Consider the following 72,089-nt stretch of genomic DNA (forward strand, 5'->3'; position numbering starts at 1 on the left):
GAGGGGAAGGGGACAGAGGGGAAGATAAGGGGTCAGCGGAGAGAGAGAGGTGAGCGGCAGTGTACAGACGGTAGAGGGGTGAGAGAAGGGGGACTGTGTGGAGAGAGATGGAAGGTAAGCGTGACAGAAATGTGAAAACAGGAGCAGGGCGGAGGGATGTAGAGAATAGAGGGTGAAGAGTTTCGGCGAGAGATTGCGAAAGGGAGAGTAAAGAGGAGATGAAAGGGAGAAAGAGAGGGCGATGGAGAGCCGGAATGACAGGAGGCAGAGTGGAGGAGAGGAAGGGGGAGGGGGAGCGCTACAGAGAGTGAAAAAGAGATACGTGGGGAGGGATGGGAAATGGAATATAGACGAAGGATTTGGAGAGGAAGGTAAATAGGAGGGGAAAGAGAAAAGGAATGGAAGGAAGGATGGAGATATTGAGGGCAGGAGGGAATGTCGGAGGGATTTGTGTCACTCATACAGAGCCTGTATTTCCCGGGAGATATGCATCCACCGTTGGATCCTGGTTTGGGCGTTGGTCTGTTCCTGCTCATCGCCGGGTCTCCAGGCCTTCAGTCCGCGAGAAGCCACGACCCCAGGTCAAAGGCCCGAACACACACCGGTGAGTGAGCCCACACCCCTCCTCCGAGTGAAGTAAACCTCCCCTTGAAAGTCGTTCCATCCACAGGGTTTCCACCCATTCCTCGTCCAGTGGAGCACTCTCGCCCTCCTTCCTTATTCCATGGCATTCTCTTCCCTATCTCCCCTCTCTGTCTCTCTGTCTCTGTCTCTCTCTCTCTCTCTCTCCTCTCTCCTCTCCCCTCTCATCTCTCTCTCTCTCTCTCTCTCTCTCTCTCTCTCTCTCTCTCTCTCTCCTCTCTCTCCTCTCTCTCTCTCTCTCTCTCTCTCTCTCCCTCCCTCTCTCCCTCTCAGGCGGCCGTGGAACAGATGACACTGGCATATTTAAGTCAGAGTTTGATTGGGACTCAGACTGAAGTGGATCAGCCAGGATCATGTGCTGGAGCAGACCCGACGGGTGAAATGGCCGCATTTTGCCGCTACCCTCTGATCCCTGGGAATCTGGGGGGGGGGGGCGGCGGGGTCCGCATCCCTGAGGATCTACACTGGGCCCAACACATTCATGCAGACACAAATGTGTCATGTTCCCGAATAAACAGCTACAGGCTTCCAGGTTTCGGCACTCTCACTACCCGATGAGGGGTTAGCTGTCACTTTCACCTTTAGTCTCAGCAGGCCAATTATTTTCTTCCTTGGAAATGGACGGATAGAGAACAGTGTGGGGAAGTGATGTTCATGTACTTTGGGAGAATAAATTAAAGTATAGACGATTTTCTAAGTGGGGAGAAGAATCTCTCGCTGCGGCGCCAAGGGAATTGGGAATCTTCGTGTCCGGTACACGGGGAGTCGTTGGTGAGGAAGGCATATCGAATGTTAGCATTCATTTCCAGAGGGCAGGAATATAATAGCCAGGAATTAATTTTACAAACATAGAAACATCGAAAATAGGTGCCGGAGTAGGCCTTTCGGCCCTTCGAGCCTGCTCCGCCATTCAGTGTGATAATGGCTGATCATCGAACTGAGATCCCTGCACTTTCTTTCTCTCCATACCCCCTGATCCCCTTAGCCACAAAGGCCATATCGAACTTCCTCTTAAATATAGCCAATGAACCGGTATCAACTGTTTCCTGTGGCAGAGAATTCCGCAGATTCACCACTCTCTGTGTGAAGAAGTTGTTCCTCCTCTTGTTCCAAAAAGGCTTCCCCTTTATCCCTAAACTGTGACCCCTCGTTTAGGACTTCCCCAACATCGGATACGATCTTCCTGCATCGAACCTGTCCAATCACTTTAGATTTTTACGCCTTTAAAAGACAGAGGTGAGACCTAATTCGGAATATTATGAGCAACTTTGTGACCCCCAGAGAAGAATTGCTGTGCCTTTACTGAAAACTTCCAGTCTTGGAATATCGACATTTCTCTGACGTCAGTCGCATCAGGTTCAAGCTTTTGATTCCGGCCCTTGTCTGAGGCCTTTGCAACATCTGTCTCCACATCGACTCTGCTATCTGCTCTGGGACTCTGAATCCAAACCCGCATGCAACTCCAGTTTAACAACTCTCCCCGAAACCCTCCTGTACAGCCTTGGCAAATCTGCCCGCTCGGATATCAGTTCGCCACCATTTTAGGTGCAAAGCTTCTCTTCTGTGCAGATCCCACCTTCGTTGGGAATCGCGAAATGATCCCGAATTCTGCAGCCCTCCCACTTACAACAACTATCTGGCCACGTGCTAAACTGCATGGTCTTGCAACTTCTGGCCTCACCTGGACGGATGGTCGTCCTGGACTTTAATTTAATATCTAAATACTTGACCTCCCGTTACAGATTCGCCTCCCTATTCATACTGATCTAGTAGGAATTCTCCCTATTCATTACTGATCTCTATTTGTACATTGACCTCCGGTTGCTCGCTCACCCACTTAAGAATCACAGACAAGGAAACAATGAATAAACGGCAAGAAATCTCTCTACCATTCTCCTCCTTCCCTCACTCAACCATCTCCTCGCTGACGCATGGAAAAGATAAATCAGCGGATGGCCGGTCGAGGAGTGCCCACTCCAGCAATGGCCGCTCCGCTTTCACTGAATTATATTTATTTGCACACGCTAATGAATCCGTTTTTCCCCGATCGGTTGCTGATCAAACGCCGAAACTTCGGCGAATAACTGCTGTTAATGCACACTCGCCAAACGAGTGAGTGACTATGTTGTTTTTTCACTCCCTGTGTTTAACTGCATTCTGTTCAAACGCCGGGATTCTATAACCGTTGGCTATGAGTCAGACATAGAGCGAAGCTCCCTCCACACAGTCCCATCGCACTGTTCTCGAATCAGACACCGAGTGACGCTCCTCTCGCAAAGATCCATCACATAGTTCCGGATGTAGTCCGGAGTGAAGCTCCCTCCGTACCGACCAATGACGCGCTCCGGTGTGAGAGCAGCAGTGACGGTCACTCCACACCATCCCTTCACCCAACCCCGGGGCCAGACCCTGGGGGAAACATCCTCCACTCCTTACGTCGGACAACAAGTGATGATCACTAAATATTACCATTCATTCGCTCCCGGGGTCAGAAATGTAAAGTACCTCCCGTAGGATCGCACCACATTATACCGGAGTACGAAGCTCCCTCCCTCCATCAACATCCGCCCTACTGACCAAGACCCAACACTTCAGCGTCCCGGTCGTCTCGGATTGTGTGTGTCTCTTGGAGATGGTGTTTGAGTTTGTGACCGGGTGGCGGGCTGAGGGAAAAGGAAGGAAGGGGCGGAGAGACGTGTCCAGGGAAATGGCGGTGCGATTGCAGCCATTGGAGCAAGTGGTGTGGATCCACACGGCCTGGCTGTCCAGTCAGAGCTCTGCAGTGGCCCAGGGGCGAAAGATCGGATAACTTCTGAAAGGGGGCTGGCGTAAACCCGATCCCATTCTCCCCGCAATTACCTGTGAACACCAAGTGAGAGACTGGACAATGGGGGGAAGCGACTGAGATGTGGAGGCCTGTAGGGAATGCAGTGGGTGACGTCGACGGGAGGGTCGTCCGGCAGTTGTTATGACGGACAGGGGGAAGTGTGCTGGGGAGGGAATAGATCACAGAGACGGGGCAGATTGCAAGGGAAGGGGGGTGACAGAAACGGGAGTGGTGTAGAGGAGGGAATGTGCAGGAACGTGTCTTTTTGACGGGAAATCGGAGGGGATCTGGAGTGGATTATGGAGACGGTGAGGAACTGTGTCGGTGTCACGCTGCTGGGCGTCGATGTGGGGCGCACTCTTGTCAACGCAAGAGATGTCGGTGTCACGGTGAGGGCCGTGTGGCTCGTTCACTGCCTATGCTGTCTGTGAAGTGGTCGTTCCCTGTGTTTCACAATCTATCGTCAATGTCCTTGATCTACCCCACCCCGTGATGGGTTCAAATCACTCTTTACTCTCCCTGCGGAACAGAGAACGTGAATCACCTAACAGAATGGACCAATCGGCCCGCAAAGCTGTGATATATCAATTAATGTAAATCACTTCTGCCTACACAACGTCCATCTGGGACACGTCAAAGTCTGGGAAAAGGCGCCAAAGCATTCGGTCTCTCACGACCAGACTACGTAACAGTTTCTTCCCCCAAGCTATCAGACTCCTCAATACCCAGTACCTGGCCTGACACCTTGCCCTATTGTCCTGTTTATTATTCATTGTAATCCCTGCACTCTTTTGTGCACTTCATGCAGTCCTGGGTAGGGCTGTAGTCTCGTGTAGTTGTTGTGTTGTTTTGTTTTTTCTCTGTGTTGTTTTTTTTAAGTAGTTCAGTCTAGTTTCTGTAATGTATCATGTAACACCATGGTGCTGAAAAACGTTGTCTCATTTATGCTCATTTATGCTATGTACTGTACCAGCAGTTAAGGTCGAAATGACAATAGAAGTAACTTGCCTTGACTTGACTTGATCTCCCCGCATTCCTCGCACACCCAGGTCCCTTGCAAAGAGCCTCTGGAACTACTCTCTCCCTGTGTTTGTCAATGAATCCAATGTGGCCAGTAAAGCCGCCCATCGCCCTTGAATTCTTTCCGCTTCATCACGACTAATGCAACCGAAAGCCGGAATGCTGAGGTAACGCTCCTTCCCGTCCTCCAACCTCGTCTCATTAGTGTCTACAATATCACGATGCAGGTCGCTCACCCCTGCCCCGAGCGCATCTGCATTTCCATATAACCATATCACAATTACAGCACGGAAACAGGCCATTTGGCCCTTCTAGTCCGGGCCGAATGCTTACTCTCACCTAGTCCCACCGACCTGCACTCAGCCCAGAACCCTCCATTCCTTTCCTGTCCATATACCTATCCATTTTTTTAATGACAATATCGAACTGCCTCAATCAATTCTACTGGAAACTCGTTCCACACAGCTACCATCATGTGCAAAGAAGTTCCTCTTCTCGTTACCGCTAAACTTTTACCCCTTAATTTCGTACTTCGTATTTCGAACAATACGACCTGTATGGAAACGTCGCAGCTTATAACATGAGACCCAACAGTCTTAACCTTTTGCTTCCTGGTTTTGGCAGAGATCGTAATAATATTTGTCCCAATGGACACTCTACTCTCAGTTTTGGCATTCTGCTTTTCATCCCTCTGCATCTCTAGTTTAAACGGTTTCATGCCCCCTCCTCAATGAAAATTTCCAGCTGGGATATTCGTTCCAGTCCAGTTCATTTGAAAACTGAGAGAGTTGCTCGTGGCAGAGAAAATGAAGGAGCTGAGCAGCGTGGTGCAGTGTGGCGTGGCCTCCAGGCAGGAGTATGTGCTGCCCCCAAGCGTTCGCACGGCAGATGGCAAGCTCAGTTCTGGTCGTCTTCGGATTTCAGTGGCAGTCAAATGAACCCACAGAACATCTTTTCCGTACCATAAAATGAATCCCCTATCACCGCAGCTGAGTCACATGAACACACAGAACCTCTTTTCTCTCCCATAAAATGAACCCCCTATCACCGCAGCTGATCTTATCTCATTCGCCCCCTTCCCTTCTGAACTTCAGAACCAACCTCAGAGACGTCATTTGCCAGACTTGCATCTACCCGGTCATTTGTAACCCTCTCCCCCACCCAGAAGTATGCAAAGTGGTATACCTGTTATTGAGCTGTTTGACCACAGGAGGGCGTGTAAACTGGACCTGGCTGTTCAACCCTCTTCATCTTCCTCACTGTCACACTGTTTCCTTTGAACCTTGGGTCTAACTTCCTCCCTATCACCCCCTCAGTTTCCCGAATGATCATGAGCACAACCAGTTCCAGTTCCAACTCCTTAACGCCGAGTGTTCGAAGCTGAAGCTGAATCCACTTCTCACGGGTGAAGTTGTCAGAGACACTGGAGGTCTCTCTGTCGTTCCCCGTCCTGCAAGAGGAGCATTCAACTCTCCTGCCAGGCATGTCTACTGTTCTAACGGTTTAATTGTACAGAAAATTAAATTGAAAACAAACCCAACAACAACAGCTCCTATCTTTGTTTTGCCCGTTTTGCCCGTGGTAAAGAATCCACTTCACGGATTGGTGGTTGTGAGAAAAACGCGAGGCACTGCTTTTTAAACCATATAGTTGACCCGCTCCTGATCTCTGTTTAGAGGCTGTCCAGTGCTTTGTAATGCATATAATTGTCCCGCTCCTGATCTCTGTTTGCAGGCTGTCCCAGCGCCAAAATTATAAGAATCTATGACTCCATCAGACAAACACGGAGCGAGGCTCACTCCCCCCACCCCCCATACCACCCATTCACATATTCCCAATATCACAGAGTGGAACTTATTGGAGTATAAAAGTATAAATTTACCAAAACTATGAAGTCAGTTCTGAGCTTGCTATTTGCAGTTCTGTTTGCTATTTGCTATGCATGTATCCTAAAAATGTAGAAGACAATGGTGTGTTAATGAGAGGTAGCTAAGAGATGTAGGTTAGAACATGATTAAGTCAATTGATAGAAACAATAGGGACATGATGTACGTGTAATACGCAACTATAGATCGATTACATATGCTAATGCAACTGGACCAGGAGATTGCTATAAAAAATGCTGTGTCCGGGGATCGGTGGGCAATCAGCGACTAGCTCAATGACTGTCTAAGCTTTGATTTGCAAATTAAAGTTTAGCCCTTCTTGAAGAATCTGCTGCGTCTCTTGGTCGTTTGTGAGGCACGAGAAACCATGACAAAATTGGCGACCGCGGCACGACCGGAAAGAGACACGCGGAAAGGAAACGGCAGTCTGGGGACGCTTCCCTGTCCTCTAGGGACCCCCACAAGGCTAACAGAATTAAGGGTGCACCCAAACAAAACGTAAGCGCTTTTTGCGACAATTTGGAATAAGAATTCTGTTAGCTTTGGGGGGGGGGGGGTCTTGGAGTCTCAGAAGTGTGGAACCACTGCCGAAGTGTCTCTCCGGTCTAAAGAATCTGGCAGAATTGGGGGTTAACAGGAGGCTCAGAGGATTGATCAAGAACACTGCAATGAGGGTAAGTACAAATAAGTTAATAAGACGTAAAGAAAATGTCCACGTGGTGTTGGTAAATCCCTGTGGGTACCGCTTCGTATAAAACGAAGGGCTGAACGGGCAGGGAAAGGAAAATAGACTAGGCGTAGAATTAGAGTAAGTTTAGTTAAGAAAAAGTCCACGTGGTGTTAGACTAGAGTAAATAATATTATCCAGTAAACAAACTGTGAATCTCTGAAATACCTTAAAAAGAGAGAATAACATGACAGGTAAAGGAACGGCAGTAGAGATTCTGAGCAAAAAATTCCCGTTAATTAAAAATGAGATCACAAAAACTTCAGAAAAATGGGAAAAATGAACCAAAAACCTGGTCACAAAGTGGCCAAGAGAAGGAACATTTGATGTAAGTTTGTGCGAAGAAATGGAGGGACTAATTAAAAATTACAAACCAAAAGATAAATCTAAGAAAAGAGGGCAAAAAAGAGAACGAGAAATGGAAGTGCTAAAACTCTTCAGAACGGAGGGCGAAAGGCTGAGGAGGACAGGTAGAATATTGATTACAAGCGAGGAAGGCACTAAGGTGCTGGAGAAACAGCCTGTTAGAGAGAGAGGAGGGTACGGTGAGAAGTTGGCTTCAGCTCCGTACCCGGATGCGAAAGAAACAGAAAAGCCCCCTCCCTTTAATGAGGAAGAAACCCCTAAGCAGTGCCCTCTGCTGACGGAAACAGTAAACATGCAGGGAGAAGTACAAGTTTGGGATAATGAGGAGGAAAAAAAAAACAACACGAGAAGGAAAAAGCGGCGATATGGAAGGAGATACAGGCAGAAAGGATAAAGGTGGAACAGGCACAGAGAGAAATGGAAGAAGGGATTGAACGAATGAAATACTTAAGAGAGGAAAAGGAGTATGAGGAGTATCGGTTATACTATAGAAATAAACAGACCAGAAAAGAAAGTGGCTCACCAGGGCAGGAAGAGATGAGACATTCAAGAGGAAGTGGAAAAAAGATAGGAGATGAGAGTCTTGGAGAAACACAAGAGAGAAGGGAATCAAGCACGAGTAAGGATCATGAGGAGTCCCTGCCACAGGTGTACAGACACGGACAGGAAGAAAGAGAAGGTGACTCATTGGAGGAGCAAGAGTTAAATGGAAAGAGAGAGGATGCGAGAATTTGTGGGGAAGAGGTAGGAGGCAGAAGCCTAGAAGAGCAGAAGGAGGCGGTAGGGAAGTGACTTGCGGAAGTAGAGAGAGAGAGCTAGACAAGTTACTGAGAGGGGATTGCCAGAGGAGATGCGAAAAATACTCCAGGGGCCAACCAAGTATTGAATCAAGACAGAAAGGAAGGACTCCACAGGAAGACCGAGGGAAGAAGAGGACCCCGGAGACATTTGTGCGGGAGGCAGTAAAGACATACCCTGAGACAGATGGGGAGTCAGGCGAGGAGGAGAGCCAGGGCAGGTGGGAAGAAGGAGGAAGAGTGATGCCGTTGTTAGTTAAAGGATCAGGACAAGTGCAGTATATCCCATGGGGATCCCAGGACCTAGAAGGGCTGAAAAACACTCTGCCCAATCTACATGAAGGAGCAGGGAAATGGATTAGAGCCTTTGAAGAAGAAACGGCGGGACGATTATTGGCTATGGGAGATTCGAAGGCACTGTTGATAAGGTTGATGGGAACCTCCAAATTTAACGAACTAATGGAAATGGTTGGCACAGTAAACTCGAACGATCCGAGAACTGATGGAGACGGGTTTGACAGAGTGAGTCAGAGGGTATGGCAGGCCCTCAGGAAGCTTTATCCACCCAAAGTGGACCCCGAAGCCTTAAAGGGGGATCCACTGGGAGACACTGAAAACCCAGCAGCCTACGTAGAAAACCAGTTGAAAAAGTGGAGACTGGTGACTGAGCAAGAGGTGGAGAATAGCTTATTCATCACCACACTGTTCCAACATAGCATTCTGGATGCAATGCTTCCGCAAGTTAAATCCAAACTGGAGGAAGTGGTTGGGCTGACGTCAATGACCCCACAAGAATTTAGAGACCACGTAGTCCATGCGGTTGAGAAATACCGGAAAGACAAACAAAGGTTGGCTGAGCAGCAGGAAGAGGTGCAAAGAAAGTTAATACAAATGCAGCTCAAAGAACTCAAAAAGAAGGAAAAAGAGAAAAGCAAAAAGATGCTGCCAGCAACCACCGGTTTGAGTACAGCCATCGAACTGGATGAAGCACCGCTATATGGAGGGACCTATCATACTGTTAGACAAGGGCTGGAAAACCCCATGCCAATAATTGTCTTTGAGGGAGCATTCCCACAAATACTCTATCAGGAACAGATTAAATTCAAACAGCCCAGACAGGACTGGAAGTCCCAAGGAGGGGGACAGAGGAGCTTTGGGCAAAGGAGACCAGTGAGAAAACAGTGGGAAAGAGAGGTAGAGAGATTGTGCTGGGAATGTAATCAGCCAGGTCACATGAGAAGAGATTGTCCGTTTATACTCTGGCCTGTCACACACCAGCAGGAACCGATTAGAATGGAACTAAAGTTTAGCCAAGGACCAGCCCCCACAGGCCCAAGCGGACCTGTGAGCCCCTATGCGAGGTATTAGGGGTGCCCGGAGAACTTGAGTGGGAAGGGACATTACCCAATGATAACAAGGGGGGCAGACGAGGAACCCATTGTTCAGGTTATGTTGGAAGAGCAACTGACACCAATGATGATAGATACTGGAGCCACGTACACTTGCGTACAGCCACAGTATGCCCTTCACCTTCCCATGTCAGGAAAGTTTATTAAGACGGTAGGGTTCTCGGGGAAAACACAGTTAACACAGTGCACGGCTCCAGTGTGGTTGAGAATGGGAAATAAAGGAATTGTTTTGCCGGTGCTAGTAGTTAAAGGAACTCCGATTAATTTGTTAGGCAGAGATGCCTTATTGAAACTGGAATTAAAATTAGAATGCACCAGAAATGGGCTGAGTGTGGAAAGAGCAGGGGCTCAATTGATAGTGCGAGAAGACAAGAAGGCTAATGTCTTTTGGATAGGAGACATCGCAGATCAGATTCAGGAAACCTGGGAAAAATGGAAAAAGGGCGTGCAGGCTATATTACCCAGGGCTATAATGCCCAAATCTGAGCTACATTGTACAGTGATTTTTGACGAGACTCAGAACAGGGAGAGATGGCACCTGGAGGTATGTACCCAACAGCACCTGGAAGGGGGAGGCTGTGATAATTGGAAAGCAAGGGGCAGCTTTACAAGTTAAGTGGAACACCTTTTTAGAAAAATGGTACAGGATACCGGAGGCTGCGTCCCACGTAACGTTGTTGGTAAACAAGGGATATCAGTCGAAAGACTTAGGACCCTTAGTTAAGAGTGCTGAAACCGTAACAGTGTGGAGGAAAATCACGCCAGAGGTGTGGATATCAGAAGACAACAATCGTATTAAAATAATGGTAAGTGTAGATATGGTAGGGACAGTGAGAGAGGTCGAAATAACTCCCCAACCACACATGCCCTTGCTGGGAAAGGAAAGAGGCCAGCAGAAAGATAGAAGGTTAGATGAGTTTCCGTCTATTCTGTGGTCACAACATGACACGGACGTAGGGAAAATAAAAACAGCTAGTCCGGTGGAAATAAGGCTGAAAAGGGGAGCAATTCCACCCAGGAGACCACAATACACTCTAAGACCAGAAGCAGAAGAGGGAATAGCATCGACAGTGCAGGGGTTGCTTGAAATAGGAGTGCTTAAAAGAACAAACAGTCCATGCAATACCCCGTTGCTGCCGGTCTTAAAAGCAGATAAATCTAAGTGGAGATTGGTGCACGAAATGATGTGGTGGAGGACTGGCCAGCGGTTGTCCCCAACCCACACACGCTTTTGACTAATGTTCCGCCAGAAGCAAGTTACTTTTCAGTGATTTATTTGTGTTCGGCTTTCTTCAGCATTCCTCTGGCCGACCAGTGTTTGCATTTACTTACAGAGGTGCTCAGTATACCTATACCAGAATGCCGCAAGGGTTTAAACATTCACCACATGTTTTTAATCAGGTGTTTAAGGCAGACCTGGAGGGCATACCATTGGAAAGTACATTGTTACAGTATGTGGATGACCTGTTGATTTGCTCCCACAGTAAGGAACAGTGTGAGCAGGACACTATAACTCTGTTAGAGAAGCTGGAGCACGGAGGACATAAAGTATCCAAAAAGAAACTGCAATTTTGCACGCAGCAAGTGGAATACTTAGGCAGGGTAATATCCAAGGGAGTGAAGGCGATAGCACCAGATCAGATTGAGGCAATAACTAAGGCCCCCAAACCCCAGACAGTAGGGCAGATGATGACGTTTTTGGGAATGGCAGGGTACAGCTCAGATTGGATAGGAGAATATGCTGAGATTGTGGCACCTTTGAGAAAGATAATGAAAGAAGCAGGACATACAAATTTGAAGAACGGCTTACAGTGGAATGGAGAGGCGGAGATAGCTTTCAAGACTATTAAGCAGGAATTGCAGTCAGCACCAGCATTAGCTTTGCCTGACTACGAGAAGGTTTTTCATTTGTATGTATCCAACCGACAGGAGGGTTATGTCACAGCGGTTCTAACACAGGAGACAGACACAGGAAAAGCAAAGCAGCCGATAGCATACTACAGTACGAGACTAGATGAGGTGGCTCAGGGGTACCCACCCTGTTATCAGGGATTGGCGGCGCTGTACTATGCATATGAAAAGGCATCATCTGTAACCCTGGGCTATCCTGTGACTCTGTACACACACCACAAAGTAGCAGAATTGCTGGAAAGAGGGAAATTTGTACTGACGCCAGCCAGGATAGCAGCGTATCAGATGCTATTGACATTTCCAGACATAACCATACAGAGATGCACTACCAGTAATATAGCCGATTTTGTCCCTTTGGGCTATGAAGGAGAACCCCATGATTGTGTAGGGAAGACGATGGCATTTGCCAAATTGAGAGCAGATTTATGGTCAGAACCACTAGAGGATATGGATAAAAAGGTTCTGTTCGTAGATGGCTCTTGTTATAGGGATTATGATGGAAATCATGCAGGATTCTCAGTAGTGCAGCAGGATCAGTCGAGCTATAAGATTATTAGGATGGAGTCCTGTCCCCAACCGTGTTCCGCCCAACTAGCAGAAATCAAAGCCCTGACAGCTGCGTGTGAAATGATGGAAGGTGAGAAAGTAGACATCTATACTGATTCGGCATATGCTCATGGAGTATGCCATTTGTTCAGGGCAGTGTGGAAGCAAAAAGCTTTTAAAAAATGTAATGGAGATCCCATACAACATTGTCAGCAAATTCTAGACTTAATAAAAGCCATGATGAAACCTAAAGCATTGGCTATAGTAAAATGGCAGGCACATAAAAAGGGAAATGATGTAATAACAAAGGGAAATCAAGCTGCGGACGAGGCAGCCAGAAAAGCGTCTGGGTGTAAGTCAGCTTACATTGCCCCCCAGGTAAGCCTAACTCCAGAACCTGAGGTAAAGGACCTAATTGAAATACAAGGTAAGGCAACTTTGGCAGAGCAGACAATGTGGAGACGAAGGGGGGGCAAGCAGAACCCGGAAGGCTTGTGGAGCACGGAAGACGGTTTGTTGGTAGCGCCCACCCCTCTACTGACGGTTCTGATTTCAGAAGCGCATGGGATTGACCATTGTGCAAGGGGGGAAGTGATAAAGAAAATAAAGAAGGATGGTTTTTGGTCACCTTATTTACAGGCTTCAGTGGACTTTGTCTTGTCACAGTGCGAGGTATGCGCACAGAATAATGTTCGGAAGGGAATTACAACCCCAATAGGTCACATTCCTGTACCTGAAGGACCATTTAAACATCTAGTGATCGATTACGTAGACATGATAAAGACAGTGAGAGGGAAGAGATACATGCTGGTAGTAATTGATCGATTTAGCAGATGGGTGGAGGCGGTACCTTCAAGAGATCAAGGGGCAAAGACAGGGGTAAAATCTCTGACAACTGAAGTGATCCCAAGGTTTGGAATACCTACAGAAGTTAGCTCAGACAATGGTTCAGCTTTTATCCAGAAAGCGGTCAAATTGGTACTACAGGCGCTGAGGATACAGCAAAGATTTGGATGTGTATACTACCCTCAGTCGCAGGGCATGGTAGAGAGAATTAATGGAACCCTGAAAGCCAAACTGAACAAGATCTGTGCAGACACTAAACTTAATTGGTTCGATGCTTTACTGTTAGCATTGATGAGTTACCGCATGCAAACTAATCGAATGGCATGCCTGACACCGCATGAGATGCTCACTGGGAGGCCGATGCCAGTGCCCCAGTAGAGGGCCGTATAAAGGACCTAGTTTGGAACAATTGGAAATAGAATTGAAACAATACATGCAGCAGCTAACTATGATACATAGGTCTATTTATGCCCAGGAAAAACAGAAAGAGCCGGAGACCGGACAAGGGGAAGGACCGATCAAACCAGGAGACCAGGTTTACGTGCGAGTTTTTCGGAGAAAGTGGAACGAGCCGAGAAGGGAAGGACCCTTTACGGTGGCCAAGGCGTCACCCACCGCAGTTCAGGTAGAAGGACGCTCCCACCCGGTACCGTCTGAACCACTGCACGAGGGCAGCCCCGCAGGGGCAATCAGGTGAGTTGTCCGAGGTAAGTGATGCGGAGGAGCAGTTAGCAGGAGACAGACAGGGGGAACAAAAAGCTGACACCGCACCTCAGGAGTTTGATCAATTGGTAAGGGAAATTTTTGGTCCTGAGGACGGGGCTGAAGACCCTCAGGATGTGGTGGTGGACAGTAGGGCTTCTTCAGATAATGGGGATGAGCTGGGAACGACCAGTCGTGCCCCTGGGGACAAAGCACCCACATACTCCAGTGCAGACTTGGGGACCATTAGTGTGGCAGATACGGAATGGGACTGTTAAGTCCCCACAGAACCTACAGAAAAGAAGTAAGAGGAGCACAACACTTACCTCCTCGCCATGGTGACAGACACGTACTAATCAGTGGTATCAATGGGCAACTTACACGGCAGGAATGATGGAGAGACAGAATTGCTACCTGTGCTCAAGGGAAAGCCCCGCTCAGCATGTAGTTCCCTTGTCTGATAACTCCTCCACCTGCACGCGGTGGCAAAGAGAGCACAGGGGAACAATGTGAACGACAGTGTCCAGGTCCGATTAAGGCTTGCTTCCTGAAGCTTTGTGTTATAACAGACCCCTGCTATCAAAGCTGTATGGGGAACGCACCAATGTGCCCATATTGGTGTATGTTCTATCAGGCTTCCTCGCAGTTTGTGTGATGTTTGGAGAGAAGTGCTGTACTTTTATACCAAATAACACTAGTCCGGAAGGATCGGTTACTAAGGCAATGTATAATTTGAAAAGTCTAAGAAAGGAAGTTAAACAGAATGCAGGGTCCGGACATCAGTTATTTGACTGGTTAGACAGTAGACTCGGAGGATGGGGAGCATGGCTGACTAAGATGGCAATAACTGTCAGTATTGTATTGAGCTGTGCTGTTTTCCTCCTTGTCTCAAGTCTCTTGTAGTGCGTGCTGCAACCAAACAATTTCCGATGCTCGTGGCAATTACTGAAGCAAGCTTAGTGGAGAAAGAAACACCGAAAATGTATCGTTACAGCCTACAACACCTGCAGGATGAACAGGAGCAAAACGACAGTGTGGGAGTAGATTGCAAGGGCTTCTGAGTTTTTTCCCCCCTGTCTCAGGTACAAAGGGACAGGTTTTTGGCTCAGCGGCCCAGGGTAACAGGGAGAGAATACTTTGAGGTCTTGGCGCAGAAAATTATAGTTTAACCCGAGATTTGGGAATAAGTGCTTGAGTTTATTGGGGCTTTTGTGCGCGGGCTCTTAAGTCTTCTTTCTCTGTGTGAGACCCTATCGGTCTCAAAGGGGGGATATACTGGAGTATAAAAGTTTCATTGTTTGCTGTGTAATCAATACTATGTAGTTAGCTTTGAACTTGCTATTTGCTATGCATGTATCCAATTTAGTAGGAGAATGAAATCTTAACAAATGTAGAAGACAATGGTGTGTTAATGAGAGGCAGCTAAGAGATGTAGACTAGCAAACACGAGGAAATCTGCAGATGCTGGAAATTCAAACAACAACACACACAGAATGCTGGTAGAACACAGCAGGCCAGGCAGCATCTATAGGGAGAAGCGATGTCGACGTTTCGGGCCGAGACCCTTCGTCACGACTAACCTATCTTTCCTTTCGGTTAGTCCTGACGAAGGGTCTCGGCCCGAAACCTCGACATTGCTTCTCCCTATAGATGTAGATTAGAACAGGATTAAGTCAATGGGTAGAGACAATAGTGGCGGATGTACTTGTGATACGCAACTGTAGACCGATTGGATATGCTAATACAACTAAACCAGGAGATTGCTATAAAAAATGCTATGTACAAGGATCGGTGGGCAATCGGCGACCAGCTCAACGACTGTCTCAACTCTTGATTTGCAAATTAAAGTTCAACACTTCTTGAAGAACCTTCTGCGTCTCCTGGTCGTTTGTGGGGCACGAGAAACCACGACAGTCAGCAGTCGGCAGATTTGTGCCTTGGTTTCGTTGAGAGTTCCGTATTTCAATTCCAGGTGATTGAATCTGTCTCGGAGATGAGTTTGCGCTGAATGCTGAACAGAGAGATCGGTGCTCAGGACAGAGAGGTTCCTTCGCAGGGCGAACAATTCGTTTTCGAGGGTGAGCGGTGGCTTTCGGGGACAAACAGTTTGCTCTCCGGGGTGGAGGCGTTGTGGTTGAAGGCCGGAACATTCCTGAGACGGGGATCCGGGCGGGAATCCTCGCCTGTCCTGGATTCAAGGGTTGAGTTCGGCTCGTCGATCTGCGGTCGACATGGGCGCTGGGTCCTGTTCGCCTCCGGATATTGTTCCCAAATACTCCGGTATTTTTGATCGGGGGCGATCAGAGACAGACGGATCTGTAACACTGAGGGAGATGATGAAGGGGGTGTCGGTGATGCTACAGAGAGCGGGGTGTCGGTATCACGTTGAGGGGTGTGAGTGGGAATAAAAGGATCCTTTTCTGGTCGGCTGACAGTGACCGGTGATGTTCTGCCGGGGCCGGTGTTGGGACCGCTTCTCTTTATGCTGTGTTCCAATGATTTAGAAGATGGAATAGATGGCCTTGGTGGTAAGTTTGCAGCTATGGAGAGGGTGCAGAGGAGATTTACCAGGATGTTGCCTGGTTTGGTAGAGAAGTCATATGAAGCAAGGTTAGCAGAGCTGGGACTTTTCTCTTTGGAGCGTAGAAGAATGAAAGGGGACTTGATAGAGGTCTAGACGATTATGAGAGGCATAGATAGGGTGGATAGTCAGTACCCGTTTCCCAGGGAACCAATAGCAAACACCAGAGGGCATAGGCACAAAATTAAGGGAGGGAAGTTTAGGGGAGACATCGGGGGTAAATGTTTTACACAGAGGGCTGGGAGTGCCTGGAGTGACTTGCCAGGGATGGTGATGGAGGCTAAAACATTAGGGGTGTTTAAGAACCTCTTGGACAGGCACACGGATGAAAGGAAAATGGAGGGTTACGGGGTAGTACTTTTTTAAAAGGATTATATGGGTCAGTACAACATGGAGGGCTGAAGGGCCTGTACTGTTCTATGGTGTGTCAGTGGGAACATAATGGGACACGGGACTGTGGGGTAAGCGATTAGTTTGGGGACTGACATAAGCCTGAGGGGGAGTATGGGTCAGTGGGTGTATTCCGGAGGCTGACACAGGGCTGTGTTGGGGAAGTGGGAGATGTTGGGGTCTGATACAGGTCAGTGGTGAGGGAGGGTGTCAGTGACTTTGGGGACTGACACAGGGCTGTCTGCTGGAGTTGTCATTTGAAGTGGTTTTCCCCTCCTTGACGGAAAAGTGACCTCACAGGTCGTGTATGGGAAGAACGCTGGAGAGTTCGAATGCAAAGGATGTACATGGTACACTCATCTCTCCCGCTGCAGTCAGGTTCGCCATCGTTTCATCTGTGAGAAGCCTGCACCTCTGTGCCCGGATATTCCTGAAAACATCCGGGATCTCAGTCAACAGCCCGTGGGTCCGACTCCAATCACATGACAACACCCTCGTTCTCCCCATCTCTCTCTCCGACTCTCACTAACCCATCCTCTCTGCCCCTCGTCCCTAACCTCCCTCCTTCTATCGCTCTCACTCGCCATCTTGCTTTCTCTTTACCCTCGTTCCTCTGAACTCTCTCTCTTTCTCATCCTCCTCCCCTCCGCTGTTACATCCTCACTTCCCTTCCTCTCGCTACCTTGCCTCCCTTTCCCCCAACTCTTCCCCCTTCCGATCATTCTCTCTCTTCCCATTCTCTACTCCCTCTCGACCCCGCTCTCCCTTTTATCCAACCCCTCTCGCTCTCCCGCTCCCCTCTTCAGCTGCTTTCACCTCAATCACGTGCGCTGTTGCTCTCGATACCCCAGTCCCGGGGGAAATAAAGCGCACGCATTCGCCTGATCTGTGTCCCCCTCGTGCTTTCATACGTCTCTGAAATGTCACAGAACAGATCCTCAACATTCCCGAGCTCTCTCCGTATCCCAGTCCCCCGAGTCCTGGCAAGTTCCTCGCAAATCTTCCCCCGGACTCTCCCAGCTCGGGGGCATCTTTCACCCAGCAGGGCGACCAGAACCGGACACCGGACTCCCAGTGCGGCCTCACCGACGTCATTTAGAACTGGGACGTGACCCCCCGACTCCCGTACTCAGTGTCCCGACTGACGGAGGCCGGCGTGTCGAACGTCCCGTCCCCCTGTGTCTCATCTCTTCTGCCGGATTCACGGTCCGATTTACCATCGGTGATTTACACGACCTGAGATTTGTTCTTTTGCGCAACCGGTAAAGCAAAAAGGATGTAAAGTTAATGGACGGAGGGGGGGGGGTATAAAGAGAAGGGAGGGGGTAAGGAGTGGAAGAAGGGGATTAGAGAAGGAGTGAAATACAGAGGGGTATGTATCACTCATGCTGAGCCTTGTTGTCCTGGGGAACTGTGTCCCATCGACACCCCCCCACCCAACCCACCCGCGGTCGGTTCCTGGTTTGACCGTCGGACCCTCCCACTGTTCTGCTCATCGCTGGGGATTCAGACCCTCTGTGTGCGGGGGAAACCACGACCCCGGGGACAAACACCCGACACCCACCAAAGCAAGCGAGCCCCCTCCCTTCGAGTGAAAAGAACAACTCCACACAGTCTCTCTCTCCTCCTCCCTCCGAGTGAAATGAACAACTCCTCAGCCTCTCTCACTCTCTCCCACTCCCTCCGAGTGAAATGAATAACTCCTTTCTCTCTCTTCCCTAATATCTCTCCCCCTCCCTCTCTCTCCCTCCTTCTCTCTCCCTCCCTCCCTCTCCATCCCTCCTTCTCTCTCCCCCCTCTCTCCGAGTGAAATGAACAACTCCTCAGTCTCTCTCTCTCTTCCCTAATATCTCTCCCCTCCCTCTCTCTCCCTCCCTCCCTCTCCATCTCTCCTCTCTCTCCCCCCCACTCTCTCTCCCTCTCTATATCTCTTCTCTTTATATCCCCCTTTCCTATATTAAAGGATGTAAGGTTAATGTAAATTACAAATATATATATATATATATATATATATATATATAATAAATACGGCAGAAATGTCGGGGGTGCTCTGACGCATCCAAACACCTGATGGCGGAGGGGAAGAAGGTGTTGCTGAATCGTCGAGTTTTCAGGCTCCTCTCCCTTCCCCGATGGCGGCAGTGAGCCGGGAGCCTGTCCCGGTGCTGAGGGAGTCTCGGTGATGAGGATCTCCATCATCCAGTTCCAGAGGGAGGTTCGCTGGCCCAGGATCCAGAGCCTGTGGATCAGAACGGAGGGGGGATGATGCTGAACGCCGAGCTGGTCTCAGTCATCAGCAGCCTGGCGTCGGTGTTGTAATGCCCAGGGACCAGGGGAGAGCGAGTGAGATCGTATCCGCGGTAGAACTTTCGTCGAGTTTCCCCAAATCACAGCCCGCCCACGTCCTCGCTGGAGAAGGGGTCGACTCTGGGTAGGACCAGCCTCTCAACCAGATCCCCGCACTTGATTCCCAATCGTTCCCAATTCCTCTCAATCACCAGCACCTGGTTTCCATTCGCCACCAGAGGATAAGACTCCGACAGCTCCGGTCAGCCCTTGCCAGATTGTTGGTCGACTCTCAGAGAGAGAGAGAGGAACCTTGCTCCAAGTCACGACACCAACTGTGTGGCAGAGTGAAATGTATGGAAGATGTTATGAGAATGCAGTGTGACTTGGACAGGTTGGGTGAGTGGGCAAATGTATGGCAGATGCAGTTTAATGTGGGTAAATGTGAGGTTATCCGCTTTGGTGGCAAGAACAGGAAGGCAGATTACTATGTAAATGGAGTCAAGTTAGGAAAAGGGGAAGTACAGCGAGATCTAGGTGTTCTTGTACATCAGTCAATGAAAGCAAGCATGCAGGTACAGTAGGCAGTGAAGAAAGCGAATGGCATGCTGGCCTTTATAACAAGAGGAATTGAGTATAGGAGTAAAGAGGTCCTTCTGCAGCTGTACAAGGCCCTGGTGAGACCCCACCTGGAGTATTGTGTGCAGTTTTGGTCTCCCGATTTGAGGAAGGACATTCATGCTATTGAGGGAGTGCAGCGTAGGTTCACAAGGTTCATTCCCGGAATGGCAGGGCTGTCATATGTTGAAAGATTGGAGCGACTGGGCTTGTATACACTGGAGTTTAGAAGGATGAGAGGGGATCTGATTGAAACATGTTAAGGATTGGACACGCTGGAGGCAGGAAGCATGTTCCCGATGTTGGGGGGGTCCAGAACCAGAGGCCACAGTTTAAGAATAAGGGGTAGGCCATTTAGAACGGAGATGCGGAAAAACTCTTTCACCCAGAGAGTGGTGGATATGTGGAATGCTCTGCCCCAGAAGGCAGTGGAGGCCAAGTCTCTGGATGCATTCAAGAGAGAGTTAGATAGAGCTCTTATAGATAGCGGGGTCAAGGGATATGGGGAGAGAGCGGGAACGGGGTACTGATTGTGAATGATCAGCCATGATCACAGTGAATGGTGGTACTGGCTAGAAGGGCCGAATGGCCTACTCCTGCACCTACTGTCTATTGTCAAAGCAGTTAATCCCAGTAGGTGTGAGTGTCACTGGGTGATTGTCGTTGAGGCAGCTCTCCCTACTCTTCTCCGGCACTGGTGTGATTGTCGCCTTTTGAAGCGGGGGGGGGGGGTGTAATTCAGACTACAGCGGAGAGACACGTCCTCGGATACTCCAACCTCCGCTGCTGTTCTCCTCACATCATTCGACACATCCCTCACCTGCACGCCTCTCCGTCTCCGTCGACCCCTTCAACATCTACCACAATCCCCTTCTCCGTCATCGCCTCCCTCCCCGATACCTACCACAGCCATGCAGCCCCCTCGTCTCTGTCACACCCCCTCTCTCCCCAAACGCCTCCCTCTCTGTGTTGACAGGGATTTGTGGAGAGAATGGGGGAGAGTTGAATTCCGGAGTTAGACTCCCCCCTTCAACCGCATTTCAATCTCTCAGTTCTGAGCCTATACTGAATGGTCAGAGAGGGAGATTCGCTGTTTCATAATACCTCACTGTGTAATCGGACCGTGTGGAGGGAGATTCACTCTGTGTTTGACCCCGGGTGTAAGTGTGATGGGACAGTGTGGAGGGAGCTGCACTCTGTGTCTGACCCCGGGAGTGTGTGATGGGACGGTGTGGAGGGAGATTCACTCTCTGTCTGACCCCGGGAGTGTGTGATGGGATGGTGTGGAGGGAGATTCACTCTGTGTCTGGCCCCGGGAGTGTGTGATGGGAAGGTGTGGAGGGAGATTCACTCTGTGTCTGACCCCGGGAGTGTGTGATGGGACGGTGTGGAGGGAGATTCGCTCTGTGTCCGACCCCGGGAGTGTGTGATGGGACGGTGTGGAGGGAGATTCGCTCTGTGTCTGACCCCGGAAGTGTGTGACGGGACGGTGCGGAGGGAGATTCACTCTGTGTCTGACCCCGGGAGTGTGTGACGGGACGGTGGGGAGGGAGATTCACTCTGTGTCTGACCCCGGGAGTGTGTGATGGGATGGTGTGGAGGGAGCTTCACTCTGTGTCTGGCCCCGGGAGTGTGTGATGGGACGGTGTGGAGGGAGATTCACTGTGTGTCTGACCCCGGGAGTGTGTGATGGGACGGTGTGGAGGGAGATTCACTGTGTGTCTGGCCCCGGGAGTGTGTGATGGGAAGGTGTGGAGGGAGATTCGCTCTGTGTCTGACCCCGGGAGTGTGTGATGGGACGGTGTGGAGGGAGATTCGCTCTGTGTCCGACCCCGGGAGTGTGTGATGGGACGGTGTGGAGGGAGATTCGCTCTGTGTCTGACCCCGGGAGTGTGTGACGGGACGGTGCGGAGGGAGATTCACTCTGTGTCTGACCCCGGGAGTGTGTGACGGGACGGTGGGGAGGGAGATTCACTCTGTGTCTGACCCCCGGAGTGTGTGATGGGACGGTGAGGAGGGAGCTTCACTCTGTGTTTCACACCCGGTATTCCATCCTCCATCCGCCTCGTACTCGGGACCTCAGTGACTCACGTCTGATATTCTAGCCGATATTAACTGTCTGCGGGGTACAGAAGGGGGACGGTTAGCCAGGAAGGGGGTTAATTTGAGACGAGATCCTGGGCACCCAGACTCTGCCAGTCCGACCTCCCTCAGCCTGGAGCTGAGACGCTACTGTGTCAGTGTGAGGAGCTCCGACCCACTGTTACAGTGCACAGGGTGCGGGGGGCAGCGGAAACCTCAAACAAACTCAAGTCCGACACCAAGGCAGGAAGTAACAGCGGTTTATTGATTTCATCATGATAAATGTAAATTAAACAGCATGTGAGCTGCTGTCTTGCGGGAATAAATACACTGTTGTAGCGATGTACTATGTACAGAGTTAGAGACAACGACACGCAGTCGGTGAGTCTGTTCCAGACTAGTTTATTCAAACTTCGCGGCGCTGGCATTTAATCCCTGGGTATTTGTGAGCCGATGCGCCTGCGCATTTAATCCCGAGCGCCCGCCCTCTCCGAGCGGAAATGACGTCAGAGGTGCTCACCGCAGAAAGTGGGTCGCCACACTGTTCCCGACTCACTCACAATTAACTGACCGGTAACAACGGGTGACCGGTAGATTAATCAGTCCCGTGTATCACCGTCACTCTGCATCCAATCACACTTCAGGGCCGTGTCCGGGATCGCTGCGGATCCGAGGCCATTGCCGAGGGATTTGTCAATTTAACACCATTGTATCGGCCAGACTGCCGAATGCACCGTCCTCGGCAACGGGAGCAAAAGGATTCTCTCCCGGGACACCGGAGTCCCAGACTGAGCCCCTCCCCCCCCGGGACACCGGTGTCCCAGACTGAGCCCCGGCCCCACCCGGGACACCGGTGTCCCAGACTGAGCCCCGGACCCCCCCCCCCGGGACACCGGTGTCCCAGACTGAGCCCCGGTCCCCCCTCCCCCCGGGACACCGGTGTCCCAGACTGAGCCCCTCCCCCCCCGGGACACCGGTGTCCCAGACTGAGCCCCGGCCCCCTCCCCGGGACACCGGTGTCCCAGACTGAGCCCCGGTCCCCCCTCCCCCCGGGACACCGGTGTCCCAGACTGAGCCCCGGCCCCCTCCCCCCCCCCGGGACACCGGTGTCCCAGACTGAGCCCCGCCCCCCCCCCACCCCGGGACACCGGTGTCCCAGACTGAGCCCCGGCCCCCCCTCCCCCCGGGACACCGGTGTCCCAGACTGAGCCCCGCCCCCCGGGACACCGGTGTCCCAGACTGAGCCCCGCCCCCCCTCCCCGGGCTCCTCCTGTCCGGGTAATTCCCCGGGGGGGGGGGTCACGCGGGAGAGTCTCGTACACGCACATCCGGCGGAAGTGGCGCCGCTGGACAACGGGCGGAAATACGTCACCGCGGGAGCGCTTCCGATATCACCGAGCTCGAGACCGCAGCCAGTTCCGTTAAAACCGTTGGGAATCAGCCCCGGCGCGCGGCCGTTAAAGGTAAGGGCTGGAGGTTAAAGGGGAGGGGGCAGTTAAAGGGGAGGGGGGGGTTAAAGGGGAATGGGGAGTTAAAGGAGAGGGGGGAGTTAAAGGGGAGGGGGAGATAAAGGGGAGGGGGCAGTTAAAGGGGAGGGGGGGTTAAAGGGGAATGGGGAGTTAAAGGGGAGGGGGCAGTTAAAGGGGAGGGGATGTTCACAGATACACAAACAGTCCGGGTCTGAGTTCCTGCAGAGATCTCAGTTCCTTCTCCCCGGTCTCACTGAACCGATTCCCCCACAGCCTGAAACAGAATGGAGAATGAAGATGAAATAAACAGATTACACAACAGTGTCAGTAACAGGGGACCGGGGTTAATGTTTCAACAACACTCACAGACAAATATCACCAGAAAACCCGCGGATCCGCTGATATTTTATCACATTGAACATTAACACAAACACTCACACGATCCACTTCAGACTCGGGAGGGTCAGTATGAGGCGGCGGAGAGCGGGGAGAGATCCGTCTGTCAGAGAGTTTCCTCCCAGGTTCAGCCCCGTCAGTGATGGTTTTGTACTGAGAGCGGAGACGAGATCCTCGGCACCAGAATCTGTGAGACCGACATCCCTCAGCCTGGAGATGAGAGAGAGTGAGGGTGAAGGACACAGAGAGACAGGAGACGGTACAAATCCCCAGTGTTTATCAATAACACTATTACTGATTACATTAACGTTCAATGTCAGACACCCAGTGACTGTAAACACAATCTCCCACAGTCTGGTACTTACCACAGTTTCTGTATTTTACACTCCGGGTTCCTCAGAGCCGCAGACACCAGTTTCACTCCTGAATCTCCCAGGTCATTATTACTCAGGTACAGCTCCGTCAGTGATGGGTTTGTACTGAGAGCGGAGACAAGATCCTCGGCACCAGAATCTGTGAGACCGACATTGTACAGCCTGGAGATGAGAGAGAGTGAGGGTGAAGGACACAGAGAGACAGGAGACGGTACAGATCCCCGGTGTTTATCAGTAACACTATTACTGATCACATTAATGTTCGGTGTCAGACACCCAGTGACTGTAAACACAATCTCCCACAGTCTGGTACTTACTCCAGTTTCTGTATTTTACACTCCGGGTTCCTCAGAGCCACAGACACCAGTTTCACTCCTGAATCTCCCAGTTTATTATAACTCAGGTCCAGCTCCGTCAGGGATGGGTTTGTACTGAGAACGGAGGCGAGATCCTCGGCCCCAGAATCTGTGAGACCGACACTGTTCAGCCTGGAGATGAGAGAGAGTGAGGGTGAAGGACACAGAGAGACAGGAGACGGTACAAATCCCCAGTGTTTATCAGTAACACTATTACTGATCACATTAATGTTCAGTGTCAGACACCCAGTGATTGTAAACACAATCTCCCACAGTCTGGTACTTACCACAGTTTCTGTATTTTACACTCCGGGTTCCTCAGAGCCGCAGACACCAGTTTCACTCCTGAATCTCCCAGGTCATTATTACTCAGGTACAGCTCCGTCAGTGATGGGTTTGTACTCAGAGCGGAGACAAGATCCTCGGCACCAGAATCTGTGAGACCGACATTGTACAGCCTGGAGATGAGAGAGAGTGAGGGTGAAGGACACAGAGAGACAGGAGACGGTACAAATCCCCAGTGTTTATCAGTAACACTATTACTGATCACATTAATGTTCAGTGTCAGACACCCAGTGACTGTAAACACAATCTCCCACAGTCTGGTACTTACTCCAGTTTCTGTATTTTACACTCCGGGTTCCTCAGAGCCACAGACACCAGTTTCACTCCTGAATCTCCCAGTTTATTATAACTCAGGTCCAGCTCCGTCAGTGATGATTTTGTACTGAGAGCGGAGGCGAGATCCTCGGCCCCAGAATCTGTGAGACCGACATCCCACAGCCTGGAGATGAGAGAGAGTGAGGGTGAAGGACACAGAGAGACAGGAGACGGTACAAATCCCCAGTGTTTATCAGTAACACTATTACTGATCACATTAATGTTCAGTGTCAGACACCCAGTGACTGTAAACACACTCTCCCACAGTCTGGTACTTACCGCAGTCTCTGTATTTTACACTCCGGGTTCCTCAGAGCCACAGACACCAGTTTCACTCCTGAATCTCCCAGTTTATTATTACTCAGGTCCAGCTCCGTCAGTGATGTGTTTGTACTGAGAGCAGAGGCGAGATCCTCGGCCCCTGAATCTGTGAGACCGACATACCCCAGCCTGGAGATGAGAGAGAGTGAGAGTGAAGGACACAGAGAGACAGGAGACGGTACAAATCCCCAGTGTTTATCAGTAACACAATTACTGATCACATTAATGTTCAGTGTCAGACACCCAGTGATTGTAAACACAATCTCCCACAGTCTGGTACTTACCGCAGTTTCTGTATTTTACACTCCGGGTTCCACAGAGCTGCAGACACCAGTTTCACTCTTGAATCTCGCAGTTTATCAACACTCAGGTACAGCTCCGTCAGTGATCGATTTGTACTGAGAGCGGAGGCGAAATCCTCGGCACCAGAATCTGTGAGACCGACATTCCTCATCCTGGAGATGAGAGAGGGTGAGGGTGAAGGACACAGAGAGACAGGAGACGGTACAGATCCCCAGTGTTTATCAGTAACACTATTACTGATTTCATTAATGTTCAGTGTCAGACACCCAGTGACTGCAAGCATAATCTCCCACAGTCTGGTACTTACCGCAGTTTCTGTATTTTACACTTCGTGTTCCCTAGAGCCAGAAACACCAGTTTCGCTCCTGAATACCCCAGTTCATAATATTTCAGGTCCAGCTCCGTCAGGGATGGTTTTGTACTGAGAAAAGAGACGAGATCCTCGGCCCCAGAATCTGTGAGACCGACATCCCACAGCCTGGAGATGAGAGAGAGAGTGAGGGTGAAGGACACAGAGAAACAGGAGACGGTACAAATCCCCAGTGTTTATCAGTAACACTATTACTGATTACATTAATGTTCAGTGTCCGACACCCAGTGACTGTAAACACAATCTGCCACAGTCCGGTACTTACCACAGTTTCTGTATTTTACACTCCGGGTTCCTCAGAGCCGACAACACCAGTTTCACTCCTGAATCTCCCAGGTCATTCGCCCCAAGTCTAAACACAAACAGACAAATTGATGAACAAAGTGATACAAACCGTGGGACTGAGGGTAATTCTCTCAAGCGGATATTTCAGGAAACATTAAACCCTTCCGTAAATCACTGATCGGAGTTCCCATCACTGTCAATGTCCCTCACTGCCCAGCTCCAGGGTATTCACCCAATGTCAGTCATTTAGTCTGTTGCTGTGACCCTGTGAACTCCACATTTTCTGTCTCGTTCTCCGTTGCCTAGAAAAGTGTTACTGACCACAGAGTGTCAGAAGGGGCAGGGATGGGGGTGATATAGCCCCACAGTGAGGAAGCTTTGTGAATCGGGAAATGTCGATGGGAAATGGAGGAAGAGACCCCACCTGAGGGAACGGATGGAAAGACACAAGAGGAAAGGGATGGGGAAACGAGATCCCACAGGAGGAAGTGGGATGGGGAAAAGAGATACCACAGTTATGGGGGGATGGGGAAGGAGAGATCCCACCGGGGGACGGGGAAGAGAGATCCCACAGGAGAAAGGGGGATGAGGATGAGAGATCCCACAGGAGGAAGGGGGATGGGGATGAGAGATCCCACAGGAGGAAGAGGATGGGAAAGAGATATCCCACAGGAGGAAGAGGAAAGGGGAAGAGAGATCCTAGAGGAGGAAGTGGATGGGGAAGAGAGATCCCGCAGTAGGAAGCTGAATCAGGAAAAGAGATCTACAGGAGGAAGGGGATGGGGAGGAGATATCCCACAGGAAGAAAGGGATGGGGAAGAGATATCACACAGGAGGGAGGGGATGAGGAAATGAGATCCGGCAGGAAGAAGTGGGATGGGGAAGGGAGATCCCACAGGAAGAAGGGGATGGGGAAGAGGTCCCATAGGAGGAAGGAGATGGGGAAGAGAGATCCAACAGGAGGAAATGGATGGGGAAGAGAGATCCCACATGAGGAAGGAGGATGGGGAAGAGATCCCACAGGAGGAAGGAGGATGGGGAAGAGATTCCACAGGAGGAAATGGATGGGGAAAAAGAGATCCCACAGGAGGAAGGGGGATGGGGAAACGAGTTCCCACAGGAGGAAGGGGGATGGAGAAAAGTGATCCCAAAGGAAGGAAGGGATGAGGAAAGGAGATGCCGCAGGAGTTGGGGGGATGGGGAAGAGAGTTCCCACAGGTGGAAGGGGTTAGGAAAGAGAGATCCTATGGGAGGAAAGGGAATGGGAAGGAGAGATCCCACAGGAGGAAGGTGGATGGGGAAGAGAGATCCCACAGGAGGAAGGGGAATGGGGAAGAGGTCCCATAGGAGGAAGGAGATGGGGAAGAGAGATCCCACAGGAGGAAGGAGGATGGGGAAGAGATCCCACAGGGTGAAAGAGATTGGGAAGAAAGATCCCACAGTCGGAAACGGAATCAGCAGGAGAGATCCCACGGGAGAAGGGGAAGGCAATGAGAGATCCCTCCGGAGAAAGGGGGATGGGGAAGAAATTTCCAGCAGGAGGAAGTGGATGGGGAAGAGTGATCCCACAGTAGGAAGCAGAATCAGGAAGAGAGATCCAACAGGAGGTAGGGGGATGGGGAAGAGAGATCCCACAGGAGGATGGGGGATGGGGACGAGAGATCCCACAGGAGGAAGGGGGATGGGTAAGTGAGATCCCACAGGAGGAAGAGGGATGGGGTAGAGAGATCCCACAGGTGGAAAGGTGATGGGGAAGAGAGATCCCACAGTAGGAAGGGGGATGTGGAAGAGAGATCCCACAGGTGGAAATGGATGGGGAAAAAGAGATCCCTCCGGAGGAAAGGGGGATAGGGAAGAGAGATCCCACAGGAGGAAAGGGGGATAGGGAAGAGAGATCCCACAGGATGAAGGATGATGGGGAAGAGAGATCCCACAGGATGAAGGATGATGGAGAAGAGAGATGCCACAGGAGGAAGGGGGATGGGGAAGAGAGATCCCACAGGAAGAAGGAGATGGGGAAGAGAGATCCCACAGGTAGAAATGGATGGGGAAAAAGAGATCCCTCCGGAGGAAAGGGGGATAGGGAAGAGAGATCCCACATGAGGAAGGGCGATGGGGTAGCGAGATCCCACAAGAAGAGGTGGATGGGGAAGAGAGATCCCACAGGAGGAAGGGGATGGGGAAGAAAGACCCAACAGGAGGAAGGAGATGGGGAAGAAACATCCTACAGGAGGGTAGGGGTTAGGAAAGAGATCCTACGGGAGGAAGGGCAATGGGACAGAGAGACCCCACAGGGGGAAGTCGGATGGGTAGGGAGATCCCACAGGAGGAAGGGGATGTGGAAGAGAGATCCCACAGGAGGAAGGCGGATGGGGAAGAGATATCCCACAGAAGGAAGGACGTTGGGGAACAATGATCTCTCTGGAGGAAGGGGGATGGGGAAGAGAGATCCCACAGGAGGAAGGGGATGGGGAAGAAATTTCCGGCAGGAGGAATTGGATGGGGAAGAGAGATCCCACAATAGGAAGCAGAATCAGGAAGAGAGATCCAACAGGAGGTAGGGTGATGGGAAAAAGAGATACCACAGGAGGAAGGGGGATGGGGAAGAGAGATCCCAGAGGAGGAAGTGGATATAGAAGAGAGATCCCGCAGGAGGAAGCTGAATCAGGAAGAGAGATCGAACGGGAGGAAGGAGATCTGGAAAAGAAATCTTCATGGGGAAGCAGATGGGGAAGAGAGTTCCCACAGGAAGAAAGGAATGGGGAAGAGATATCCCACAGGAGGTAGGAGATCGCGAAAAGAGATCCCTCAGGAGGAAGGTGAATGAGGAAGAGCGATCCCACAGGAGGAAGGAGAAAGTGAAAAGAGATCCCTCAGGAGGAAGGTGAATGGGGAAGAGAGATCCCACAGGAGGAAGGAGAAAGTGAAAAGAGATCCCTCAGGAGGAAGGTGAATGGGGAAGAGAGATCCCAGAGGAGGAAGGTGAATGGGGAAAAGAGATCCCTCAGGAGGAAGGTGAATGGGGAAGAGAGATCCCAGAGGAGGAAGGTGAATGGGGAAGAGAGATCCCACAGGAGGAAGCTGGATGTGGAAAAGTGATCCCGCAGTAGGAAATGGGATGGGGAAAAGAGTTACCACAGTTATGGGGGGATTGGGAAGAGAGTTCCCACCGGTGGAAGGGGGATAGGAAAGAGAGATCCTGCAGGAGGAATTGGGATGGGGAAAAGAGATCCCACAGGCGGAAGGGGGTTGGGGAAGAAACATCCCACAGGAGGAAGGGGATGAGGAAATGAGATCCCGCAGGAAGAACTGGGATGGGGAGAAGAGATCCCCCAGGAGTTGGGGGTTTGGGGAAGAGAGATCCCACAGGCAGAAGAGTGATGGGAATGAGAGATCCCACAGGAAGGGGGATAGGGAAAGTGATCCGACAGCAGGGAGATCCCACAGCAGGAACGGGGGTGTGGAAGAGAAATCTGACAATAGGAAGGGTAATGGCTAAGAGAAATCCAACAGGAAAAAGGGGGATGGGGAAGAGTGATCGCACAGGATGAAGGGCGTGGCATTTGTCACAATTCATCTCAATCTGATTTACTGCAGTTTTACCCAAATCCCTTTTCATTGAAACAGCACAATGGAACAGTTTCACAGTTCTGAGTGAGAGATAAATCAAGTTACCTCAACTCCTGGCACTTGTGCAGCCCGGGTCCCAGCCGCTGGATTCCTTCACACTGAATGTTGCAACTCTCCAGGTTGAGATGTTTTATTGTATCACAGAGTCCGATGGCATGAGACAGGACCGCGCAGTCAACCGGGGTCAGTGTTATTCCACTGAATGAAAGTGTTTTCAGAGATCCCAGTGCAGCCTGAGCCAGTCCACGATTCTGAGACTCAAACAGGTAGTGCAATGTGTTCAGGAGTCTCCTTCTACCAGCTTCACTCTCCATGTTTCCACTCTGGCGTTTAACCTCCTCCTTCACCCAGTCAATCACCCGGCAGGTTGTTTGATGAGGAAATGGACCCAGAAACTCCTCCAGGCCCCGAGCTGTCATTGGGTTGGAGAGACCAGCAACAAAACGGAGAAATACCTCAAATCGCCCATCTTCCGTCTTGTGGGCTTCAGTGAGGAATTTCAGGATATCCTCGGGTTGTACAGTCAGGAATTGTGTGACTGCAGCTACAAACTCTTGGATGGTGAGGTGTGGGAATGTGTACACCACGCTGTGGGCAGAATCCTCTCTCTCCAAAAGCTCCATCAGGAACCCGGACAGGAACTGGGAAGGCTGCAGATTGAACTTGATCAAATCTCCGTCTGCAAACACAATCTTCTTCTCGGACACTCCTCTGTAGGCCATCTGACCCACCCTGAGTAACACATCACGGGGTCTCTCAATCTCAGGGCCGTGATTTTTCAGGATATTGTAAATATAGTAGGAGTACAGTTGAGTGATGGTCTTGGGAACTCTCTGCGGGTCCCTGACTCTTTGTGTGAAGAAGGGGCCCAGTGCCAGAGCGAGGATCCAGCAGTAGGAGGGGTTGTAGCTCATGGTGTACAGGATCTCGTTCTCCTGCACGTGTTTGAAAACAGCTTCCGCCACCATCTGATCTTCAAAATGCCTGATGAAATATTCCTTCCGTTCCTCACCAACAAATCCCAGGATTTCAGCCCAGACACCGATATTCGCCTTTTTCAATAAATGTAACACAGTGGGGCGGGTGGTCACCAGCACTGAACACCCTGGGAGCAGCTTGCCCTGGATTAAACTGTACACTATGTCAGACACCTTGCACCGGAATTCAGGATCTGTGCATGAGTCCTGAGGGTCCGTGTTTCTCCGGCTGTCAGCAAAATCAATTGTGTCGTTGAATTCATCCAAACCATCAAATATAAATAGCATTCCCTCTGGGTTCTTCCACAGTGATTTCAGGACATTCCCGAGGTAAGGATAGAAAAACAGCACCAGGTTCGAGAGGTTTATTGTACAATTGATCGTGTTTAAATCTCGGAACTTGAAACTGAAGACGAACTGGAACTGTTGGTAAATTTTCCCCGTGGCCCAATCATAAACAATCTTTTGTACCATTGTTGTTTTCCCGATCCCCGGGACCCCGGCCACTGCTGCCGAACTCCCAGATTTGGATTTACTCCGGGAAAAGCTGCTCTGGAACAACTCATCAGTCCGGATTTTTTCCAGCTCCCTGCGGAGATCTTTCTGTCTCCACTCCTCGTGGTCTCTGCCTCTTGCCAGCAGCTCATGTTCCACCAGTCTCCGATCTCGAACAGAAGAAATGACCGTGAGTTCGGCGTATCGATCAACCAGCTGGAAAACCTTCACCTTCTCCCTCATCAGGATCGTGTTCACTCTCAGTGTTTCAGTTTGTGCCCACAGAGTCTCCTTGTGTTTCTGTTGAACATCTTCCATGGGAACAGAGAACAGAGTCAAAATGTTAACTAGCTCAACTGACAAAGAACTTTATAACTACATTTCAATATTCAGTGTTTGAGGTTACATGAATTAATTCAATGCTTCCATGGATATTAGGACAGAAAGTAAAATTCTGTACACAGACACTGGAACTAACAGTGATGATTGTCCCAGAAAAATATCCAATCCTCATATTCTGACACTAATTACTGATGAAGGTGAACATTCCCTGATATCCTATTGCAATCCTGACTGCACTCCCGTTACAACATTTCACTATATTTAAAGCATTGTTGCGTCGTTAACAGATGATGTTAATGTTGACCTGGTGTGGGAATATGGAGAGCAGGACAACGTGCATTTTGGCAAAGCTGCACACTGGGGTGTCACGGGTGTCCACTGCTCTTGCATCAAAACAGGAGCAGAATATGCGGGAAATACTCAAGCCGGGCAGCGCCTGGGGGAGAATCGCAGTGAACTTGCGGATCGATAACCCTTCGGAATGACAAGAAATAAAATGGCTAGTTTGCAGTCCAACCGGGACACTCCGATATGGAGAGGAAGCTTTTGCCGATGTAGCAAGCTCCGTCTCTCCCTGCATCTGATGAACACAAAGGAACGGCAGAGACTGACACAGCTTGGCACCAGAGATGTTTCAGGAGATGCCAGTCTGCGTTGAACATTATTTAAGACTGCCTCAGGGGCTCTAGATCCACTGGGTTTACTCCAAAACTCTTCCCCATGAGGGGTACAGTTACAGAGCCGTGGATGTTTGACATCAGAGCTTTCCTGTTGCTGGGTGAGCTGCCAATCACGGCCGACCAGACCCATCTGCCCAAAGCGACAGGTTGTAAGGAACCAGTAACCCGCCTTTACCCCTTCTCCTGTCGGAAGAAACGCTTCCACCGGGCTTAGTGGCTGAGCCAAACGCCAGCATACCAGCTGCCCGTTTTCCTGCTGTTCCCACGTCTGCAGATCCCAACAGTCACCAACGACCGTGCCATCATTCAGCAACACACACACACACACACACACACACACACACACACACACACACACACACACACACACACACACACACACACACACACACACACACACACACACACACACACACACACACACACACACACACACACACACACACACCCCTACCAGGGAAGAGAAAAGGACTTAGGGTACTGGATGTATCTTATGGAACTTGGAACTTCTGTTAACCAACCAAGGGAGACAATCAAATGTTTTTCGATACAATATAACATTGAAAGATGTCTGCTTTCCTCAGTGTTTGATATAGAATTACATAATTTATTATCAGTTGTTCCTTAAATTCGTTCATGCGCTAAAGGTATTCTCTCTGCTTTTCTGTACGTATTATGGTTATCTAAATAAGTGGTTATTGTTTATGAGATACATAATGTTACAATTTTATATATAAAATTCTCTTATTATTAGGAGCCAGTAATAACATAGTAGGTGACCATTCAATAGTCATAAATGCAGAATTAAAGCTATCCTTGAGGCTGCTGGTACGTACCTTCAGCTTTTTATATTTTCTGCCGCATGGGAGTATGAAAGGGAGAATGTTTGAGGGTTCATCAGCAAGGCTTTGGGTGGGGTCTGTGTCTGGCTAACTTAATTGAGTTCCTCCAGGAGGTGACAAAGGTGATGGATGAAGTTACAGATGGATGTTGTCTACTTGGATATTGGTAGAATCTTTGACAAGGTTCCCAATGGGAGGCTCATACACAAGGTTAACATGCCTGGGAACTGTGGTGAATTGCCCTGGCTGGCGGGGAACCATATTGTGAGAAATTGCTTTCGCTGGCAGGTGGTGAATCTGTGAAAAAATTGTCATAGATGGCAGAGGAAGACAAGTCAATGGTCATACTAAAATGCAAGTCTATGTTCCTGATTCGGAAGAACATCAACATTTACAGAAGGCAAGATAATGGGGTTGAGAGGAATTGCGGAGCAAATTCACTGAGCTGAATGGCTTAACTGTCTGCTTAAGTATGATGGTTTTAAGGTGCATCTAGAGTATTGTGTTCACTTCTGATTGTCCAGCACTGCGGATGATTGGAGAGGGTGCAGAACAGGTTCACCTGGATGTTGCTTGGATTCGGTGGCATGTGAGGCAAGTACAGCTTTGAGAATCAGAATTGAGTGCAGCTGCTTTACGATGGAGGAGGTGCTTGGGAATCTGAAAGGTCTGAAGAGAGAAAGGTCACCTGGACTGGGTCATACAGTGTGTCAGGAGCCTGTCTGGGGATACCCAGAGCATTAGGACCCGGAGTGGAGGGTTCAGCAGACACAAGGGCTGGATGAATACATTAACAGCTGGAACAGCTGGAAAAATACACTTTACAATGTTCAGGCTGCAACGAGAGATGATCTGAATTGTAACCTGAAACCAGAGATCGGCGAATGATTGATGGTGGATTTTCGTTCCCAGATTCTGCCAAGTCACAGTCTAACATTTGAGTTGCGGTGTGAACTGAGGATTTCATCACTCACCTGTCAGTTCAGTGGGTAACTCAGACAACCATTGTGCGATGTTTATGTATTCCTCTGGGTCAGGACCTGTTTAAATCAAAAAAAGAGTTCATGAAAACAGAACTAAAATAATTACAACTATTTAATGTGCCTTTGTGTTCAGTGCATGTTTTTAACATACCGAGCTCCTGTATTTCCCTCAGTATCCTGTCCAACTTCGGTAACTCAGTCCTCCACATCAGAAAGGATTCCCACATCGCCCTCCGGGCCCGGGAGCCTTTGCCATTCACCAAACTGACGAAGAGTCTGGAACTCTCTGTCCGGTTGCCCTTCTCTGTCAGTTCAGTGACTTTCTATAAAAGCAAACAATTAATTTATTGTGGAGTAGATGGACAAACATGGCGAATCTCACTGTTTAATATTCATCCTGGATTAATGAGCTGAGGTGAATTTGACCGACGGTCCTGATAAGATGCAAAATTAATTTTAGACTGAATGCCTTTTCAACAGTCCAGATATGCAGCCCTTGCACTTATGTCATACAACGATATGACTATTACAGCACAGTAACACAGTCCGTGCCGAGCGCTTACTCTCACCTAGTCCCACCTAACTGCACTCAGCCCATAACCCTCCATTCCCTTCCTATCCATATACATATCCATTTTTTAAAATGACAGTATTCAACCTGTCTTTGCCACTTCTACTGTAAGCTTATTCCACACAGTTACCACTCTCTGAGTAAAGAAGTTCCCTCTCGTGTTACCCCTAAACTTTTGCCCCCAACTCTCAACTCATGTCCTCTTGTTTGTATCTCCCCTACTCTTAATGAAAAAAAGCCTATGCACGTCAACTCTATCTATGCCCTCATAATTTTAAATGCCTCTATCAAGTTCGCCCCTCAAACTTCAACGCACTAAAGAATAAAGACTTAACTTGTTCAACCTTTCTCTGTACTTAGGTGCTGAGACCCAAGTAACACGGTAGTAAATCTCCTCTGTACTCTCTATATTTTGTTGACATCTTTCCTATAATTCGGTGGCCAGAACTGTACACAATACTCCAAATTTGGCCTTACCAATGCCTTGTACAATATATCTTTACTTCCCATCTCCTCTACTCAATGCTCTGATTTATAAAGGCCAGCATACCAAAAACTTTCTTCACCAGCCTATCCACATGAGATTCCACCATCAGGGAACTATGCACTATTATTCCTAGATCACTCTGTTATACTGCATTCCTCAATGCCTTACCATTTACCATACATGTCCTATTTTGATTAGTCCTACAAAAATGTAGCACCTCACACTGATCAGCATTAAAATCCATCTGCTATCTTTCAGCCCACTCTTCTAACTGGCCAAAATCTGTAAGATTTGAAAACCTACTTCATTTTCCACAACGCCACCTATCTTAGTATCCTCTGCATACTTAGTAATCCAATGTACCACCCCATCATCCGGATCATTAATGGATATGACAAACAACATTAGACCCAGTACAGATCCCTGATGCACACCACTAGTCACCAGTCTCCAATCTGACATACAGTTATCCACCACTACTCTCTGGCATCTCCCATCCAGCCACCGTAGAATCCATTTTACTACTTCAATATTAATACCTAACGATTGAGACTTCCTAACTAACCTTCCGTGCGGAACCTTGTCAAAGGTCTTACTGAGGTGCGGTACACGGATAAATACAGCAGGTGTGAGAGGAGAAGGTGACTCTGAACCTGCAGTTCCCAGTGCTCCCCACCTGAACAGCTGAAACAGATCTACTGAAGTCAAAGGTCTTACTGAGGTCCGGTACACGGATACATACAGCAGGTGTGAGAGGAGAAGGTGACTCTGAACCTGCGGTTCCCAGTGCTCCCCACCTGAACAGCTGAAACAGATCTACTGAAGACAAAGGTCTGACTGAGGTCCGGTACACGGATAAATACAGCAGGTGTGAGAGGAGAAGGTGACTCTGAACCTGCGGTTCCCAGTGCTCCCCACCTGAACAGCTGAAACAGATCTACTGAAGACAAAGGTCTGACTGAGGCCCAGTACACGGATAAATACAGCAGGTGTGACAGGAGAAGGTGACTCTGAACCTGCAGTTCCCAGTGCTCCCCACCTGAACAGCTGAAACAGATCTACTGAAGACAAAGTTCTGACTGAGGTCCGGTACACTGATAAATACAGCAGGTGTGAGAGGAGAAGGTGACTCTGAACCTGCAGTTCCCAGTGCTCCCCAACTGAACAGCTGAAACAGATCTACTGAAGTCAAAGGTCTGACTGAGGTCCGGTACACGGATAAATACAGCAGGTGTGAGAGGAGAAGGTGACTCTGAACCTGCGGTTCCCAGTGCTCCCCACCTGAACAGCTGAAACAGATCTACTGAAGACAAAGGTCTGAATGAGGTCCGGTACACCGATAAATACAGCAGGTGTGACAGGAGAAGGTGACTCTGAACCTGCAGTTCCCAGTGCTCCCCACCTGAACAGCTGAAACAGATCTACTGAAGACAAAGGTCTGACTGAGGTCCGGTACACTGATAAATACAGCAGGTGTGAGAGGAGAAGGTGACTCTGAACCTGCGGTTCCCAGTGCTCCCCACCTGAACAGCTGAAACAGATCTACTGAAGACAAAGGTATGACTGAGGTCCGGTACACTGATAAAAACAGCAGGTGTGAGAGGAGAAGGTGACTCTGAACCTGCAGTTCCCAGTGCTCCCCACCTGAACAGCTGAAACAGATCTACTGAAGTCAAAGGTCTGACTGAGGTCCGGTACACTGATAAATACAGCAGGTGTGAGAGGAGAAGGTGACTCTGAACCTGCAGTTCCCAGTGCTCCCCACCTGAACAGCTGAAACAGATCTACTGAGGATAAGTCAGAGATCAAAGTCTCCATTGCCATGTAGAACTCCTAGAACGTGCAGGAGATTAATATCGATCACTATCCCCTCTGATACCAGCAGTTCGGTGACAATACACTAAATACACTCACCTCATTTTCTTCTCTACTGAAATGTCCCTCCTTTGTCAGCATCCAACCGAGTCTTTCAACTTTTTCTTCAATTGCATGTTTGAGTCTGTCCCTGTAGAACTTGGTCAGTTGGTACAGTCGATACTCGCCCCCCTCTGCCAGGAGGTCGGAGATTGTAAATTCTGTCTCTGCGAATATAAAATGAGAATGTAGTCACAAACTCAAATATCACTTATCTCCATTGCTTCACCCAACTCAACAAACCAGTCATGTCTTGAACCTCAGTGTTTACCTGCTTTCTACTGGAAACACGTATTTTGCCGTAATCTCCAACACTGGCCTTAAAAAACCGACCCATCAATGCGCTGTGCTAGACGTTCCCAGAAGGAACCCATTCACCAGAAACCTGTCTCTCAAATCGTCCCATCCACTCACCGATTTCAGTTTAAAATGGACAATAGATGTTGGGACTGTCGCTTCCCAGAGATACTCTCTCTATCCTGGCGAATGCATTTCCCATAAATCATATCCTGGAAATACTCTCTTACCGAGCTGACAGGTAGTCGCCTCACTTGTGCCGGTTCCAGGGTCCTGCTCAGTGTCTCTGACGTCACTGTCTCTGGGCTGACAGGCAGTCGCCTCACCTGTGCCGGTTCCAGGGTCCTGCTCAGTGTCTCTGACGTCACTGTCTCTGGGCTGACAGGCAGTCGCCTCACTTGTACCGGTTCCAGGGTCCTGCTCAGTGTCTCTGACGTCACTGTCTCTGGGCTGACAGGCAGACGCCTCACTTGTGCCGGTTCCAGGGTCCTGCTCAGTGTCTCTGACGTCACTGTCTCTGGGCTGACAGGAAGTCGCCTCACTTGTGCCGGTTCCAGGGTCCTGCTCAGTGTCTCTGACGTCACTGTCTCTGGGCTGACAGGCAGTCGCCTCACTTGTGCCGGTTCCAGGGTCCTGCTCAGTGTCTCTGACGTCACTGTCTCTGGGCTGACAGGCAGTCGCCTCACTTGTGCCGGTTCCAGGGTCCTGCTCAGTGTCTCTGACGTCACTGTCTCTGGGCTGACAGGCAGTAGCCTCACTTGTGCCGGTTCCAGGGTCCTGCTCAGGGTCTCTGACGTCACTGTCTCTGGGCTGACAGGCAGTCGCCTCACTTGTGCCGGTTCCAGGGTCCTGCTCAGTGTCTCTGACGTCACTGTCTCTGGGATGACAGGCAGTCGCCTCACTTGTGCTGGGTCCAGGGTCCTGCTCAGTGTCTCTGACGTCACTGTCTCTGGGCTGACAGGCAGTCGCCTCACTTGTGCCATTTCCAGGGACCTGCTCAGTGTCTCTGACGTCACTGTCTCTGGGCTGAATTTGCTCCTCCTCCTCTGCGGCCGGACCGCATTCCATTGGGACATTGCTCTCAATCTGACCGTGCTTTGGAACCTTGCTTCCCGTGTCCCGATCACATTCCCTCGATGAGCTGCCGGGTAAAAGCCTCTTGAGGACTTTCTGTACCCGATTTAATTTCCCACCTGCTGTAAATGATGAATTGCAGGTTTAGAGTGATTTGTGCTCGAACAAGGATTCACAATGGGTGTCTGCAATGGAGCCAGGAAACCGGCTGACCGGATTTGGAGTGGGACTGTGCTGGTGAATGTGAACCACACATCCTGCTAGGTGACCATCCCGGTAAGCCAGTGAGTGGACACATCCACTCCCAGAAAAAGAACTGGATAGACACAGTAATACTGATCACCGACTACGCATTAGCTGAACACACCAATAATCAGCGGTTATTAATGCAAAGGCATTAGGTGATACCGGGAATTATCACTGGGATTATTTCCCACAAACTTAAATCTCCCTGGATCACAAACTGTCCAGTCACCTGTGTCACTCACAGACAAGCCACTGGATTACTCGTGGTCCGATCCTCGAGATCAAACGTTCTCCGGTTGCTATGTCACACACTGTCTTGTCCCCTGGGTCAAAGACTGACCACTGCCTTGAGATGGACAACGTTCAGTCCCCTGGGTTACAGACTGAACATAACCTTGAAGCCCATGATGCCTGGTCCCCTGGGTCCCATCCCGTCTCCTGGATAATAATTGTCATGTAGCAACTATACAAGTCATTGGCAAAGGGAGAGTCTTGCGTGCAGTTCCAGTAGCTAAACAAAGTCTCGCTGAGAGAGCTTTGCATTTGCTAAGGATGCAGTTGCTAACAATCTACAGGATGGATGTGACTCAGCTGGAAAGTGTCGGGGAGATTCACAAGTACGTTACCTGATGGGGTTGTTTGTTATCCGGTTCGGCTGGGACAGTTTGCCCCGGAACACGGGAGCTTGAAGGGTAAACTTGCACACGTAAAACAGAATCAGAATCAGGTTTATTATCACCGGCATGTGACGTGAAATTTGTTAACTTAACAGCAGCAGTTCAATGCAATAGGTAATCTAGCAGGGAAAAAAAATAATGATTAAAATTTAAAAAATTAATAAGTAAACCAATTATGTATATTGAATAGATTGTTTTAAAAAATGTGCAAAAACAGAAAGACTGTATATTTTGAACAAAGTTAGGTAGTGTCCAAAGATTCAATGTCCATTTAGGAATGGGATGGCAGAGAGGACGAATCTGTTCCTGAATTGCTGAGTGTGTGCATTCAGGCTTCTGTACCTCCTCCCTGATGGTAACAGTGAGAAAAGGGTATGCCCTAGGTGCTGGACGTCCTTAATAATGGACGCTGCCTTTCTGAGACACCGCTCCCTGAAGATTTACAACTTCCGGCAGCTTCTCTCGGTCCTGTGCAGTAGCCCCTCCATACCAGACAGTGACAGACCGATGCAGACCACAAATGAAGTGTCTCCTGATGCTCAGCCATTTCCAAGGCTGGCAATGTTCTCGGCTCGGCTACAGAAAACTGAGTTCGGAAAACTCCCCTCATCTACTTTGCGCAGCGAGGGGGGAGTTGAGAGCTGCCCGGACAAAACATGAAATGTTGTAATATCGCACAATCTCTGAAATCCAGGAAATGCTCTTGTCACCTGTCTCTGAATTTTGTAAATGAAAGTTGAAGATGTCTTTCACCTCTAAACAGGCCCTGATGTGCAACAAACCCTGAACCTAGATAATGTTGTAGGGGTGGAACTGGACTCTCTGATGGTGGTGTCTGAAAAGAGGATGCTGTCCAAGTTGCATGCCATCTTGGAAAATGCTCCCCTCCACTCCATAATGTACTGGTCAGGCACAGGAGTACATTCAGCCAGAGACTCATTCCACCGAGATGCAACACAGAGCGTCATAGGAAGTCATTACTGCCTGTGGCCATCAAACTTTACAACTCCTCCCTCGGAGGGTCAGACACCCTGAGCCAATAGGCGGGTCCTGGACTTATTTCCACTTGGCATTATTAACTTATTATTATTTATGGTTTTATATTTCTATACTTCTACACTATCCGTGGTTGGTGCGGCTGTAACGAAATCCAATTTCCCTCGGGATCAATAAAGTATGTCCGTCTGTCTGTAGACTTTTACATAACAAACAGCACCGCTGTCACATTCCTGTTTGTGTTTCACTCTCAACCTGCTGATTCAGGGTCTCCGGCTCCTTTCACTCAGGTGAAGCTTTGCCTGGTGAGTGGAGTCATTCGACCATTACTGGTGTCAGGTCTCTGCGCTGGAACTGTTGGACCGATCCATTACACAAAGTCACTTTACCAGTGGGATCAATGACACTGCTTGATGAAACTTTTTCTCTGCCCTGTTCGCGCCTGTGTAAGCTTCTTTTTCTGAACTATTGTGCACCAACAGGGCAGAAGTTTAGTTATAAAGATCCAGGTGAACATACCTGTAGCCATTCTGATTCTGACTGACGGTTGTTGATTGTCGTCGTCTTGTCTGGACTTTGATCGTGGTTCAGGACAGCGCCGCCTTCTGGTGATGCCCTGAATTACACACAACAAGCAGACAGTGAGTCAGAGAGAGTTGGATTACTTTGCAAATGTGACAGTACAGCCATTCTCTGTATCAGAGCCGCAGTTCGCATCAACTCCCAAACCATGTCTGTATGTCTGTCCAGTGATATCTGGAGCATCCTTCCGATAGAGGCACAGAACAACAGATCACAGATACTGACCCTTCAGCCCATCGAGACAATGCTGACCACAATATGCACTGAGATGGTCCTAATTTTCAGGCCTTTGGTACAGGGTCAAACAGGAACATAACTTAATTGTAAAACCTAATTCTGCTTAATCACAGATTCGCAGGTTCTGACAATTTATTAGTAGAAAAGCACTTGATGACGACAGGGTATGTAAATGTAAATTATTGGTTGGCATTTGCTAGTTAGGACTGAGTGAAATGTGATGTTGGGACATTTGGCTTCAAGGGGGTTTGCTCTCAGCAGAGGCTCGCACGACGATATACTCGAGGGCAAGTATATCATTGCAGCTTGCAATAGACAGAGGAGTCAATGACATGTTGCTGTAGTTCATGGTGATTCCACATTTCTGCAATCCCTGCAGCAGGAAACAACAGCGGCGTCTTCTAACGGGAGGAAATTCTCCACGCATTTTGAGATAATTGTGACGTAACACAGACGAAGCAAGGAAAGGTCAGAGGTGATGTTGGAAATGGACAAGCAGTGTGAGGGAATGTGCGTGGCTTCGCAGAGCTGATGCTGACATCTGCAATGATTGCGACTGAGTCTGATAGAGGCATAAATGGTATTTCTAGGCTGACTCAGTCTGACTCCAGCTATTTTCTACCTTCCTTGGTACAGAAATGTAATGTCTAAAGAACTGGCGTTTGAGTAAATGAGACTCACCAAACTTTCTCCTGAGTGAGTCAATGGAAACTCTGATTCAGACTGAGGGTAAGTTGTTCTACTCAGAGTGATGTGGATGGCTGGATTGCCCTGTCTGTTATGGAGGTGGAAGCAAATACAATGGGGGCTTTTAAGAAAAGTTTAGATAAGCACATGGGTGTGAGGAAGGTTGAGAGGTTATGGACATTGTGTAGGAGGGAGTCATTAGTATATTTCGGGGGGTGTTGATTTACTTTTCCGCTGGTTTGGCACACCATTGTGGCGGGAAGGCCTGTCCCTGCGATGTACTGCTCCATGTTCTGTTCTATCTTCAGCACCAGGAGTTTCTCTTTGACTCCCACTGGCAGATGGACAGGTGACAGTCAGGGGGAATTTCCAAATACGAATTGAATTCTGAAACTCCGGTCTCTTTCTACCGGTGCAAACACAAAACAGCGTATTTAACCACAGCCTCTCCCTGTGAGGGATGGAATGGGGACTCGTTCTCTGCTTTGCTTCCAAAGGAACTTCACAACCAAACACCTGAGCACAGAACAGAAATGCTCGCTCAACATCTCATAAACCCGGACAGCTTGATCCCCTGACTCATTTTATCTGGATCAAATCAGGTGTGGTATCCCAGGTCCAACCTCAGAGGGTCACAGCCCACACCAGAGACTCTCCCATCTTTCCCACACCTCACACTGGGAGTTCCCACAGCCCACACCGAGAGACTCTCACATCTTTCCCACACCTCACACTGGGAGTTCCCACATCTCACACCGAGAGACTCTCACATCTTTCCCACACCTCACTCTGGGAGTTCCCACAGCCCGCACCGACAGACTCTCACATCTTTCCCACACCTCACACTGGGAGTTCCCACAGCCCACACCGACAGACTCTCACATCTTTCCCACATCTCACAATGAGAGATTCATGCTACCAATATCCAGCCCCCGGAGACGTCTGCGTCATTGCGGAAGGAGGAACATCAAGCCGCGTCTGTAAAAGCACCGACGCAGACCGAAGCCCAGACACTGCCAGTTCCATATTCCTGGAGCCCCCATCCCAAGATTGTATCTCAAGTACAACTCTCTCAGGGCTCTTTGCTGCCGGTAATATGCGGCAGTGTCTCAGCTAATCCCAGTTCAAAAACGTACACTCCCACACCAACCCATGGCAGAACTGGAGCCTGATGATCCTTTGTCTGGACGGGCATCTGCCGGGAAACGTGGGCATTGGGTCACAAAGAGGGCGCTGGTACTTGTCTCTGCAGTTACATTGAGCACAGTTGTTCATTATTTTATTGTTGAGTGCGGTGTAGCCCAGGTCAATTAGCAGCCCCTTTCCTCGTCGTGTAACAGGAACAAAATGTTACAAATATAAAATTGAAAATATAGCACTCAGTACAGGAGATTTTGTTTTGTTCTTTTGACGTAGAAACGATTCACCGACGGCAAGACGTTTGACACCCAGAACAGAATTGCATAAATACTATCCCTGCAATCTTCTTCATTCCATCCCGGACAGTAAATGCTCAAAGCATCCTCGTCTCTGAGGCCACTCTCTCTCCTCTGGGAGTCAGCAACCAGAGAGCGAGAAACATGTTCAACACTCTCTGCAGCTCTGGTGAGCTGTTGCCCTGGCGACGGAGGGAGTGGCTCGCAAAGATAACCGAACAGGGAAACAACAAACTCAGTGTGACATGTTCTCAGTTTCATTGTGACGAAGATGAACTGAACATTCAGCCATTTTGTAATGGTGACACTAAAATTCCGGTGGTTGTTTTTACCCTGTCGAGGTGCATTCGGTAAATCTCATTGTGGTTCCCGCTCTACAGAACTCTCAGCAGCGCAGATGCTGGTCCAACGTAAAAACAAATTGTTGGATACGACCCTTCTGCAACAAATGTCGATGATGTGCAGAAGTTTCAATTGAGATTCGCAGAGTCCTTAGAGCACAGACACAGGACTGTTAGCCCATCCAGTCCGTGCCATGTTCGGTGTGGTCCCATCCCCCTGTACACAGACCACAGCCCTCTATACCTCTCTCATCTAGATACCCACCCAAACATCGCTCAAATACCACAATCGAACCTTCATCTCTCACTTCTGCTGGGAGCTGGTTCCGCATTCGCACCACCCAGTGAGTGAAGTAGTTCCCCCTCAGATTCCCCTTCAATGTGTCAGTTTTTGCCCCAAATCCATCATCTTACCCAGCCTGAGGGGAAAATGTCTCCCTGCATTCACCCTGCTTATAGCATCATAGATTTCTGTATCTCTAGCAGGGGTTCCCAACTTGGGGTCCATAGACCCTTCCTTTAATTGTAGGGCAAAATGGCTTAGAAAAGTTGGAACCCTGCTAGGGTACCCCGTCATTCCCTTGTATTCCAGGCAATAAAGTTTAACCTGTTCAAACTATCACTATAATTAATTCCTGAAATACCAGCAATGTCCGTGTAATTTTCCCTGCACTCTTTCACGCTTATCGGTAACTTTCCTCCAAGTAGCTGACCAGAACTGCAGACAATTCTGCCTATTGTAGAATCACGGTGCCCTTTTCAACTTTAGCATTAATATCCCAACCCCTCTTCGTAATAGCCTGCGTTGTGAAGGTCAATCTGCCCAAAACTCTCTTTATGACTCTGGTGCTACCTGAAAGGAATTGTGGATCTGTAACACCCACACCAGGACAATCGGGCTCAAAACAGTTATTTTCCCCAAGTAGTAAGCCTGATCAACACCTCTACTCACTAACCCACGCTCCACATCCCACCCACTACCAGTTTAACATTTCCTGACAGTTCCAGACACTCCTGTGCCTAACGTCACTTTATGGACAGACAATCAATGTCACTCTCCGTATGTCCAGACATTCCTGTACCCAACGTCAACTTATGAACATAGAATCAATGTCACAGACCAGACAATTGTGCAATACTGCAAAGGAAGAATCGCTGATTCAAAAATGCAATCGAGTAGAAGGCTATATTAACAGCAAAGATATGCACAAAAAAAGGAAATTACTGGGATTAAGGAAACCTCCTCTACAGGATGCATAACAGATCAATAAAGTATGTGAGAGCTGGATTCAGTATAGAGAGCAGCTTTTTCTGAAGATAATAGAGGGGAACCCCCAGATATTAAACACTCTAATTCTGGCCCACCGATTGCCAAAGAAGAAATAACTAAAGCAATGAAAAGCATGAATCATGGTAAAGCCACTGGACCTGATGAAATATCAATGGAACTGATACACGCCCAAGAAGATCTGGGCATAGACATTCTTTCTGAAGTGTTTAATGGCGTATATGAGTCTGGTGTATTCCCTGACGATCTCTTGAAATCAGTGTTTATAACTCTGCCCAAAATTCCTGGAACTATTGACTGTGAAAATTATAGAAGAATCAGTCTTGTGAATTACATAATAAGGATTTTGTTGAGAATTGTTCTGAGTCGAATCAAAAACAAGTTAAGGCCAGACATTTCTAAACTGCAATAAGGGTCTATTTATGATAGAGGAGCTAGGAACGCAATTGTCATACTACGAATACTTTCAGAAAGGGCAATTGAATATCAAAATGATGTATTTTTATGATTTATTGAGTTCACTAAAGCATTCGACAAAATCAGCGTGAAAAATTATTTCAAATTCTCACTAAACTAAACATTGACGGAAGGGACCAATAATCTCTTCAAAATGTACCGGTATATTGGAATCAAATGGTGGAGGTAAAAATTGATGATTTAATAAGCATTTGCACCAAAATTCAAACAGGAGTTAGAGATGCGTTGCCTCACTGAAATTATTTAATATCTATACTTAAATGATTTTCAAAGAAATAGAAGACCTAAATGGGATAGAAATTGGAGCTGTTAACATCAACAATATGAGATATACAGATGATACCACCCGAATAGCAAGTGCTGCAGAAGGCCTACAAATACTCCTGGACAAAGTAGTACAAACAAGTGCAGATTTTGGTCTGACCATCAATTGTAAAAAAAAATCCAAATATATCGTCACATCAGAAGAGCAGAATTCTCCCAAGTGCCAATTGTCCATCGGTAACAAAAGAGATTGAACAAAAGACCAGCTGTAATTACCATGGTAGCTTTATATCACAAGATGCTAGAAGTAAAGTAGAAATAAAAAGAAGAATTGCCATTGCCAAAAACAACTTCCAAAAAATGAAATCTATTTTTCCCAACAGACACATTTCTGTGACAAGAAGGCTTCGGCTACTAAAATGCTACATCTGGTCAATCTTGCTGTATGCTTCCGAAACATGGACTGTAACATCAGAACTCCAAAGAAACTTAGAAGCAACAGAAATGTGGTTTCTCAGAAGAATTCTGAAAATATCATCTAGAGATGGGGTAACTAATGAGACAGTACTTCAACATGCCCAGACAAAAAGATCTTTAATGAGAATATTACATGAGAGGAAACTTAAATTCCCGGGCCACGTCATTAGAAAGGGAGAAATAGAATGTCTTACATTGCAAGGCCGTATGGCTGGGAAACGTGACAGAGGAAGGCAAAGAAGAAAATATATGGACACTGTGAAAGAATTAACAGATCTAAGTGTGCGAGGTATCATCGACGCTGTGAGGGATCATTGGATGTGGAGAGTCATGATCGGCCAGGCATGTAAGGCGCAAGTCACATGCAGAAGAAGAATCAATGTCAGTCTCAGATGTCCAGACACTCCTGTGCTTAACCTCACTTTATGGACATACAATCAATATTTTTAAACGATCATACTTTATGTATCGTGTTTTGTCTATTATTGTGGTTTCCATCATTTTTCTTTTTCTGTCTTGCTTTGGATCCAGAGTAACAATTATTTTCTTCTCCTTCAGACTTGTGTACTGGAGTGACATAAAACAATTTTGGATCTGGAACCCTGGGGAGAATACCACGACCATCCACATTATCTAAACTCCCTCTTGTTTCCATCAGCTCCTACAATGTCACCCTCATTCTCCTCTGGAATAAAGATCCGGTTGGGTCAAACGCTTCCTATGACTCGGCCCAGTAGTCCAGGCAACATCTTCAGTAATCTCTTCCGCACCCTCTCCAGTTTGTAAATATATTTACTACAGTAGGGTGAACACAACTGTACATAATACTCTGTGTAGCCATGTTGATTCATACACAAATCAATGGCATGAATAGTGAATTACAGAGGTCTCAACACTGACACACACACCCCACTCGTCACAGGCCTCCATTCGCTAAAACCATCTTCAATCATCTCCCTCTGCTTCTTGTTCTCGAGCCCGGAGTGAATCCTCCTCGCCAGCTCCCCGTGAATCCCACGTGACCGAACCTTCCCGATCAGCTGCCATGCGGGATCATGTTACAGACTTTAACAAAGTTCAGATAAACAACATCACTGCACAACTTCACCCAACTCCCTAGTGAACTCTTAAATAATATCCAAAATACTTGACAGATACGATGTCCTACTGGGCAGTGTAGAGGGTGATTTCCCCATGACTAATGCCCAACCGCCCGAGACCTCAGCTTCACTCCATACTGATAAAATTCCGATCCCGGCTGTGGAATTACCAACCTGGACTGAAGCCCGCATACTGCCAGTTCCATATCCTCAGAGTCACCAGCCCAATATTATCACCCATACACAGACGCTTTGGTGCGGGCGATTTGCCGTGGTGTTCCTGCCATGTCCGATTCACAAACTAGGGTGGAACTGGAACCTAATGACCCTCTGCCGGGGCCGGGGCTCAGGCTGATTCACCGGTCTGTGTGGAGGATGCGGATACACTTCAGCCTGTCCCCAGCAGCTATAACCGAGCACATTTGATCACAATTTTCCTGCTGTGTGGGATCTTGCCCAGCACAGCTGGCTGCTATGTTTCCCGCAGTGCAGCAGAAACAAAATGTAAAATTACAAAGTAGAAAATGCTGGGAACTCAGTACATCAAACTACATCTCTGAAAGGTGAAATGGTGGAAAACTGTCCGAGATCTGCTGAGCGTCTCCAGTATTTTTCTCCTCCTCACTTTAAATTTCCTGCAACTGTAGTATTTCCTCCCTCTTCATTTTAATGCACAGATAGTAACTGATTGCCACCCGTGACTGTCAATGCCACCCCACCCCAACCAATGTGTCAGTTGTCAGTTCATTCTGACCCTGGTGTAACACAGCCCATACAGTCAATGCTCACAACATCCTTTCCCCCCACTATCACTCTGTCAGTTCTCAGTTCATTCTGACCCTGATGTAACACAGCCCATACAGTCAATGCTCACAGCATCCTTTCCCCCCACTATCGCTCTGTGCATTTGCCCCTGAGGCCGCTGTCTCTGCGCTGAGAGGCCGTGACCACAGAACCAGTGAAACACTCGCTGCAGCTCTGACAGGCTGTTACCATGGAAACAGAGGAAGTGACTCACTGAAAATAACCGAAAAAGGAAATAACAAACTCACCATGTGATACAAGTGTCGTTTTGACAAAGACGAACACTGCAGCCATTTTGTAGGGGTGTAACTAAAATTGAAATGGCCGCTTTTACCCCGCCGAGTGTTGATTTCAAATAAACCTCTGTCTGAACGGGGGAAAGATGCATCTACTCATACACGTGAAGCAGTGTCCCGAGGGTGAGATCACTCTGTTTAACCCTCGCTGTCTGCAAGCACACAACGGGCCGAACGGCCGCTTCCGGTGAGATGTAAGCATGTAAAACAAATACCGACCCCAGGCGTCGATCCAGGTGAAGTCTGGATCCGCTACCGGGCCGGGTGATGGAGGTAAAATTCACCAGGTACATCTTAATGCGTGTGTTTAATCTCGGCATCACCACCTCATCCGGCTCCTGGGACCAGAACACCAGGGGCTGAGCGGCGGCTCATCTCAGGCGGTCCGGCGTGAAGGTCCCGTAACGCGGACCGACCACGACTGGTTGGATCCAGGAAGCGGGACGAGGCCGCCAGTTCGAGGAAGTTAACGGGACTCTCTGCCCGACATCAGGTACCCTCAACCACACCCCTCCCCGAATCGGCTTCAGTACTCACCGATGGGAAATTGTTGGTCGCGTTCACCCATAATGACCGGCCTCAATGCTCACTGATGAGAACTTGATTAATTTGTCCCGCAGACAGTATCGGTCCACCAGTTCCCCGCCGACGACCCGCTTCAACAGAGGACGGGAAGAAAAGCACCGCCCATCCGGAGACTGTGAGAGCGGGGGCGGGGCCTCGGAAGCGAGAACCTCAGATGCTGCAGATCTGTGTTTGAAATGGGAGCCAGACGCTGGATCACGTGACGAGTGGAGGGACTCCCTCCTGAACTGGGGACTCTGCTCCTCGCCCCTCACACACTGCCAGACCTACCTGCCGCATTTTAAACCTTATTTCATACTTACACCAGCTACATTTTTAATTTTCCCCTCTGTATCTTTCCCGTCCCCATTGCTCCGCCTCCCGGTTCCTGGAGCTTTGCGGGTTCGATTCCATCCCGGTCCGATACACAATGCCCACCCGAACAGGAATTGCGCGGGTTTCATTGAAATCACTTGTATGTTTATAAACAGTAATTTCTATTCACAATCCTCCGGAGCCTCACTGGACAGGAACACTATAACATCAAGTGAGAAACAGCAGGAGGAGTCTGTTCAGCCCCTCAAACCAAAAACAAGATGGCGGCTGCTCTCCCATCTCAGCCCACATGTTTCTCCCCGATCCTCATTTCCTCGATCCCTTCGGTCTCCACACATCTGCCGGCCTCTGTTTTATGTGAAGACGATCACTGAGACTTCATCGTCCTCCAGGAATCAGTCTGGTGAATCTCTAAAGCAAACACTGTCCAACTTCTTATAATCCTCGATAGAATTAAATTCTATTTCTGCAGCCCTGTGTTACCCCCACAACTCACCTTCCACCCATGTCACTATTTCCACCTTGCCACCTCCCCCCTCACCTGGATCCACCTCTCTCTCCCCAGCTCTTGCCCCATCCCAACCCCTCACCGCTTTTCTCTGAATATTTCCTGTCCACTATCAGTCCAGAGGGAGGGTCTCGGCCCGAAATGTTCACGGTCCATTTCCTTCCACAGCCGCTGCCCGACCCACTGCCTTCCTCCGGCAGTTTGTTCTTTGGTCTGTATAACCCGTGTTAGTATGGGAAGCGGGATTTTACACCAAATACTCTCAGATGCTGGAGTCAAAGGAACACGTACAACACGCTGGAGGAACTCAGCAGGTCGGGCAGCTTCCGTGGACACGAAAAGTCAACATTTCAGGCCGAGACCCTTCGGCAGGACTGAGAGGGATGGGGCAGGGGCACTATAGACTGTGTTGGGAAAGTTGTTGGAAAAGATTCTTAGAGATAGGATCTATGGGCATTTAGAGAATCATGATCTGATCAGGTATAGTCAGCATGGCTTTGTGAAGGGCAGATCGTGCCTAACAAGCCTGATAGAGTTATCTGAGGAGGTGAGCAGGCATATAGATGAGGGTAGTGCACTGGATGTGATCTACATGGATTTTAGTAAGGCATTTGACAAGGTTCCACACGGTAGGCTTATTCAGAAAGTCAGAAGGCATGGGATCCAGGGAAGTTTGGCCAGGTGGATTCAGAATTGGCTTTCCTGCAGAAGGCAGAGGGTCGTGGTGGGGGGAATACATTCAAATTGGAAGGTTGTGACTAGTGGTGTCCCACAAGGATCTATTCTGGGACCTCTACTTTTTTTGATTTTTATTAACGACCTAGATGTGGGGGTAGAAGGGTGGGTTGGCAAGTCTGCAGACGACACAAAGGTTGGTGGTGTTGTAGATAGTGTACAGGATTGTCAACGATTGGGGAGAGACATTGATAGGATGCAGAATTGGCAGATGGAGTTCAACCGGGAAAAGTGTGAGGTGGTACACTTTGGAAGGACAAATTCCAAGGCAGAGTACAAAGTAAATGGCAGGATACTTGGTAGTGTGGAGGAGCAGAGGGATCTGGGGGTACATGTCCAGAGATCCCTGAAAGTTGCCTCACAGGTAGATAGGGTAGTTAAGAAAGCTTTTGGGGTGTTAGCATTCATAAATCGAGGGATAGAGTTGAATAGACGTGATGTAATGAAGCAGCTCTATAAAACTCTAGTTAGGCCACACTTGGAGTACTGTGTCCAGTTCTGGTCGCCTCACTATAGGAAAGATGTGGAAGCTTTGGATAGGGTACAGAGAAGATTTACTAGGATGCTGCTTGGTTTAGAGAGTATGGATTATGATAAGAGATTAAGGGAGCGAGGGCTTTACTCTTTGGAAAGAAGGAGGATGAGAGGAGACATGATAGAGGTGTACAAGATAATAAGAGGAATAGACAGAGTGGACAGCCAGCTCCTCTTCCCCAGGGCACCACTGCTCAGTACAAGAGGACATGGCTTTAAGGTAAGGGGAGGGAAGTTCATGGGGATATTAGAGGAAGGTTTTTCCCTCAGAGAGTGGTTGGTGCGTGGAATGCACTGCCTGTCAGTGGTGGAGGCAGACACACTAGTCAAGTTTATGAGTCTGTTAGACAGGTATATGGAGGAATTTAATGTGGAAGGTTATATGGCAGGCAGGGTTTGAGGGTCGGAACAACATTGTGGGCCGAAGGGCCTGTAATGTGCTGTACTATTCTATTCTAGTTGAAGAAGGCAGAATCATGAAAGGGATGATATTTGTGGCAAATATGATTATATGATATGTATGTACAATATCTGAAGTATATCTTATGGAAGTGTTTGTTTGATGATGTACTTCAATAAAAAAATACAAAATAAAGTAAATTTACTGATGACACAAAGTTTGGGGGTGTTGTGGCTAGTGTGGAGGGCTGTCGCGGTTACAGCGGGACATTGATAGGATGGAAAACTGTGCTGAAAAGCGGCAGAGGGCGTTTTTCAGGATTGGGGAGCAAGCCTTATGAGAATAGGTTGAGTGAACTTGGCCCTTTTCTCCTTCGACAGATGGAGGATGAGATGTGACCTGATAGAGGTGTATAAGATGATGAGAGGCATTGATCGTGTGGATAGAGTGGGGTATTTTAGGAGAATTTTGGGCAAGTACATGGAACTTAGAGGAATGGAGGGCTGATGGGTAACCCTAGGAATTCTGGAAAGTAAGTTCATGTTTGGGACAGCACTGTTGGCCGAAGGGCCAGTATATTATGTTATAGGTTCTCTATGTTTCTATGCTTCTATGTTCTCAGTTCATTCCATACCGCCAAGGCTCACAGCATCCTTTCCTCCCACTATCATTCTGTTTCATTTGCTCCTGAGGCCACTGTCTCTACCCTGAGAGGCGGTGAGCACTGAGCGTTAAAAAAATGTGCAACTCTTCTTGCAGCTCTGGTGGGCCGTTACCCTGGAAACGGAGGAAGTGGCTCACCACAAAATAACCGAAAAGGGAAATGACAAACTCGACATCGTATGCTGTGAGTTTCATTGTGACAAAGGTTGACACTGCAGCCATTTTGAAATAAAGAATCTAAAACTGTAAAGTCTGCTTTTAACGTGCTGTATTTAGTTAATTCTCTAGTAGTTCTGGCTAACAAAAAATGATCAATAGTTAGCGATCAATAATATATAAACCTCTGCCGTAAATATACGCAGTGACAGCCTGAATCACCATCTGTTGCTACAAACTCCACAGATTGAACACTCTTTTGCTGAAGAGGTTTCTCTCATCTCAGTTTTAAAGGGAAGCTTGATTATTTGGATGTTGTCCTCTCAAACCCCAGACTCTCCGTTTCGCTCCCGACGCGACTCCCTTGTCCATTCATCCCCCCCATCACACCCCACCGACCTCCCTCCGGGCACTCATCCCTGCAAACGGAAGAAGTGCTACACCTGCCCCCACACTTCTTCCCTCACCACCATCCTAGGCCCCAGACAGTCCTTTCAGGTGAGGCACCACTTCACCTGCGAGTCAACTGGGGTGATATACAGTATCCGGTGCTCCCGATGTGGACATTTATACATTGGGGAGACCCGCCGCAGACTGGGAGACCGTTTCGCCGAACACCGGCGCTCAGTCCTCCAGCAGTGGCGGGATCTCCCTGTGGCCACACACTTCAAATCCACAGACCACCCCCACTCCAACATGTCTGTCCATGGCCTCCTCTACCGTCAAGATGAGGCCACACGCAGGTCGATGGAGCAATATCTTATCTCCCGCCTAGCTAGCCTCCTACCTGCCGGCATGAACATCCAACTCACAGACCTCCGTTGATACCCCTGCCCCCACCTTACCCCCATCCCTATCTATTATTTTAGTCTGGTTCTCTTTCTCTCTCTTTCTTCCCCCCTCACTATAATCTCCCCCCCCCAGCCCTACCTTTCTTTCTCTTTTATTTCCCATAATTCTCCACCTTCCCCCTAGCCCATTTCCCTCCAGCCTATCACTTCCCAGTTCTCTACGTGATCGCTCCCCCCACTTCTTATTCCCCCTCGACCATACCATGGTACTTCACTCCTGATGATAGGTTTCGGCCCGAAACGTCGTCACTACCTCCTCCCATAGATGCTGTCTGGCCTGCTGAGTTCTGCCAGCATTTTGTGTTTTTACTTGGAGTACTGTGTCCAGTTCTGGTCGCCTCACTATAGGAAGGATGTGGAAGCATTGGAAAGGGTACAGAGGAGATTTACCGGGATGCTGCCGGGTTTAGAGAGTATGGATTATGATCAGAGATTAAGGGAGCTTGGGCTTTACTCTTGGGAGAGAAGGAGGATGAGAGGAGACATGATAGAGGTGTACAAGATATTAAGAGGAATAGATAGAGTGGACAGCCAGCGCTTCTGCCCCAGGGCACCAGTGCTCAATACAAGAGGATATGGCTTTAAGGAAAGGGGAGGGAAATTCAAGGGGGATATTAGAGGAAGGTGTTTTTACTCAGAGAGTGGTTGTTGCGTGGAATGCTCTGCCTGGGTCAGTGGTGGAGGCAGATACACTAGTGAAATTTAAGAGACTACTAGACAGGTATACAGAGGAGTTATATGGGAGGCAGGGTTTCAGAGTCGCACAACATTGTGGGCCGAAGGGCCTGAACTCTGCTGTACTGTTCTTTGTTCCATGTTCCAAATAATCTCTTCCCCAGATCCCTCTGAACCTCTTATTCCCAAATATATTCCCTTTGACCTATGACACGTCTGCTCCCGGACTGTGGCCGATACGGGCATCAGTGAGGCCTTTGATCAGGTTCCACATGGTCAGCTGCTGTGGGAAGTTACACCGCATGATACCCAGGGAGAGACGGCGAACTGGATGCACGGTTACCTCGATGGCAGGAAGCATGGAGCGATGCTGGGAGGCTGTTTATTGGACTCGAGGCCCGAGCCTTGTGGTGTTCGCGGTGTTATTGTCATTTGATACATGTCACCTTTGTCAACACTTTGGTTCAGACTGTACAATGTGTGGGTAGTAATTTTGTAACAAGTAGGTTGAACTTTTTTTTGAACGACAGTAAGTGTAAACACTTCCCTCTGTTTCCCTCACACCTACCAACTTCTCCCTCCTCCCGCACCTTCTACCCACTTACCCCTCCACCCCATCTTCCCTCTCCCCCGACAGAGATCCCGGATAAAGGATGACATATTATAGGGGAACCTGCGGGGATTTTCTTTTCACTCACAGACTGGTGTGAGTGTGCAACGAGAAGTGGTGGAAGTGGGGCCAATTTTAAAATTTAACAAGCATTTAAGTGCATAGATGTGAGGGGTGCAGGTAGATGGGACTAGGCAGAAAATCAGTTTAGTTTGCAGTTCGGACTAGATGGGCCAAAGGGCCTGTTTATGTGTTACTGTACTCTGTGACTCTAATCATACTCCGATGTTTTAATTCCACAGTAAGTGCTTTGCTGCTAATGACTAAACCCAGAAATTTACAGAATGGGTGAAGAGGCTGTCCAGTTACTGTTCCTCTGCTTAAAGTCACTGGGACGTCCCATCACTGAGCTGATATTGTCTTCTCCATTCTCTTTCACTCATCCTGTCACTCGACAAGTTCATTGTTTACAGGACTCGGAGAGAAGGAAATACCGACAGAGGATTCCTTCTCCTCCTCAACTTGATATTGGGGAAAAGCTCCCAGTCCCAGGGAATGATATGGGAATGCTTTCTGAAAATAAGGAAAGGATTGGCAAAGTTGGATAAAATGCTGGAAGAAGTTCTTGAGCTCGGTATGGTAAAACAACACACTGATCGAAAATCACATTGGAACAATGGGTTAGATAGGGTTGTAGGGTTGTAAAGAGCGCTTTTGGTACATTATAAATCAAAATATTGAGTATAAGATTTGGAATGTAATGGTGAGGTTGTATAAGACATTGGTGACACCAAATTTGGAGTATTGTGAGCAGTTTTGGTCACCAAATTACAGGAAGGATATTAATAAGGTTAACAGAGCGCAGAGAAGTTTTACAAGGATGCTGCCGGGACTTGAGAAAACTGAGTTACAGAGAAAGGTTGAATAGGTTAGGATCTGATTCCCTGGAGCTGAGAAGAACGAGAGGTGATTTGATAGAGGTGTATAAAATTATGATGGTATAGATAGAGACAATGCAAGCAGGCTTTTTCCACTGAGGCCATGGGAGGAAAAAAAACAGAGGTCGTGGGTTAAGGGTGAAGGGGGGACTTTAAAGGGAACATGGTGGGGGGAGGGCTTCTTCACGCAGAGAGTGGTGGGAGTGTGGAATGAGCTGCCAGATGAAGTGGTGAATGTGGACTCACTTTTGACATTTAAGAAAAAATTGGATAGGTATATGGATGAGAGGGGTTTGGCGGGATATGGCCCAGGCGCAGGTCCGTGGGACGAGGCAGAGAGAATGTTTCAGAACAGCCAAGAAACGCCAAAAGGCCTGTTTCTGTGCTGTAATGTTCTATGGTTCCATGGACAGAATTAACAATGTCATAGAACATGGACAGGACATAGAACAGCACAGCCCATAAACAGACCATTTTGCTCACATTCGTGTGACTTTCTCAGAGTTTCTTAAAAGTCTGATGTTTCTACCTCTAGCGCCGCCCCAGGCACGCATTCCAGCCACTCACCAATCTGTGTGAAAGAACTCGCCTCTCACATCTGCTCGTGGGACGGACAGAGTTTGTGATGCCCCAGACACGCATTCCAGCCACTCACCAATCTGTGTGAAAGAACTCGCCTCTCACATCTCCTTTCGGCATCTGCTCGGGGGACTGACAGAGTTTGTGATGCCCCAGACACGCATTCCAGCCACACACCAATCTGTGTGAAAGAACTCGCCTCTCACATCTGCTCGGGGGACGGACAGAGTTTCTGATGCCCCAGACACGCATTCCAGCCACTCACCAATCTGTGTGAAAGAACTCGCCTCTCACATCACCTTTCGGCATCTGCTCGTGGGACGGGCAGAGTTTGTGATGACCCAGACACGCATTCCAGCCACTCACCAATCTGTGTGAAATAACTCGCCTCTCACATCTCCTTTCGGCATCTGCTCGTGGGACGGACAGAGTTTGTGATGCCCCAGACACGCATTCCAGCCACTCACCAATCTGTGTGAAAGAACTCGCCTCTCACATCTCCTTTCGGCATCTGCTCGTGGGACGGACAGAGTTTGTGATGCCCCAGACACGCATTCCAGCCACTCACCAATCTGTGTGAAAGAACTCGCCTCTCACATCTCCTTTCGGCATCTGCTCGTGGGACGGACAGAGTTTGTGATGCCCCAGACACGCATTCCAGCCACTCACCAATCTGTGTGAAATAACTCGCCTCTCACATCTCCTTTCGGCATCTGCTCGTGGGACGGACAGAGTTTGTGATGCCCCAGACACGCATTCCAGCCACTCACCAATCTGTGTGAAAGAACTCGCCTCTCACATCTCCTTTCGGCATCTGCTCGGGGGACGGACAGAGTTTGTGATGCCCCAGACACGCATTCCAGCCACTCACCAATCTGTGTGAAAGAACTCGCCTCTCACATCTCCTTTCGGCATCTGCTCGTGGGACGGACAGAGTTTGTGATGCCCCAGACACGCATTCCAGCCACTCACCAATCTGTGTGAAAGAACTCGCCTCTCACATCTCCTTTCGGCATCTGCTCGTGGGACGGACAGAGTTTGTGATGCCCCAGACACGCATTCCAGCCACTCACCAATCTGTGTGAAAGAACTCGCCTCTCACATCTCCTTTCGGCATCTGCACGGGGGACGGGCAGAGTTTGTGATGCCCCAGACACGCATTCCAGCCACTCACCAATCTGTGTGAAAGAACTCGCCTCTCACATCTCCTTTCGGTATCTGCTCGTGGGACGGACAGAGTTTGTGATGCCCCAGACACGCATTCCAGCCACTCAACAATGTGTGTGAAAGAACCCGCCTCTCTCATCTCCTTTCGGCATCTGCTCGGGGGACGGGCAGAGTTTGTGATGCCCCAGACACGCATTCCAGCCACTCACCAATCTGTGTGAAAGAACTCGCCTCTCACATCTCCTTTCGGCATCTGCTCGTGGGACGGACAGAGTTTGTGATGCCCCAGACACGCATTCCAGCCACTCACCAATCTGTGTGAAAGAACTCGCCTCTCACATCTCCTTTCGGCATCTGCTCGGGGGACTGACAGAGTTTGTGATGCCCCAGACACGCATTCCAGCCACACACCAATCTGTGTGAAAGAACTCGCCTCTCACATCTGCTCGGGGGACGGACAGAGTTTCTGATTCCCCAGACACGCATTCCAGCCACTCACCAATCTGTGTGAAAGAACTCGCCTCTCACATCTCCTTTCGGCATCTGCTCGTGGGACGGACAGAGTTTGTGATGCCCCAGTCACGCATTCCAGCCACTCACCAATCTGTGTGAAAGAACTCGCCTCTCACATCTCCTTTCGGCATCTGCTCGTGGGACGGACAGAGTTTGTGATGCCCCAGTCACGCATTCCAGCCACTCACCAATCTGTGTGAAAGAACTCGCCTCTCACATCTCCTTTCGGCATCTGCTCGTGGGACGGACAGAGTTTGTGATGCCCCAGACACGCATTCCAGCCACTCACCAATCTGTGTGAAAGAACTCGCATCTCACATCTCCTTTCGGCATCTGCTCGGGGGACGGACAGAGTTTGTGATGCCCCAGACACGCATTCCAGCCACACACCAATCTGTGTGAAAGAACTCGCCTCTCACATCTGCTCGGGGGACGGACAGAGTTTCTGATGCCCCAGACACGCATTCCAGCCACTCACCAATCTGTGTGAAAGAACTCGCCTCTCACATCACCTTTCGGCATCTGCTCGTGGGACGGGCAGAGTTTGTGATGCCCCAGACACGCATTCCAGCCACTCACCAATCTGTGTGAAAGAACTCGCCTCTCACATCTCCTTTCGGCATCTGCTCGTGGGACGGACAGAGTTTGTGATGCCCCAGTCACGCATTCCAGCCACTCACCAATCTGTGTGAAAGAACTCGCCTCTCACATCTCCTTTCGGCATCTGCTCGGGGGACGGGCAGAGTTTGTGATGCCCCAGACACGCATTCCAGCCACTCACCAATCTGTGTGAAAGAACTCGCCTCTCACATCTCCTTTCGGCATCTGCTCGTGGGACGGACAGAGTTTGTGATGCCCCAGTCACGTATTCCAGCCACTCACCAATCTGTGTGAAAGAACTCGCCTCTCACATCTCCTTTCGGCATCTGCTCGGGGGACGGACAGAGTTTGTGATGCCCCAGACACGCATTCCAGCCACTCACCAATCTGTGTGAAAGAACTCGCCTCTCACATCTCCTTTCGGCATCTGCTCGAGGGACGGACAGAGTTTGTGATGCCCCAGACACGCATTCCAGCCACTCACCAATCTGTGTGAAAGAACTCGCCTCTCACATCTCCTTTCGGCATCTGCTCGAGGGACGGACAGAGTTTGTGATGCCCCAGACACGCATTCCAGCCACTCACCAATCTGTGTGAAAGAACTCGACTCTCACATCTCCTTTCGGCATCTGCTCGTGGGACGGACAGAGTTTGTGATGCCCCAGACACGCATTCCAGCCACTCACCAATCCGTGTGAAAGAACTCGCCTCTCACATCTGCTCCGGGGCCGGACAGAGTTTGTGATGCCCCAGACACGCATTCCAGCCACTCACCAATCTGTGTGAAAGAACTCGCCTCTCACATCTGCTCGGGGGACGGACAGAGTTTGTGATGCCCCAGACACGCATTCCAGCCACTCACCAATCTGTATGAAAGAACTCGCCTCTCACATCTCCTTTCGGCATCTGCTCGTGGGACGGACAGAGTTTGTGATGCCCCAGACACGCATTCCAGCCACTCACCAATCTGTGTGAAAGAACTCGCCTCTCACATCTCCTTTCGGCATCTGCTCGTGGGACGGACAGAGTTTGTGATGCCCCAGACACGCATTCCAGCCGCTCACCAATCCGTGTGAAAGAACTCGTCTCTCACATCTCCTTTCGGCATCTGCTCGTGGGACGGACAGAGTTTGTGATGCCCCAGACACGCATTCCAGCCACTCACCAATCTGTGTGAAAGAACTCGCCTCTCACATCTGCTCGGGGGACGGACAGAGTTTGTGATGCCCCAGACACGCATTCCACCCACTCACCAATCTGTGTGAAAGAACACGCCTCTCACATCTCCTTTCGGCATCTGCTCGGGGGAAGGACAGAGTTTGTGATGCCCCAGACACGCATTCCAGCCACTCACCAATCTGTGTGAAAGAACTCGCCTCTCACATCTCCTTTCGGCATCTGCTCGTGGGACGGACAGAGTTTGTGATGCCCCAGTCACGCATTCCAGCCAATTACCAATCTGTGTGAAAGAACTCGCCTCTCACATCTCCTTTCGGCATCTGCTCGTGGGACGGACAGAGTTTGTGATGCCCCAGTCACGCATTCCAGCCACTCACCAATCTGTGTGAAAGAACTCGCCTCTCACATCTCCTTTCGGCATCTGCTCGGGGGACGGGCAGAGTTTGTGATGCCCCAGACACGCATTCCAGCCACTCACCAATCTGTGTGAAAGAACTCGCCTCTCACATCTGCTCGTGGGACGGACAGAGTTTGTGATGCCCCAGACACGCATTCCAGCCACTCACCAATCTGTGTGAAAGAACTCGCCTCTCACATTTCCTTTCGGCATCTGCTCGGGGGACGGACAGAGTTTGTGATGCCCCAGACACGCATTCCAGTCACTCACCAATCTGTGTGAAAGAACTCGCCTATCACATCTCCTTTCGGCATCTGCTCGTGGGACGGACAGAGTTTATGATGCCCCATACACGCATTCCAGCCACTCACCAATCTGTGTGAAAGAACTCGCCTCTCACATCTCCTTTCGGCATCTGCTCGTGGGACGGACAGAGTTTGTGATGCCCCAGTCACGCATTCCAGCCACTCACCAATCTGTGTGAAAGAACTCGCCTCTCACATCTCCTTTCGGCATCTGCTCGGGGGACGGACAGAGTTTGTGATGCCCCAGACACGCATTCCAGCCACTCACCAATCTGTGTGAAAGAACTCGCCTCTCACATCTCCTTTCGGCATCTGCTCGTGGGACGGACAGAGTTTGTGATGCCCCAGACACGCATTCCAGCCACTCACCAATCTGTGTGAAAGAACTCGCCTCTCACATCTCCTTTCGGCATCTGCTCGTGGGACGGACAGAGTTTGTGATGCCCCAGACACGCATTCCAGCCACTCACCAATCTGTGTGAAAGAACTCGCCTCTCACATCTCCTTTCGGCATCTGCTCGTGGGACGGACAGAGTTTGTGATGCCCCAGACACGCATTCCAGCCACTCACCGATCTGTGTGAAAGAACTCGCCTCTCACATCTCCTTTCGGCATCTGCTCGTGGGACGGACAGAGTTTGTGATGCCCCAGACACGCATTCCAGCCACTCACCGATCTGTGTGAAAGAACTCGCCTCTCACATCTCCTTTCGGCATCTGCTCGTGGGACGGACAGAGTTTGTGATGCCCCAGTCACGCATTCCAGCCACTCACCAATCTGTGTGAAAGAACTCGCCTCTCACATCTCCTTTCGGCATCTGCTCGTGGGACGGACAGAGTTTGTGATGCCCCAGACACGCATTCCAGCCACTCACCAATCTGTGTGAAAGAACTCGCCTCTCACATCTCCTTTCGGCATCTGCTCGTGGGACGGACAGAGTTTGTGATGCCCCAGACACGCATTCCAGCCACTCACCAATCTGTGTGAAAGAACTCGCCTCTCACATCTCCTTTCGGCATCTGCTCGGGGGAAGGACAGAGTTTGTGATGCCCCAGACACGCATTCCAGCCACTCACCAATCTGTGTGAAAGAACTCGCCTCTCACATCTCCTTTCGGCATCTGCTCGTGGGACGGACAGAGTTTGTGATGCCCCAGTCACGCATTCCAGCCAATTACCAATCTGTGTGAAAGAACTCGCCTCTCACATCTCCTTTCGGCATCTGCTCGTGGGACGGACAGAGTTTGTGATGCCCCAGTCACGCATTCCAGCCACTCACCAATCTGTGTGAAAGAACTCGCCTCTCACATCTCCTTTCGGCATCTGCTCGGGGGACGGGCAGAGTTTGTGATGCCCCAGACACGCATTCCAGCCACTCACCAATCTGTGTGAAAGAACTCGCCTCTCACATCTGCTCGTGGGACGGACAGAGTTTGTGATGCCCCAGACACGCATTCCAGCCACTCACCAATCTGTGTGAAAGAACTCGCCTCTCACATTTCCTTTCGGCATCTGCTCGGGGGACGGACAGAGTTTGTGATGCCCCAGACACGCATTCCAGTCACTCACCAATCTGTGTGAAAGAACTCGCCTATCACATCTCCTTTCGGCATCTGCTCGTGGGACGGACAGAGTTTATGATGCCCCATACACGCATTCCAGCCACTCACCAATCTGTGTGAAAGAACTCGCCTCTCACATCTCCTTTCGGCATCTGCTCGTGGGACGGACAGAGTTTGTGATGCCCCAGTCACGCATTCCAGCCACTCACCAATCTGTGTGAAAGAACTCGCCTCTCACATCTCCTTTCGGCATCTGCTCGGGGGACGGACAGAGTTTGTGATGCCCCAGACACGCATTCCAGCCACTCACCAATCTGTGTGAAAGAACTCGCCTCTCACATCTCCTTTCGGCATCTGCTCGTGGGACGGACAGAGTTTGTGATGCCCCAGACACGCATTCCAGCCACTCACCAATCTGTGTGAAAGAACTCGCCTCTCACATCTCCTTTCGGCATCTGCTCGTGGGACGGACAGAGTTTGTGATGCCCCAGACACGCATTCCAGCCACTCACCAATCTGTGTGAAAGAACTCGCCTCTCACATCTCCTTTCGGCATCTGCTCGTGGGACGGACAGAGTTTGTGATGCCCCAGACACGCATTCCAGCCACTCACCGATCTGTGTGAAAGAACTCGCCTCTCACATCTCCTTTCGGCATCTGCTCGTGGGACGGACAGAGTTTGTGATGCCCCAGACACGCATTCCAGCCACTCACCGATCTGTGTGAAAGAACTCGCCTCTCACATCTCCTTTCGGCATCTGCTCGTGGGACGGACAGAGTTTGTGATGCCCCAGTCACGCATTCCAGCCACTCACCAATCTGTGTGAAAGAACTCGCCTCTCACATCTCCTTTCGGCATCTGCTCGTGGGACGGACAGAGTTTGTGATGCCCCAGACACGCATTCCAGCCACTCACCAATCTGTGTGAAAGAACTCGCCTCTCACATCTCCTTTCGGCATCTGCTCGTGGGACGGACAGAGTTTGTGATGCCCCAGACACGCATTCCAGCCACTCACCAATCTGTGTGAAAGAACTCGCCTCTCACATCTCCTTTCGGCATCTGCTCGTGGGACGAACAGAGTTTGTGTTGCCCCAGACACGCATTCCAGCCACTCACCAATCTGTGTGAAAGAACTCGCCTCTCACATCTCCTTTCGGCATCTGTTCGTGGGACGGACAGTGTTTGTGATGCCCCAGACACGCATTCCAGCCGCTCACCAAACTGTGTGAAAGAACTCGCCTCTCACATCTGCTCGTGGGACGGACAGAGTTTGTGATGCCCCAGTCACGCATTCCAGCCGCTCACCAAACTGTGTGAAAGAACTCGCCTCTCACATCTGCTCGGGGGACGGACAGAGTTTGTGATGTCCCAGACACGCATTCCAGCCACTCACCAAACTGTGTGAAAGAACTCGCCTCTCACATCTGCTCGGGGGACGGACAGAGTTTGTGAGTACACTGGAGAGGATTGAGTTGTCTGAGGCGTTTTCACATGAGAACGGATGAAGTGTTGGATTTCTTCATTCATGTCCTCTGGTCCTAGCTCTCTTTCAGATGGGCTGGATATACTGGCCCGAGTCAAGTCGGACCGCCGGCAGGAAGTCATCAGAACGATGGTCAGCTGGACAGAGTGGGTAAAGGTGAAATACCGTGTACAGAGGTGTGTAACTTTGGAACAAACGCTTTACCTGTAAAAACATTTCTAACTGGAGGGGCAAACACAGAAATAAGACTGATAGATAGACACTTTATTGATCCCGGTGGAAATTATATAATGAGGGTAATGTTACAAGTGCACAAACATACAGATATTAGAAGATAAGTTTGAAAGAATAAATAATAGGTTACCTCAAACTGTGTAGCAGTAGGGGATAATCATTTTCCCGGATGTAGGTTAATTCATTAAGGAAGCTTATGGTCGCAGGGAAGAATGAAGAATGCCCTCATTTAACGCTCTACGTCTTAGTCTGTTACTAAATGTGCTCCACCGCATAGAAGATCGTACTGGCGACAACAGACTGGTAGAGACGTGAAGGGGAGGACTGCACACTCCGAAGGAATTCACTCTCCTCCGGAACTGGAGGGACTCTGGTACTTCCTGAACTGATCTACGGGGCGCTTGTGTGAATTCTGTCCGTTCTCCTGGTGACCGCAGTATTTCCACTTCGTCCTCTGCAACCGAGAATCGGATTGGCCGATGTGCATTTCCGTTGGACCATGGGATTCATGGTCGAAAATGGGTGAGGCCGTGCCGAGAACGGGAACATGGCGAAAAAGAAATTTTAAAAATGATAGAACGCTTAATAATTGCTCGGAGGTAGAGATCGCGGGCTGCGGGTTCCGAAGGGTCTGTGCCCGCCCTGTGTCTCTCTCGGGCTCAAAACCCGGGTTGTTTACCTTGCCGTGTTCTTCAATGACCGCCGGTTCTCTATTGTCAAGATGGAGAACACTGCGACCGCCTCTGAAAAGCACTCAGAAATACTGTTTATTAATGAATCGAATAGGATGATTCCAACCACGTACATTCCAACGTATTCCCTTAATCCGTTTAACTGCCGTACGATAATTTTATTCCATTTTTGTTTTATACATGCGCGCTCCCTACCGCTCTGTACATATACAAATTTCGAAATTCAAGGCAAATTTACTTCACCAGTTTACGAGTCTTAGCATCTTCATCGAGTCCCATTTGTCAGCCGGCCACAGGGGCCCCGCTTTGCACTCTTCTTTTCAATTCCGCAACTACTCTGGGCAGTTTCCTGCGCACTATGACCGGGTATTGGATCAGAGAGTTTCAAGTGTCCGCTGGTAAAAATGTGCCTGACCCGCTGAACGTTTCGGGTATTTTCCCTGTTATTGCTTCAACAATACAGGAAGGACAATACAGGTACCACAAATCATCTGCCTCTTTCAGGGTTTGCTCCGAATTGCGGCAACATTATTTTAAATGCTTCAGTGCTTATTGTTCCAAAGCGGAGTATCACATAAACGTTACCCCTTCTGATCTCTAAGGAACAGCGCTGGGCTGGCTTGTCATTTCCTCATCACTCCACAGATAATAGGGCGCGGTAACGTGCTCTGGGATACTAAAACACACCCCAGAATCTTTTCTAAATTTGCCAGACCCCCAGTGACACAGCGTATAACTCATCGGTGATGTCTACCGCTCTCTGCTGAATCTCAACGGCGATTCGCTTCCGCGTTCCCTTCAAACTCGCAGTCACAATATTTCTCAATCCAGATCAGTGAGCTTCAACTTGGATTTAAAGCGCGTGTTCTAATTCAAAGCCTGAGATCCAGATGACACCAATTATCCCGTAAAGGTGTCCAGCGCGCTCGATTATGGGAATTTGCTTCGACAACGGCTGTGCGTTAATAAATCAGAATTGCGTGCCGTGAATTCACAAGGTGAATCCATTTCTCCACTCTTTCTTTCTGCGCCTGTTTCCACTGCCGGTTACTTCTCGCCGGGCTACGGATTAAACCGGGATGGGGCAGGGGAGCTCGATTTGTCATTTTAATTACTTAGGGAACAACACAATCCTAACACTTGTGAAAAATACAGTAACATTCGTATTTTAGCGTGCTTCACTCTGCACTAGCACCCACCTTTCGTGAACGGGGGCACACACTGATCCCAGAGGCCTGTGCCAGTACCAAAATAATGCCACCATCTCGCTGTCTCCCCAGCCTGCTGTCTCCCCAAACTAACCCCACTGCCCCGTTAAGTCCCAGCTTATTCCCCATTGCCCGGTTTCAGTCCTTAAACTAATCCCGCTGCCCCGCTGTGTCCGCACACCATCGTGTCAGTTTCTAAACGAATCCCGTTACCCCAATCTCTCCCTACGAACCAACGTCAGTGCCTGAACTAACCACACTGTCCTGTTATCTCCCCACAGGCCGGAAGTTTCCAAAGACGTGAAATGGCTAAATGGAATGATGATGCTTTAGGCTGGAATTCCAAACTGGAAACGTATGCACCCTGGAAAATACACAACGGAAATGAGAAGGTATTTTAGTCAGTACTTGCATAGGGTTCTGGACAGGTGAAGGAGCCATGTTTGACAGAGATGTAGATCATCTAGTGAAGAGAAAGAAAGAAGCGGACCAGGTTTAGAAGGGCTGGGATCGGACACGGCTGTAGAGTTACAAGGCGGTCAGGGTCGAACTGAAGAATGGAATTAGAAGAACAAGAAACCGCCACAGAAGGCCTACGGCGGGATTTAGGAAAACCACACGACATTCTAGATGTGTGTGAAGAAGAGGATGACTGGAGTGAGAGTGGGACCGGTCAGGGACAGAGATGAAACACACGGCTGGAGTTGGTGGGGGTGGGGCTGGTCAGGGACAGAGATGAAACACACGGCTGGAGTTGGTGGAGATGGGACCGGTCAGGGACAGAGATGAAACACACGGCTGGAGTTGGTGGGGGTGGGGCTGGTCAGGGGCAGAGATGAAACACACGGCTGGAGTTGGTGGGGGTGGGACCGGTCAGGGACAGAGATGAAACACACGGCTGGAGTTGGTGGGGGTGGGGCTGGTCAGGGGCAGAGATGAAACACACGGCTGGAGTTGGTGGGGGTGGGGCTGGTCAGGGACAGAGATGAAACACACGGCTGGAGTTGGTGGAGGTGGGACCGGTCAGGGACAGAGATGAAACACACGGCTGGAGTTGGTGGGGGTGGGGCTGGTCATGGACAGAGATGAAACACACGGCTGGGGTTGGTGGAGGTGGGACCGGTCAGGGACAGAGATGAAACACACGGCTGGAGTTGGTGGGGGTGGGGCTGGTCATGGACAGAGATGAAACACACGGCTGGGGTTGGTGGAGGTGGGACCGGTCAGGGACAGAGATGAAACACACGGCTGGGGTTGGTGGAGGTGGGACCGGTCAGGGACAGAGATGAAACACACGGCTGGGGTTGGTGGAGGTGGGACCGGTCAGGGACAGAGATGAAACACACGGCTGGAGTTGGTGGGGGTGGGGCTGGTCATGGACAGAGATGAAACACACGGCTGGGGTTGGTGGAGGTGGGACCGGTCAGGGACAGAGATGAAACACACGGCTGGGGTTGGTGGAGGTGGGACCGGTCAGGTACAGAGATGAAACACACGGCTGGGGTTGGTGGAGGTGGGACCGGTCAGGGACAGAGATGAAACACACGGCTGGAGTTGGTGGAGGTGGGACCGGTCAGGGACAGAGATGAAACACACGGCTGGAGTTGGTGGGGGTGAGACCGGTCAGGGACAGAGATGAAACACACGGCTGGAGTTGGTGGGGGTGGGGCTGGTCATGGACAGAGATGAAACACACGGCTGGGGTTGGTGGAGGTGGGACCGGTCAGGGACAGAGATGAAACACACGGCTGGGGTTGGTGGAGGTGGGACCGGTCAGGGACAGAGATGAAACACACGGCTGGAGTTGGTGGAGAGTGGGACTGGTCCTTAATGAGGACTTTACTTCACTTTTCACCCGTGACAGATCCTGACGTTCGTTAGGAAGCATGAAACGGGCTTATGTGCGACGACAGGACGAGGTTAAAAAAGAGGATGTACAGGAACTTTTGAAAAACATTCGGATAGATGAGTCCTCTTGTGAAGTTGCGAGAAACCCCAGGTTACTGTGGGAAGCGGTAGAAGAGATTGCTGCGCCCTTGGCGATTATCTTTGCGTTATCACTGCCGCACATGCAGTATCAGGGGATTGGAAATGGAAATAGTATCCCTTTGCTCAGGAAAGGGAGTATGGATACCCTTGTAAATTATAGCCCAGTCAATCCTACTTCAGTGATGGGCAAATTATTGGAGAACATTCTTCGAAACAGAATTTGCGAGGTTTGGGAGAACCTGATTTGGGAGAGTCAGCACGAGGAAACCTGCAGATGCTGGAAATTCGAGCAACACACACAAAATGCTGGTGGAACACAGCAGGCCAGGCAGCATCTCTGAGGAGAAGCACTGTCGACGTTCCGGCCCGAGACCCTTCGTCAGGACCCTGCTGTGTTCCACCAGCATTTTGTGTGTGCTGTTTGGGAGAGTCAGAATGGTTTGGGGAGAGGCAGGTCATACCTCACCCTGCCTGGTTCAATTCTGTGAGGATGTGACAAAGTACAATGGTAAAGGTAGAAAAGTTGATCTGGTATAAATGGATTTTAATAAGGGATTTGATACGGTTAACCGCGGTAGGACCGTTCATAGCGTCAGAAGGCTTGGTATGCCGGGAGAGTTGGCTGGTGGATTCAGGACTGACGCCCACAGAAGGCAGACTGTAGTTGTGGATGGAGCGTTTTCTCCCTGGATGTCAGTGACCAGCGGTGTCCGACACTAATCATTTTGAGACCCCCGGCTTTTGTGTTTTTATGAATGATTTGGATGAGCGGGTGGAAGGGAGGATTTGCAATGATGTGGAAGTTGGTGGAATTATGGGTAGTACAGAAGCCTGTCACAGATTACAACAGGACAGTGACAGGACGCAGAGCAGCGCTGAGAAGTTACAGATGGAGTTCAACCCGGAAGTTACGAAGTGATTCTCTTTGGGAGAGTGGATATGAAGGCAGAGGTATTACTTGTTCGAGTCAACCGCGGGCCGCACGTTAGTACGAGCCCCACAATGGAAACAGAGCGGTGAGACTCTCTCCAATAAGCCGAGGGCCGCTCATCGGTGTGAGTACCACAATCGGCACGGAGCGGAGCACTGCAGGAGCTGAAGGAAGTGTGATTGACAGGTGAGCTTGAACACTTCCGCTGTTCTGCACAGACTCATAGTAACGATTGACTTATGAAAACAGTTGAATAAACTCGGCCTTTTCTCCTTGGAGCGACGGAGGATGAGAGGTGACCTGATAGAGGTGTATAAGATGATGAGAGACATTAATCTTGTGGATAGTCAGAGGCTTTTCCCCAGGGCTGAAATGGTTTCCACAAGAGGACACAGGTTTAAGGTGCTGTGGATCAGGTACAGAGGAGATGTCAGGGGTAAGTTTTTTTACTCAGAGAGTGGTGAGTGCATGGAATGGGCTGCTCGCAACGGTGGTGAAGGCGGATACAATAGGGTTTTTTAAGAGTCTTTCGGATAGGTACATGGAGCTTAGAAAAATAGAGGGCTATATGTAAGCCTAATAATGTCTAAGGTAGGGACATGTTCGGCACAACTTTGTGGGCCGAAGGGCTTATATTGTGCTATATGTTTGCTATGTTTCTATGAAAGACAATATACCTGAAAGCAAATAAGGAAAAAAACAGACAACTTCGTAGCAAATAATAGAACTGTCTAAAAACCTGCGGAATATTCACAGATTTCAGAACCATAGAACCATAGAACACTACAGTACAGTACAGGTCCTTCAGCCCTCCATGTTGTGCTGACCCATGTAATCCAAAAAAAAGTACTAAACACACAATACCCCATAACCCTCCATTTTTCTTTCATACATGTGCCTGTCCAAGAGGCTCTTAAATACCTCTAATGTGTTAGCCTCCACTACCATCCCTGGTAAGTCATTCCGGGCACTCACAACCCTCTGTGTAAAAAAAACTTACCCGTGATGTCTGCCCTAAACTTCCCTCCCTTAACTATGTACCTATGCCCTCTGTTGTTTGCTATTGGTGCCCTGGGATACAGCTACTAACTACCCACCCTATCTATGCCTCTCATAATCTTGTAGACCTCTATCAAGTCCCCTCTCATTCTTCTACGCTCCAAAGAGAAAAGTCCCAGCTCTGCTAACCTTGCTTCATATGACTTGTTCTCTAATCCAGGCAACATCCTGGTAAATCTCCTCTGCACCCTCTCCTTTACTTGTTACTTGTTACTTTTGTTCAAACATAGAGTGTATTTGCGAAATACTGGTAGAATTGTGGCTGGTTTGAGAATATTGTCCTTCGAACTGTCCACAGCCCTCGCTAATTCCCCGAGGACACGGTCCGTTTTTGTTCACAGGTCTCCGGATTATCGCTGTGGATCTTTTAAATTATTCGGAGGAGTAGAAGCGCAGTGTTACTGTAATACATGTCAGCTGTCATTGTTTATCCCATCACTCGCACCGCCCGGAATGACTGGAACAAACGAAAGGAAAGAATGAACGAATGTTCCCCTTTAACAAATAAGTGTTTTCCATTTCACCCGCCAGAACAAACTCCTTCCCGCAATTTCAGAAGCGAATGTGCTCCGTCAAATTTTGCAAAACAAATCGACTTCAGGATGAATGCCAACTTTGAGAGCAACACAGATATATATAAAATATCTTCTTTAAATAGCTGAAGCCAGGTATCATGAAAAATAACACGGAAAAGTCACATCATATTTTATTTTAAGGTACATAGATTGCAATATCCCTTGAGGAGCCAAATTAATGACACGGGAACAGCGAGTAAAAATAGTTGAACGTATTTGTTTGTGCAGTTGGTTGTCACTAATGTCCCTGACGTGATAGCCACGCTAATTGCCTCAGTGGATTTGCTCTCTCCTCAATAAAAGTCTGCTAAACCGATCCCCAGTCCATCTGAGCAGCTGAAACGCTCCGCACAACCGAACGCTGATTCTGACGGAATATGGGATATCCGGCGATTTACTACATCGCGGGCATTTTCTATCCCACACTTGTAGCGGTTGGTGTCCCCGGTAAGATGCCGGAGCTGGTCACTCTATGTCTGGTGCCTTCGTCCCTCTGCTGCGGTATCCGCACTGTTACTGAGCACAGATGCTACCATCGGCTGAAACGTGTTTCCGGAATGGAGGATTCAGGCATCTGATGGTTTTATTTCCATTTTTCATATTTTGATCGCGGTGTTTCTCTCTTATGTCAATTAAGTTGGTGCCGATATTGTCACTGTTTCATAATCGCACCTCGCTCGGCTTTCTGAAGTGACGCTGGTCTCTGCTTTTCCAGGCCCCAGTCTCTATCAGTGCAGACAGTTCGACCTTATAACAACGTGGCAGCTCATTTAAATGACACGTAGGTCTGTTCTTCTGTAAGACAGTAAATGAGATCTGTGCTTTATATCTCATTGACTGCACTTTGTCACCGCTACAAACAATCCCTTCAGCTATTGGTGTTGTTTGCAGGAGCGATCGACTGCTCACCGGTCCGTGAGTCGTGGAACTCGGATGCCTCGCTCTAAACTGTGGGAAGTTCGCCGAACCACTGACACTCACATCCGTCATTGTCCTTCAGCCGGAGTGCAGCGACCGAGACCGCACACACTGGATTCCCGCTTTCCACTTCCAAACAGACCATACCCTGCAGGAATCGGGGTGGGGGGGGTGGGGGTGGGAGTCATTGAATCAGTTGCAGCTAAACCATCTTCTGCATAGCTTCTTTAGTATGGACGTTCAGAGAGTTACCACTGACGATATTTCTTTTTTATTCAAATTTCTTGTAGTTAATTTAACGGCGATTGTGATCCTCTCTCGGGGAAAATGCGGACTCTCCAAATGCATCACCCGTTACCTGGTTGGAATGGCGACAGCGGATCTACTGGTGGTTATCGTTGTTGCTTTAGTGGAACAGACCAACAATATCTACATTTATTCCCGAACCCTGCTCATCACTCCTGTGTGCGCTCTGACCCTTGTATTTAGGGTCATCATGACGGACTGTTCTGTTTGGTTCACGGTCAGTTTTACCTTCGATCGCTTCATCGCAATATGTTGCCGAAAGCTGCGGGAGCGATACTGCACCGAGAGGACAGCAACGGTGGTTACCGTCATCGTGGTTATATTGAGCTGCGGGAAATGTATCCCGTTATACTTTGCCATTGAACCTTACGTCATCATTGACAACATGCCGTGGCGTTGCGCCCTCACGCATGAGTACGCTACTTCACCCGCGTGGAGAGGATACGAATTACTGGAGAGCATTTTAACACCATTGCTACCAATCGGCTTAATCCTGGTGTTTAACGGGTTAACCGTAAGATATATCGTTGTGGCGAATCGAGTCCGCAGAAAGCTTCGGCACAGCGGCGACAATCAGAAAGATGCCGAGGTGGAAAACCGCAGGAAGTCGATGATTTTGCTGTTTTCTATATCAGCTAATTTCATATTATTTTGGATGCCCTACGTAGCCCATTCCCTGAAATGGCAAGTGCAAAACTATTTTTACCAGGACAGATATTTGAGTTCCCCGGTATACATCCTACAGCAATTTGGGTTCATGTTGGAAATTCTCAGCATGTGCACCAACACTTGTATCTATACACTGACACAGAGGAAATTCAGAGAAGAGCTGAGGAATGGAATGACGTATGTGTTTACATTGAATGGTCTTCTGTGTAGATAACGCCCGTGTCCAATGGTAAGTCAGCGGAATTTTCAAATAAAGCCGTTTTACAATGAACAGGTTTGGCAAATATGTCATTAATTCAAACAATCATACGCCTGGTCATCCGGAAATTGCAGAATTGGCGGAAGATTGCTGGCTTCATACAGTTCAGGTAGGTAGCAATAC

The 72,089-nt window shown here is 49.3% G+C and overlaps 1 protein-coding gene across 3 annotated transcripts; it reads right to left on the bottom strand.

Moving 5' to 3' along the window:
* Window positions 1-22,909: 22,909 nt before the first annotated feature.
* LOC140719961 (NACHT, LRR and PYD domains-containing protein 12-like) lies at window positions 22,910-49,463 on the bottom strand. 3 transcript variants are annotated; one of them, XM_073034875.1, is made up of 17 exons: window positions 48,908-49,050; window positions 40,901-40,997; window positions 39,335-39,405; window positions 37,092-37,258; window positions 34,271-34,442; window positions 34,111-34,176; window positions 29,846-31,583; window positions 26,151-26,237; window positions 25,823-25,993; window positions 25,497-25,667; window positions 25,171-25,341; window positions 24,845-25,015; window positions 24,519-24,689; window positions 24,193-24,363; window positions 23,867-24,037; window positions 23,544-23,711; window positions 22,910-23,379 (listed from the first exon to the last, which is right to left on the bottom strand). In XM_073034875.1, exons 4-17 carry the CDS (start codon window positions 37,131-37,133, stop codon window positions 23,292-23,294), a joined length of 3,558 nt encoding a protein of 1,185 aa, XP_072890976.1. In that variant the 5' UTR covers window positions 37,134-37,258; window positions 39,335-39,405; window positions 40,901-40,997; window positions 48,908-49,050; the 3' UTR covers window positions 22,910-23,291. The 3 variants fall into 3 exon arrangements, with proteins under 3 accessions (XP_072890976.1, XP_072890974.1, XP_072890975.1); XM_073034873.1 differs by lacking the exons at window positions 39,335-39,405; window positions 48,908-49,050 and adding an exon at window positions 49,258-49,463; XM_073034874.1 differs by lacking the exon at window positions 39,335-39,405.
* Window positions 49,464-72,089: the final 22,626 nt, after the last annotated feature.

The sequence above is a fragment of the Hemitrygon akajei genome, unplaced genomic scaffold (genome assembly GCF_048418815.1).
Source record: "Hemitrygon akajei unplaced genomic scaffold, sHemAka1.3 Scf000033, whole genome shotgun sequence".
Lineage (NCBI taxonomy): Eukaryota > Metazoa > Chordata > Chondrichthyes > Myliobatiformes > Dasyatidae > Hemitrygon > Hemitrygon akajei.

Coding starts and splice junctions, on each gene's coding strand:
- LOC140719961 (XM_073034873.1), bottom strand. CDS start 49,398: ATGAAACCCGCGCAATTCCTGTTCGGGTGGGCATTGTGTATCGGACCG. Junction 34,443..37,091: donor TCAGTAGAGAAGAAAATGAG/GTGAGTGTATTT, acceptor TTGCTTTTATAG/AAAGTCACTGAACTGACAGA. Junction 24,690..24,844: donor TGTAAAATACAGAAACTGGA/GTAAGTACCAGA, acceptor TCTCATCTCCAG/GCTGTACAATGTCGGTCTCA.